This window comes from Prionailurus bengalensis, chromosome C1 (genome assembly GCF_016509475.1).
Source record: "Prionailurus bengalensis isolate Pbe53 chromosome C1, Fcat_Pben_1.1_paternal_pri, whole genome shotgun sequence".
In the NCBI taxonomy this organism is placed as follows: domain Eukaryota; kingdom Metazoa; phylum Chordata; class Mammalia; order Carnivora; family Felidae; genus Prionailurus; species Prionailurus bengalensis.
This window is the reverse complement of record NC_057345.1, coordinates 66,882,858-66,954,946: the sequence shown is the minus strand read 5'-3', so window position 1 is coordinate 66,954,946 and position 72,089 is coordinate 66,882,858.

Below are 72,089 nucleotides of genomic sequence, written 5' to 3'. Positions count from 1 at the left end.
TGTGAAGGTTTGGGAGAAGCACACACATAAAGCACACAGAGAGCGAGAGTTTCGAGCACAGCGGCAGGGTGCTTGCACACCCCTCACTACTGAAACCACGGACAGGGAAGGAAACGCAGTAGAAACATTCTGTGGGATACATGGAAAGAGTGATTCTCGCATTTAAAGAAAAGAAAGTCTGCTGGAAAATTGGCTAAGAATAGTTCTCCTGAATTGACTTTTAAGGTGGTGTTAAGAGTCCCTCTTCTATCCTCTGCAGCTCCAATTGAAAATTAGTTTCCCTATCCATTTAACCATGCATTAGAAAAGACCCAAATATGGATTTATGGATACACAGCAAGCCCTGAGCTTGGTGATTCTGAGAGTGAGCTTTGAGGTCAGTAAAAGTTTTAGCTACAATGAAGAGTGATGTGTGAACATTCATGTCCAACTTTGTATTGTACAGCAACAATACAGTATATGAAAACTTGGGAAATTCTTTTGATAATTTCTGCATATCTGCAAAATAGCTACCATAATAATATGTACTTCCTAGGATTGCTTTGAATATTAAATGAGATAGTGGATACATAATACATAATACATAATACAGCATCATACCTAGCATAATTTTATCTTTACAGTAAAATAACATCTTTCACTGTAACTGTTATTCGTGGCAAAAAACAAAAAACAAAACAAAACAAAACAAAAAACAAAAACAAAAACAGTACTCATCACAGAGTTTTCAGATTTTAAAGGTAAAACAAAGAATCAAATACAGGTGTTTTGCACACTGAAGAGTAGGAAAAAACCACTAACTTTTCTCTCCCATCTTGCAGGAGTTTGTAAAATCTGTAAGATCATTATGTAACCACATAAAAAGAAAATGTCTGTCATACTACAATACTTTTGAAAAGTTCAAAAGAAAAAGGTCAAAGAGTGTGCCCGACGCAAATGAAATGTTTTCATTTCTAGTTCATTAGTTATACACTAAACTGTTGTACCCTTCAAAAGCCTTCAAATGCAAAAGGCAAGACTGCACGCTTCCAAAGATTCAGAAAATGGATGATTGGCTTCCTTTAACCAGATTTAAATTGTACCTAGCTTCTGCAAGTCAGGCACATGTGTTGACTGAATAATTAAATGCCATATTCTCATTCCCTGTTCTACCCATGCGTTTGTCCTCGGGCAGTGAATATGAATGTTGAAGAATTTGGGAGTCTAGACTTCAGTGGGTAGTCAAAGTTGGTAAAAGAAATGTACTGTATGGCATGCCAAAACAAATTTAAAAGCATTTGCACTTCTTGTAATCGAAAATTTAGCAAGACATGCAATCCTCACTGGAGTCCTTAAATGTCACAGAGGTTTCTAAAGGACAAAGGTATGTTTTCTTGTTTTCTCCCATTGTCTTAGCAGTTGTTGAGAGCTTTCTTATAGTGTAATAACGTTTCAAAACTTGATACTTAGCTCTTATGTTCCCACTCTCTCATTTTAAAGATGAGGAAGTTAAAAGGGAGGGTTTAAAGAAATCACTTGCATTACACATACATTTGATTCAAAGACTGCCTTTTAGAAATAAAGAAAACATGGTGTTAGTAGAAGATGAAAATCCATTCAATATATCGACACATCCCTTTCTACACATAACACACGTACTCTTGAATGTTAATTTGATTAAAATTGTAAATATACATATGTATTTTTGAATCCCAAAGGAATATATATAATATATAATATTATGTTATATGTTGTACATTATACATTATGTATTTGTGCAATATATGTATTCTTCCTATATATATAGGCATATGTGGCTAAAACCTATTCTGACTCAAATCTTTTTAGTAATGATAATGTATAATGTAGCCAATTTTCCCAAAATATTTTCAGAACTTCATAATTGTATAACATTCTATGAGTATTACTGAATTTATACCTGAAAAAGAAACAAATATAATTGAATCTACACTTAAAAAAACAAACAACACTAACAACAAAGACACCTCCTTCCATTATCTATCCAATATAACTCAAACTGAGGTAAAGAGGCCAGATAAAGAATAAACATCATGACAGTCTCCCCTTCACCTTCATTTCTATCATTCATCCTTATGCCCCCCCCCTTCCCCAACAGCTAACAATCCTAACATTACCCAGTTACGGCCACGTATCACAGGTGAAAATACATATGTAGGGGAAGAAAGTGTCTGCTAACAGTGTTTGTGCCTCAGCAAACTGGTCAAAATGACCCACTACATGAATAAATAAAATGCATAAAATACCTATACACATACATCGTAACCACAAATACATGGTATGAGTTATATTCGGGTACCTACCTCAGAAGAATGATTTAAGTTACTGTGACATCCTTACCTTTCCCAAAATATTGCCATTGCAATGAAGTCACTGAGCACAGTTCGGATGAATCGGAAGCCAAATTTGTTTTGATGAAGGAGCAAGCACAGCCAGAGAACAAAATGCTGGGTAATTGCCAGTACAGCCAAAAAGGAAAAAGTAATCTTGAACAGGGGTGGCAACCCATTTTAAAGGGAATGGGTCTGGATATAGGATCAGAAGGCCAGGGTTCAAATCCCAGCTTAGAAACTTATGCATGCAACTTCAGAGGAACCATTCGATGTTTAGCCATGGAGCGTGCAAAGCTGACTATAACGTGCCTTTCAAATAGGTTAGAGACAATTGTGAATGAATCATGGTACTGCTGTGAATAAAATGCTTCCAGGGAGAAAGTAATAGTAATGTAAGAATATGGAAAAGAACACCACAAACTCTCTTTGGGATTCAGATAAGACTTCACTAAGTGGACAACTGAAAGGGTAAATGTTGGTTTACCAGATGGGAGACAGAAAGGGCATTCGGGACTAATAGACCTATATGTAAAAGCATGTAGCAGTGAATGAGTGATAAGAAATGGAGTGTAAGAAGGTCAGTGGGTGTGCAGGCTACTAGTTATGGGGAAGTGAAGGATATAGAGTCAGAGACCTTGGAAAAGCTGGATTTTAGAGGGTTTTGCTAGATATGCATTAGCCTTTTGATTCTATCTTTTGGGCGTACCAAGTCAGTGATAGGTCTTTAGTAGAGAGATTACCTGGTTCAAATGTGTTAAGTTTAGGAAGATAACCTTAGCCATAGTGTAGAAAGATACTTGTGTGAAATTACGTGGGAGGCCATTTGCAACAGTGTAGGTAAAACATTGAAGGCAGGTGAAAGATTTGCCTAAGGCAGGTACTGTGTAATTGGACGGTAGGAGACAAATTCCAGAAATATTTGTGGACTAGAATCAACAAGCTCTGATAACCGTTTAGAAGTTTGAAATGAGAGTTGAGGGGAACAGAAGTCTAGGCTTAAATGTTTTTTGTTGGTTTTGGTTGGTCAGTTGGTTGGATTTTTGCTGTTGTTTTTTTTTTTTTTTTTTTTTGTCTGTTGTTTTTTGTTTCTTCTTAGCTTGGAATACTGTGTGAATGGTGATAGCTTTTAAGAAAAATGTCATAAACTGCAAAAGTTATTAAATTTGTGTTCAATTTATTGATTTATGTTTTGATATATTGAATCTAGTCACCAGAGAGAGAGGTCTCACATAGATAGCTGCAAGTATAATTTTTGAATTTCCAAGAATGGCCAGGGTTAGGCTATAAAGTTTTAGGGGTTCCCTGGATGACTCAGTCGGTTAAGCGTCTGACTCTTGGTTTCAGCTCAGGTCATGATCTCGCAGTTTGTGAGTTCGAGCCCCACATCGGGCTCTGCACTGACAGCACAACTGTTTAACCAACAATTAAAGGATAGTTAGAGGAAGAGGATAATCAGTCAGGATTAATTAATAGGAATAATCAGAGAGGTATTAGATTTCAGGAGCTTGTTGTAGGCAAAAGGCCAAAAAGGAGAGATACTTCCGGTCATGTTTCCAGTAGTATAGGGCTGTCAGCAGAGCAAGTACAGCAGAGATTAAGTCAGTTGAAAATTCTGATTTAGAGATCAAGTCATTTGAAAGCTCCAAAGAAATCGTGTGGGAGAAAAATACCCAGAAAACAATGCTGGAGCCAGGCAAGAAGTGCATTATACTGGAAATGTGTGATTTTATCTGAATAAATAATTATATCTTCTACGTATGTTTTGCAAATCACATTAAACATACTCTCAGTAATGACAGAAGTGTTTGAGGGCTAAAATACTAAGCACTGTGTCAGTGTTTTACTACTATCCTTGGTGCCTTCTTTTGCGGCAGAATTTTCATGTTCATGAGACAATAAGATTTTATTTTTTTAAAGTAATCTCTACTCCCAATATGGGCTCGAACCCACAACTCCAAGATCAAGATCAAAAGTTGATCCTCTACTGACTGAGCCAGACAGGAACTCTGTTATTTTCAATATTAGTATTAGAATATTAAGCTGTCTTCCAATGTCCATGAAGGACTCAAACATTAGCATTTTGATTTTTCCCTGCAACAGTGTTTTCCATTGTGGAAGAGGTGAAATTTAAAAATTAAAAAAATAATAATAAAATAACTAACCCCCCAAAAAGTATCTCCATAAAATAAATTAGAAATGTGCTCATGCATGAGAAAAGGAAGTCAGATTATAAATTCCACGGTGTAAGAACAACTCTGCATTTCTGTGCATTTAGTGTTAAATGGTTGAACATATGATCTCTCTATCCATATGTATATTCACTGCTACACATTTAGCGGAAGCATATTCAAACTAATTCTTTTCATCTGAAGTCTAAAATCCAGTTTGCTTAGATTTTATCACACGTGGAAGTTATTCTATTGTACGTACAGATTGAGTCAGCTATAGAAAATACACCTATCTATAGTAAATGCTGAAGCTACCCATGGCTTTGTTTCCCTCTTATTTTGGAAAACAATGTAACAATTCAGGATAGTGGGTTTTTTCTTCTTTTTTCTCTAATGAATATCTACGTAATACCCCCAACTTACTGTGTTGCCTCTGGAAATACACCACCAGGGTGCATTGGAAACCTACCTCTGCCAGTTTGTCTGTGGTTTTCTGGGAAGCTTTGAGGTTTTAACTTTGATCTCTCCCCTCAACACTGAGGTTTTCTCCTGACTCCACTAGCCCAGACAGAATCTCTACCCTTGATCTCTAGGGTAATCTTAAACATACTCTTGACACCAGCATCACTCAGTGGTAAAAGTTTCCCTCTTCACTGTGCTATGTTTACTCTTCAGTTTCTGTGTTGTCCTTTGCTCGTCCAGACTCACAAGCAGCTTCTTTAAACTCTCCCATCCTGGAAGAGTTTCCTAGCCATTTAGTTCGCTTGTTTCCTGCCTTGACTAAAGTATTTCGAGGTTCCATTTTTGTTTCCTCAACTCTTTAAACTCCTCTAAACTGAGGAAACTAGACTTTCTCTTTGATCTGTCAAAGAGTTTTTAACAATGTTTGACCACGGGGTGAACTCTGCTTAAAGTGTCTTCATATTTTCCCGAGCTTTCATTCACCGTCTTTTCATACTGCTTCTCTTCCAACCCACCCTACACCTCAGATATTGAAGTTTTGTTTTGTTTCGCTTTTTAACCCATTCCTGTCAAACTGATCTCAGAAATTCACCTGCCGTCTGTCACTGCATTCATGTAATGTGTTACCTCAGCTTAGGATATTTGCCATTGAGCTCTCTGTTTCACAAGTAGATAAAAAGGAGGGGTCTGTTTGACATAAAACACAACAAATAACAAGTAAGTATTGGCATTCTGGGCAGAAAATGTTTCTCTAAATCCTGTCAGCCTATAAAATCATTTTCATTTTGTCATCTAATAAAAAGAAGCAGGTCATGTACAAGGGAAGGAGATATTCATTAATCTACTTTGGTGTCAGTCTCTCATGATAAATATGTGGAACACATAACGAATACTTTCATGTACTTTAGCTACTACAAAGGACTTTCCTAGATATTATCTATTAGTTCCTCACATCAAAAAAGTATGACTTAGCTGTTATCATTTTTTCCTAATTTAATAAATGAACTCAAATTCAGAAAAGTTAAAGTTTCCAAAGGCCCCCAATTAGAGGCAGTTGGATCTGGAACTCTATCCCAGGTCTGTCTTCTCACGTCTTGTTTACTTTCCCCAACATCACAGCTGCCACAGTTATGATTTCATCATTTCTCAAAACCTACCATTTTCCCAGTTACTTCTTAACCGATGCTTTGCTTTCACCATATGGATATCTCAGACAGCATTAAATGTGTTTAATACCAATTGCAGATGGAATTCAGACTTAAATATTTTAAATGACTCTCTAAACTAAGTTGAACTACTTTAGTTGATATTTATCCCAACCAAGATACAGGTCTGGGCCTGGGAAGTAGGCCATAACCACACAAATGCCAACATTAATGTCCTTAACTTATTCCCCAAGCACTGCTATGTGACTGTTAATACTAGCTGTCTTGCCACATTTGCCTGCCTTCTGTAGCTCATTTTTTAAGCCATCCCTTTCATTAGCTACAGGATTTTCACTTAGATCATCTGAATATTCCTAGAGTTGATGGGGTTCCTCTGGCACCAACATCCATTTATAGAATCTCTCATTACTATAGCTTCAAACAGGAAGGTACAGATTTCTGAACTGAATTAAATTCATTTTCAAAAACCTGTAAAAGTTATCATGACCTCCAAGGGATTAAATACAGAACTTCTACTGCTAATTTGTAAGCTAGTTACATTCAATCATCCATGCATTCTGAAAACATTCGTTGTATTAAGTTCTTCCAGTTTTCAAAGTCACCCTTGGAAAATACATTCTTGGATGTTTCGTTTGTTTCTCTTAAGGATCCATTACAAAAACAAACAAGAAATATTACCGTGTGAAACTTTAAGCAATGCTTGCTTTTAGAGGGATAAAGAGGAACAAATATGAAGGTATGATCCCCCTGGTGAAATTACACTCCTGAGATTGGTTTAATTTTGCACATTATTCACTTAGTCTTTATATTTCACTTTGTCTGAAGTTACCATGGACAGGATAAAAGATGCTGAGTTAAATCCAGTGCTGGAGTCCGAATATACTCCTTGCTCTAAAGACTCACCAGGAGGTCTCCAACTTTCTCTGTTGCCCTGAGTGCTGAGCCGAGGCCCAGTTTTCACTGACAAAGAATAAATTTTAACAGATGAGTAGCAATTTATTTTTGGTTCTTTCTGGCAATCTGCCTGATATATATATTATTGCCTGGACCAAGGGAATCTTGAGGGTCCACTGTCATTCTCTCACATCCAATCTACTCCCCCCAGCCCACCCTCACACTCTTAACTAGTCCTTCAGTATTGCCTGTGTACACACCGGCCACTCTACACAGCCAAACTGATGCTGTCAGCTGTATTTAATGGTTGTATATACTCTGAGGTTCAGCATCAAGTCCGCCCCTCTTTTTGCCCCTTAGGTAGAGGCATCTATTTATGAGTACCTATATATCCTCACATAAAAGCAAAATTCTTACTATATTGTGCATTTTAACAGAAGAGGACTTAATGAGGACTTAATTTACTGTTTCATCCCTATTTAGATATTTTAAAAAATCAGCCTCAAATAATACTGTAGGGGTTAAAAAAAAAACCCATAGCTCTTGCATTTAAGAAGCATACATATAGAGAAGGAGGCAGTCATAGAATGAGGAAATGTTACATGATCACAATTGCCAGTTAATTATACAGACCATTTTGTTTCAGAGTGTGGAAATGGCACAAGGTTTAGTAGAAAAGGGTTTATAGAGGAGATGGAATTTAAGGTGGCTTGAAGGCAACTGTGAAATAAAAGTTAAAAATCTGAACTTAGGTTTTAAATCTAGTCTTCTGTCATTTCATGGCCCTGTGCCTTCGGAAATAAATTTAATATGCTCAATCTTTAGTTCTCTTACTCTTTAAAATAAACCATTGTTTCAGAGATTCATTTGGCGAATCCACGTAAAATCACCAACCATAGTGCCTTATAGGTATTTGACTCCCAATAATGCTACATGAGGATGGGTGGAGCTTACCTTCATAAAAGAGAAAGGAAAGTACAAGCAAGGGAAGTAAAATAAGCAAATTAACAGAGGGAAAAGATGACAAAATAAATTCAGTCTATTAAGTATGCCACTTTTATTGATGTTGGGTGGGGGGGTCAATACAAAGGAGAAGTAAGGGGCCCAATTGTGACACCTTCCCCAGAAGAAGTCTGGATTTGACTTTTGAGAAATGGTGAGTGACAAAAGGTATTTAAACATGAATATACATTCCTAAAATTCCTAAAACAGCGTTTTGAAAGCTCATTCAGCAGAAGCAAACAATGTTTTCTAAACAATTATACATTTATAGCCCAAAATATTTTATGACATCTTTATCTAAGCACAGTCTCCAATTATACTTCTCACAGCGATTTAATGATGCAATGTACAGAATTATTTAAATTAATATCAAATTATGGTTTAGCTAAGAGAATTAAGAACCCTAGGGTGAAACTTTATCTGAGTATTTAAGAAATTTATTTGGTTAAAATTTATACTCTGATGACAACATTATCACAATAGTCGATCCTCCCCCAAAACGTTTGAAAATCAAGCAAGACACTGTTTTCAAAAGCATCAGAAAGTTCCTGTCCAGACTGTGTGTTTTACTTGCCCAAGATGTCTAGGAGGAAAGTCAGGTAACTTTGCAATTTCACTCAGAAGGGTGGTGCTTCCAAGTGTCCAAGAAGAAGTTTGAAAGCAACTATCACAAAGACTATCTTTGGACATTAATCAACAACATACATCTCCTGTAACAAGTGTGTATTCTTAACAGCGACTGATGCTTTGATGAAGGAACGTGTTTGTGGGGGTTGTGGGTGTGTCTGTGTGTGTGCAACAGTGCAGGAGGTCTGGGGTGGAGGAGTTGCTAAAAGTCTGGAGAGCGCGATGCTAGCGCCATTGCTGGTATTTCTGAAATGAAGCATCGGATATTATAATATCAGCTATGACTGCTGAGCCCGTCCTGCCCCTTGCAAGAGTCCAAGTCAAGTCTTTGGTGCAGTCACATTCTTAGTTACTTTGCAAAAACTCTGATGAAGAAAGTGAGAAAGATGTGTTAATGTTTAATAAGCCTACTGATCGATTGCTGTGCCTCCTAAAATGTTCATCTCTTTGACTGGTGGGAAATGAACTTCATTAGGATATCTCTGCTACCTTATAGCTCCTTGTTAACATTTCCCCTTTGGGGACCTGAGAAAAAATGGATAGCTTCTTTCCATGAATCTCTGCCAACCACACTCTCCTGTACTATTTTCCATATCCATTTGCTCAGAAAAGTGGATGTAAATCTCATTTTGCAAGGAAAATATTATCAGTTCTTTGTGATCTAAAGTAAAATTCGTGAAATGGTATTTTTATGATTCATAGAAGTAACTAGTAGATTGATTTAATATATGGAAGCTAGTACTATATTTAGTTTCAAGCTATGAATATTAAAAATATTAAGCACACTTTTTCATACTTTAGCTTCATTTTTATTTGAAAAAGAAAAAGAAAAATGTAGAACTTTAAAAAAGAGAAACTACCAGGAAAAGATTTGTCTATATAAAATAATTATTATGAAATGTCATTTATTTAAAACACTTCAGATAGGAAAGAAAAAGGAAATAGAGTACAACATATATAAAGCTAGCTATAAATCAGAAATTAAAACGTTCATTAGTAAAATAATTATTGGTGTGACACTTCATACAGAAAATATTCACATTGAGGCTGGACTTAATGGTGGGACAAAAATTGTTAAATGTATTGATAACTAAATATGTGACAAAAACTTGTGAAATGTCGGCATGCATTATCTCATCAAATCCTCAAACCCAAGAAGTGTGATCTATACTACAGCCTCCTATTGTCCTTATTTCATTAATAAGAAAGCTCAGGAAGAGATTACAAAAAAAAACTTCCCCAAGGCCTCACTGTTTAAAATAATATTTCCAGGGGCACCTGGGTCACTGAGTCAGTTGAGCTTCTGACTTCGGCTCAGCTCACGTCATGCATGTTATGGCTCATGACTTCCAGCCCCACGTCAGGCTCTGTGCTGACAGCTCAGAGCCCAGAGCCTGCTTTGGATTCTGTGTCTCCCTCTCCATCTACCCCTCCTCCAGTCATGCTCTGTCTCTCTTTCTTTTTCTCTCTCTCTCTCTCAAAAATAAGTAAACATTAAAAAAAATTTAAATATATTTCCAAAGGAGATTTAAACCAAAGTATTCTGTTTTTGGAGCCCACGCTCCTAAAGAGTATACATTCATAGTGTCAAGGCTGAAAAGGATCAGGTGCCCCTCTTCTGAAAATTCACTTATTTTTTTAAGTTTATTTATAGATTTTTGAAAGAGAGAGCGAGCAGGGAAGAGGCATAGAGAGAGGGAAAGAGAGAGAATCCCAAGCAGGCACTGCACCCTTAGTGTGGAGCAGGATACTGGGCTCACACAAACTCTGAGATCATGATGTGAGCCAAAGTCAGATACTTAGCTGATTGAACCACCCAGGCACTCCTGAAAATGCACTGATTTTCAGAGAAAGTAGAAGAAAGCACTAAGGAGAAAAGCTGACCAGCAAGAGAAAGGTCATTTTAAAATCCACTAAAATGAAAAACCAGACTTCATTTTGATTATTTTAATAGCAATGAGAATGTAATTCGGGAAACAAGAGACAGAGCATGGGCAGGACTCCTTCTTTTGTCTTTATTCCCTTTCTGAAACAGTATCATTAGTATTCACTTATTAAAGCCACCATTTCTACTTTTGTCCTTTAGTGGTGGTAGAATCATCTTGGTTTCTAAGCATTTAAGAACCCAAGCTGATGCAAATGAGTTTCCATCACAACCCACAGCCAGCTGGCTACAGAATTTGCTGGGCCCGGTACAAAATAAAAATGCAAGCTTACTTGTTCATAAATTATTAAGAATTTCAAAATGTTTACAGGAGAGCATTAAACTCAGAGCCATGTGGCTGCGTAGCCAGTATACCTATGAAGTCTCTTCTCCACCTATAGCCAATACTGAGGGCTTATTCTGTGAACTTCTGCAAGAGAGAAGATTTTTGACCATTTATATTATCTGCCTTTGGCTAAAAATTGTAGATGTTGGGAATATACAAACTTAGTTCTCTTCCCTCATTTGAGACATAGTTAATTTTAACATTGAGTTATAACTTTCTTACTCCTTTCAGGACACTGAAGGAAAATTACTTAGTCTTTTCTGAGAGAAAAACAAACAAACAAACAAACAAACAAACAAAACTGTGATGTCTGGATGACCTTCAAGAGAGAAGCTTTGAATAAGAAAACATGTTGATGTAGTATTTTATCCATTTTAAATGTAATCTATCCCTGGGAAAATAATATACATATCTTTACGTATCTACCTAAGAGCAAATAAAAAATAATCACGGGTTGTCATTTTTTAATAAAAAGAACAAAACTATTACATGGTTATTTCAGAAGGTATCGCACATCTGGAATATATTTCCTATATTGAGGGGGGATGGTAGTGGAAGAACCAAGATGAAAGGAAATAACAGAAAATCTTTTTTTCCTATACCTCACTCACAGTATTCCCTGCCTCCAATTTTGCCATCTCACCATTTTCCAAGTAGAATTGGCAGGATTGAAACGAGGTAATCCTGAGGGGTAAACTATCGAATGTGAGAGAATGCAAGAGTTATTTGCTGACCATGTTAGCACCTAGAAGACCTCTCACCTAGAAGCTGGTCAAGAAATATGCATGGAGGTCATGAGTTTCTTAACAATGTGAAACTGATTCAACATGAAGTGAAAGGAAGATGTTATTTTAAGTTACAAGCTAGAGGAGGAATTCAAGAGAGGAAAAACTGGATTCCTCTCAAACAGTCACACTCATTAAATCAGGCTTTTTCTAGCAACAGTTAGGAACCAAGCAGTCATCTACTGCAGTCATCAGAGCTGCCCCATGGGACTGTGAACACTCTGAAGGCATGCCTCGGAGGAACACCGCTGTAAGGCCTTCGGATGAACCTGGCTCCACCTAGAGTCATGCTCCCAGCAATGCCTTGTAAACTATCAGCGACACAATACTGTTGAATATTGAATAACACTTCATTAGCATAAAAAAACTACAGGAAGTTGTGAAGACATGCTAAGAGGAACGGGTGAAAGAGAGAATGTTGGGTGAAAGGGGTGACTAATTTACAAAGAAGTACCAAAAAACATTAGGGCAATAAAACGGTACCTTTCATTTTGGCCATTATTTGGAAATGAGATGTTGAGTGAAACACTGAAAGCATGTTTAAATTATGATATGCACTTAATGCAATATACATGGACACAGGTACCCAATTGTTCCAATCCCTTCTTGAATTGTGTTCCTGAGTTTAATTTGTAAGATTTACGCATTTCTCCTTTCCTAACCTTCCCATTCTTCATGAATAATTTTTTGGTAGAATCCCATGTTTTCTGATTATATAGAGACTTAACTTAGTCTTGTCTTTTGTTGAATGTTGAATATTTAAATACAGCTTTCATTTCAACTGCAAACTTTTTCTTGTAGGTAGAGTTTTTTATTCTGAGGAGAATAAATCTCTTCCCAAATGGCTTATATTTATATTTAAAAGCAATTTATAAGGCAAATAAATCTGACTTAATAAGGTCACCCAATATAATGCTAAAGCATTCTAATATCTGATAGTCTGTGAAATAAGAAACAATGCTGATTTTGCTCTTAAGATTCATCATGTCATATAATGGTTTTACATAAAGATGTTAACTTCAGTATTAGCAAATCCACACATCTTAGGGAAAGAATAACCTGGCCTGAGGTAGATTGAGCATACACATTGTTTCACAATATGTTTTTAACATTGTTTTCTCTGAACTTTAGTAATTTTCCTACTGATTAAACATGTCTACTTGATTTAAGCACATCTGATGTTGTGGCAACTATCTTAGAAGACTCTTTGGGGGCTCTAAGGTGTAACTGGGGCTTAGGATTTCATTATCAGGCTTATTTCTTTCTAAAATAATAAAATTCAGCAAATGACAGGACTGACGTGAGATTGAAAAAATCAAACATCCAGTTATTTCTGAGGAATCAGTTAATTACATGCTAATGCTGACTGAGCTTATATTTGTGTATGTGTTTAATTTTTTTTCAAGGGATTTATGCATTACACATAGTTGTTGCATATGTTCTTAAAAATACTTCAGTATGAAAAATAACAGCAACATTTTTTTCTACCACAATTTCCTTTATCTTCTGCAAGAATTGTTCAGTGCTACAAATACATTATATCCATTAAGTGAATTTGGTCAATTATTGTGGTAATAGTTCTGTGGCAATTAGTGTTTTCTTGCTGTAACATTAAGATTATCTAAATCATTTACAAATTTTATGTCATAAGTGGCTATTTGAAATACACATCATTTTACTATTAACTTTTTTATAAACTGAAAAGGAAGTTTTCATTACCTAAGGCAAAAATTATAAGCAATTTCAAGAGTCTTTTAAATTAAAGGATAATGGGAATCCTTTGAGATACTTCTGACAAGGAGCATGTTCTTCCAGTGAGGGTCAGAGTTCAATTCCTAAAGTCATCCATCACGTTCCGACTGGCAAGGGCTGAAGAGCTGCAAAAAAGAACAGGAGACAGGGCGCCCTTGCTGACCTCCTAAATCACTTTCACGCACACAGTTCAGTAAATACACGTCCCATTCACAAACACCATACACAAATAGCTACACATTTTTAAAAGGGCCTTTGTGACTATAAAAAGCAAGTTTTAATGCAACTGGAGCATCAAAGGATTTTATATATTTGAGATTTTATATATATACATACACATGTGTATGTATATATATTTGAGATTTTCTTTCAAATGCTTATTTTAACTATGACACAAAAATCACATTCCATACTATTATTTCACATACAAATAATTAGTTGAAAATATTTATTGATGCCTTTTTACATGCCAACAGTTTTGAGAGTCGTGAGCAGTGCCAAAAATGTTTAGGTAAAGGCCCTTATCTTTAGTTGGTCTGTCAAAACATATCTATTTAGCACTAAGAGTTCCTGAGGAACAAATAACCTAGTGGTACTTCTGAAATAAGTCAGGAATTTGGTGCTAACTTCAAGTGGTTCTGCCTTAACTACATTTTTTAAATCTCTTTTTTCTTGTGGTATGGCCTTCATGTTAGTAATGGGTTAGGTAATTCTCCTTTGAAGTACCTTAACACTATCTACTTAGACTACAGTTTTACTTACTAAAATACATCGCAAAGTTTTTCTGTAATTCTTAATTTCCTCAACTAAAATGTGGGCTCTGTGATCATGGAGACCAGCCTATCTCCATAGCTGATACCCAGTGACAGGCATAATTTGTCACTATTTGCTAAATTAATTAATTAATTAGCTACACTCCTTCCCCCCCACCCCCACCAAATCCTGGGCCTGAAGGAAGCCTTCTCATAACTGAAAACAATTGATTAGGTACAAAACAACATTCCTCTCAGAAGTACTAAATATACTTTTCAAACAAGAGTCAATCCACATCTTTCTGATATATGAAATAGGTGTAGGATATTTAACTGATTTATAAAGCAAGTAAAGTAACTAAAAAGATGTTTTTCTCTAGGCTTATGAAATTAAGCCTATTTTTGGTTCCCATTCCATCTTCAGTAGAAGGAAAGATTAGAGTCAGCACCCTATGGTTAAGAACTGACTCTCGCTCACTCCATATTCATATATCCATCAGGTCTGTCACAGTGCTGGGCATTGTAGTTTAACATGTTTTTGTAAAATTAAATCAAACAATTTCAAAAATCCTTTATTCTTCACCAATTTTTTGAGCCAGGATATTGTCTTTAAAAGTTAGTGAATGAGGGGTGCATGGGTGGCTCAGTTGGTTAAGCATCCATCAGGTCATGATCTCACAACTCATGGGTTAGAGCCCCGGATGGGGCTCTGTGCAGGCCGCTCGGAGCCTGGAGCCTGCTCTGGATTCTATGTCCTTCTCTCGCTCTACCCCTCCCCTGCTCATGCTCTGTCTCTGTCTCTGTCTCTCTCTCTCAAGAATAAACATTTAAAAAAATTTTAATTAAAGAATGAGGAAGATTCAAACAAGTGGATGATTGCATTTCTTAAAATTCCCTTAAAAATAACCTAACAAGAAATTTCAAATATACCCAAAAAAGAAAGCTTCATGACCCGAGTTTCTCAATGAGCTTTAAATCTAAACCTTATGTCATATATATGAAGAGATTTTGCTATATAGACTTGTATTGAACATCTTTTTTTTTTAGTTATAAGACTAAAGAGAGTGCCATTTAAGTAAGTATTGTAATCAAAATATCAAAATATCTATACTGATAGCAATACTTCTGGAGAGGTAAAAACAAAAATGGTGATTTGGTATTAGTTACAGTGTTTTCTAACTTAACAACACCTCGATCTTTATGAAAAATAGTTTAATTTCCCAGCATGTGAGAAAATTAGAAAGTTAAAAAATGGAATTGGCTTCTGCCGTCTTTAAAATGCAACATTCTTAGGTTGACTTCACAAAATTATCTTAAATAATCATAGTAAAAACACTCATATCAGAAAATTTTTAATTGACATACTTACTTGTCCAGAATTTTAATAATTCTTTAGAACTCACTGTTTTGAAATTGATTTAAAAACTATAAAGATTAATTGAAGATAACCTCAATAGTTTTCCTAAGATGTGAAATTCACAAATTGTAAAATTTAGAATGATTTGAAGCATCAACATATTACATGTAAAAATTAAGAATTGCAGGTATTCTTACTAAAATTTCTTCTTGGGGGAACCTTACGAAACTGGACAGAAAACTATACATGCACACCTTTTCTCTCTCCTGACAAGAGGCTGATAAAACATCTTTTCAATTCTGGTAGCCAGATTTTATTCAGCTGTAAGGTTATGGCACCCCCTAGCCCAGCCTAGCAGAATAGCAGTCAATTCTGGCACAAATCGAAGTTTAAAGGGAGCTTTAAAGAATGTATGCAAAACCTGGGAGCTTTTTAAAAAATATTCTCAATTCAAGGAGGTATTTTATTTTCTTTGGTAGTAACTATTTTATTTATTATTGTTTAGAATTTCTGGTATATAATCTGTTCTGACTCAATATGGCACCAATTGCTGGTGAAGTACAAGAAGCTGATTTATTCTAAAGATAACATGGAACATAAACATATCAAGCTGATTTTCACTGGTTCTCTAAATTGTCCCCCCCCCCCCCCCGCGAAACCCTGAATAATCAAAGAGCCAGACACCTGGAGTGCAAGCATGAAATGCAGGACATGGCTATGATAGTTATTGACAGATCTTTGGTACTAGGGCAACAGCTCCCTGGAGAGAAAAAAAAAATGTATATATACATATACATTATTGAAAAATATATCTGAATATGACACATGTGGCCACCACTCAGAAAAGGTCTTTGCCATTATTATTTTATTTGTATACTGTACATTACAGAAAGAGTTGAGAAACGAAGAATTCTGACGCTCTTGTAATAAATTTAAACTGTTTTGGCTTGTCCTATCTTTGAATCTTCATTACTTATTAAGCTACAAGGACTATTTCCAGCATATCTTAATAGTGTTGCTTGCATAGCACCTGTCAGTAAGAATTCAGCAATATAAACCTTAAAGGCTTTTATGGGCATTTCAATGGAATACCAATTTGCCAATGCAGCACTCAAGCCTGTATCATCCATGGAGTTCACAGGATTCCAATCAGTCTGACATTTTTTGCAGACCTCAGGAAAAGAACTATTGTAAAAGTTGGAAGCAAACAAAAGGCGAGTTTTCTCACCTTACTTAGCCCATTTTGGATCTATTTTCTCCAGGAATACTTGAAAGGCATCTTTCTTTATTCCGAGATACTGTAAATCTAGATACTGTAAATCACTTGGTCAACGTACATTAAATTTAATTTAGTCTGACCACCACTACTATTCAAAGACCAGCAAATTGATTGTGTTACTAAAAGGTGATCGCATTGATACTGCCATTTAATGAACTCCATGCTTGTACATTGCTCCTAATGCACACTATTTTAGATCACTTAGTCAACTGCACTCTAATTGAATTTATCATTTGAAACCTTGACTTGATGCTAATGGCCCAAAATAGCTGAGTCTTTTCAGAGTAGTCCTGTCTATGAAATGCCATATATTGATGTTTTCCTGCAACAAACACTTGTCTTTCTTGTCTTTTTGGCAGGGCCAGTTGTCAGTTATTGAGGTGCAATTATAAGAAAACTTGCATTTAGAAAGAGATATTATTGACCTCTGCAAATTGACTGGCAACATCAAAATTTGAAAGTGGAGCTCAGGCAGACTTAATGGGATATATGCAAATTCTCCAAACACAAGCCTGAAACTGTCATATGGCTGTTGTTATTTTAAGATACGCATGATCTCCTTTTTCTGTTCTACCCCTTTTATTTTCAGTAAATGGAGGCAGCATCTTTGCAAGACTAGTCTGGATTAAAAGAAATGGCAATAGCATTTGCTGGGTTCCACTGTGAAGGATCCTCACTGGTGCCAGTTGGTTTTATAAGCCAGAGCTGGGGGAAAAAGTGAAACTGATGTAAGGTGACATTAAAACAGGAAAAGGGAGTATAAAAAAGACATGATTTCTGTAGGTTTACAAAATCAAGGCAGCATTGTAGAAATTAGAAACAAGCAGAGAATAGTAACTGATTATGCTTTAATTTTTTTTTACGAAAGAACTTAATTTAGTGTTGCATTGTAGTTCAAAAATAGCTCTGCATAGTTCATAAGGTACTGTACTTGAGGAACACTGAGCTTCCTCATCATGATAATGCTTTCTGATAACTTTTATTGAATGTAAGCATTCCCATGATTAAATCTCTTAATAGGCATCTCTCTTCAGTACTGGTTTGCCATAATTTCAAAGCTGTGCTATCCACATTTCTGTACCAAAACAAGATATCTGACATGGCTAGCCAAAAACCTAGTGGGAGAATGAATATATGGGGAAAAAAATCTAATTTACAATAAGATTTCCAATGAAAAATTGCCATCTATACAAAGTTTCAAGCAAAGAAATAAGGATTATTCATCATGGGTTATACTCATATAACCCCAAGTGAAATAAAAATTTAAGCATATTTTTGAAACTACCCAAATTTTCCAATTCCCCTTCCTTTTACATAGATGTGCCCTGTTAAGTTCAACCTCATAGGATAAATTAACTAATTACACCTATCCCCACGCCACCTCCCTCCTCATTTGTTATATGGGGTTTGGTAGAATCCTAATGGCCAGGTAATTAAAAGTTATCCATGACCAGGAATGGTCTTTTCAATTACCTCGTTGCTCAAATTGTACAAGAGGACAATAAGTGGCCCAGCTGGATGCATTGCATGCAGTAGATTTGCCTCATAGCTGAGGGACCCTGAACTAAGGAACCCCCAACCTTCTGTAATAATATAAGCAAATCTGCCTAATTTAACCCAAAGGGGAACATAGCTATCATAGTGGGAAGCATACTAACCTGTTCTTTGCTCTGAGGGACACACTATTTCTGCTTTCTCGGCTGCTTGGTATACAAACATCCTTAAAATGATTATCCGGAATGAAAGAATCAGTGTCTCTGCTTGTACAGATATACAACAGATTCACAGAGAATCATCTCTTCAAACTCTCCCCCTGAACTCACATAGAATGCATTTTCTGTTCTCATATGCTATCTTATCTGTATTTATGCTTTCATCTGCACATCTGGCATCCCCAAGTCAACTGGAAGCTTGCAGAGAACAAAACTAGTTACCATACTAATATATATATATATATATATATATATCCATATATATACTTGATGCCTAATACAGTGTCATAACCTGATTGTTGGTGCTCAGTGAGTATTTCGGTAAGATTATTGATGATGATGACTGATTAATTGATTGGTGGTGGAAATGATGCTAAAACTGAAAGTTGCAGTCCATTTTCTAGAGGTTTTGCCCTCATGATGCCAACCAACCAGAGTTTTACAAATCCAAAAGTTTTTGGTGTAGAACGCAGAACTATACCAACCACGGAGTCCCACTCTTTAATTCATTCCTGTTGTTATGATGTGGAAATGGTCTTTGTCTAAGAACCTGAGATTGTGAAACATACGCACGTTTAGTTAGAAGAATTTGTGCAGAAAATGCCCTTAAGACAAGAAGAAACAGAAATTTAGAATGAAGGGGGAGACAGAATTAAAATGAAATCTAAGCCAAATTCATGTTCACTTTTTGACAGCTAATACCTAGACAGTTTGATTTGCACTGTGGAAATAGGGCTCTGATGCTCAAAGTACTTCACTGGTAGATCTACTTAGAGTACACTTTTCTGGTACACATATGCAGCTTGAAAGTTTCATTGCCTTTAAAATACTTCTACTAGAGACTCCTATAATATAAAATAAAAAGCTCTTTACAATCAAAAAAATTTTTTGAAGCATGAGGGATAAACAAAACAACTGGATAGAGGAAAAAAAGCTTCTTCTTCAGAAATAATAAATTGCTTGTATCAATTAAATATATTATGTATCAAGTGGAACATAAGAGGGAATACCTTTTTGTGGACAGCTTTAAATGTATCTTCATATTTAAGGTAAATATGAAAAGAATATCAACACACATTTCAAATATAATGGATCTTTTCTTGTATAATAAAATAAATGAAAGGTCTGTCAAAGTCTGAACCAAGAGAAGGTCAGTTCTTTTAGAGAGAAAAAAAGAATAATTTGAGATGTAAATATCTGACAAATAACACACAGCAGCAAAGGGAATTTAAAAGGGTTTTCGAAAGAAATGAACAGTTTCTAGTTGTTAAGGTAATTAACCTTTTTTCAAGATCATTAAAAAATGTTTTTCCTGCACACTACTAATTTTCTTTCAGGTTATAGGGGTCATTGTTCAGCAGAACAGAAGGGAAAAAAATTGAGAGCCGGTACTCATCTACCTAGTGCAAAGGGGACACAAACAACTTTAACAGTCAGTGTTAAGTTCTTTCTTTCCGGCCTGTGTCTTCCTACCCTGGAATCCTACTGCACGGCAGTGAGATACAACTGTAAAAATAGCAACTATTCATGTATTAATTACCAGTGAAAATTATCAACCTAAAATAGTTCCTTCAGTATTTTGAATACGTCCCACTATCTCCACACTACTTCATATAAGGAGTGATGTGCTTTTTAGCATCCAATTTCGCATGAAACAATTTGATTGCACTGCAGAGAAATTTCTTTTTGATTCCATGCCCTGTGGAGCTGATTTATAAGGGATAGGTACGTTAAGGACAAAAACGCTGTTCTTGAAGTACTCTCACAAAATAGAAGTGCTAAAAGTCTAAGCTGAGGGAATAAATAGCTATAATGCCAGTTCTAGCTGAGCACATGGTCATGCCGACCTCCTTAATTTCATAATTGCTTTAGCTTTTCATGTGTAGAAGTTTTATTTTCATGGGTACTGGGCAACTTGAAATACTTCGGACTTCTGTGAGGACGCTTTGATAGAAGTTGAGCTCAAGAACACGACTTCGTATGTATATAAAAAGTATAAATAAATCTAACTGACCATGTGAGTTTCTGGGAGGCTAATCTAATTTACCTAGTTACCATATTGTTCAAACAGTTTCTTTAGTCGGTATAAAGACAAAGCAGACAGGCTCTTTGCGATGTGATTGTCAATAGTTTATCCTAAAAATCAAACCAACAAATAATAAAGTTGATGACATTAAATAGAACCACGGATATCATCTATAGATAGGAGAAAACATAGAAGTTGTGAAGTAAGATAAGCCTTGGTTTCAATTATTCCACACTAAAACTTATTCAATTGCCCTATTGTATAGACGTTTTATTTATTTATTTATGCACCTGTACTCGTGGAGATTTGAACAACCCCTCTTTGGTCTCAAGAACTGACACACAGCTGAGCTCTGAGATGAGAACCTCAGAGTAGACCCAGGGCCTGAGGCCTGAATGTGAGTGCTCTGTTTATAAAGAAGATTTATTTAAAATAAATAAATACAAAATAAGACTTATTTGCATTTAGCTTATCTGTTTTTGTTTTTGTTTTTTTTTTTTGGATCTCTTGAAATATCTGCCTACTGGTAAATGACAAACTCACTTATATTTCTATTTTGAATTCTTGAGAGAGAAAATGAACATTCCCAGTTATCTTTTCCTACACGGTATACCATTGCTGGCATGCCATGCCTGGTATGCCATTGCTCTCAAAGAAGAAAGCACCTATTTAAGGGCCCAATGGAGTGTGTCCTGCAATGGAGGGAGCCCTCTGGTGGTAGCAAATGTGACAATACGAACCTGCTACCTAAGAACTGACAGGCAAATATAATGATTAACATCATGATTTGAAATTCTACCTTTGGAAGTGTGGTGAGGACTGGCATAACTTGACTGAATCAGCGTAGTGCTCGGCAATTGGTAGCTATGTTACAAACTCATGCTGAAAGAAGCAATCATGAATGGGTGGGTGTGGTTTAAGACGTTCCCCCAAATATTTATTTCCCCAACTTAACATACCATCTTTTAGAAGGGGCCTCTGGAACAGGGGGTCATTTTACCATGAAGTTAGTTGCTGATTCTATTTCCTACTCTATGCACATGTTGATATATTTAAGGACAGACACAAGCATTCTCTAGTATAAAACCCTTCACTGGCTCCCTATATCCCTCCAGATAAAATTCCAACTTTTTAGAATGTACGTTCTTGTTAGTTCCAGTTTGATTTCACGTTTGGCTTCCACCTTACCTTTGATATTCCCTTTCCTTATCAACTTCAAACCATATGCTTCAATTATACAGTTTTTCCCTTGCTAGATGCTGTAATTACTGAGGTCCAAACACCATACTAAAAAAGAGTATTTGATGACTAAAATTCAGTGAAACTCTTTCTGGCAGAGATTGTACCTGATTTTTATATTGTGTCTATAATTATTACAATTCAACTATCTGTGAAATGTAACATATACCTCTTCTAATGTAACTTTTACAATATCCTCATGAAGGACATATTCTACTAATTTTGCAGCTAAGGACAGAAGTTCTACTAGGTTAATAAGCTTGCCCAATGGTTAGTCAAAAACCGACTCAGGCTGAAGTCAATCCTTGGTCCATTTGACTTTAATTATTTTTTATTTTATTTTATTTTCTTGTTTGTTTATTTATTTATTTATTTATTTATTTCTATTTGAGACAGAGAGAGAGCACAAGTGGGGGAGAGGGACAGAGGGTGAGAGAAAAAGAATCCCAAGCAGGGGTCCCTAGGATCATGACTTAAGCCGAAATCAAGAGTCAGATATTCAGCCAAGTGAGCCACTCAGTCACCCCAGGTCCAATCGACTTTAAAATTCATTTACTGTCCCATTGTAAATGTCGGTAAGAATAGAGAATCTAAGGGCCACCCATAGTATAAAAAATAGATTATTATAATCTTTGCTAAATAGCAAAGAAACATCAAATCTGGGACTAGATCGGATTAGACAATTTGCTCCTACCTCCCACTAAATCTTAATTCTCAAGGATGGGATGTGGATACAAGCTTCTACTGCTTATTATCTCTATTGAACTCACTCTTCCTGTAGTAGTTTAGTGTCCATTTTTTAAAAGGGGGCAAAACACTTGCTTGCCTCCAGCTGTGACCATGATGTGAAGAGAATCTGACAATGGGGTAAGAGAGTCAGGATAAGGTGTAAAACCGGGTAAGATAATGGTTTGTGATTACATCCTATAGAGGAAAGAATGAGATCCTCTTTTATATTATTTTATTGTATTGTATTGTATTGTATTGTATTTTACTTTTTATTTTATTTTGTTTTATTTTTGCACAAATATGTCAAAATTCTAAGATATCCTTAATCCTTAATTTTGTTGTATCAGTATTGCTGCTTTTGAAAACAAATTAGTGAACACTTTTTTGTTGTTGTTTGGCTTTATTATGAACTGGTTATTTAAGATAAAAACATAAGCATATTTTATAAAATGTAATTTCTTATCTCATACAGATTTAGCAGTTTAAAATTTTCAAGTATTCCTCACAATAAAGAGGTTCAGAACAAATTCAACACAATGACATGTTCCCAAATTTCTTCATTATTAACTTTCCAAGAAGATATAGTGCCAGCTTATAAAAAGATGAATTTATCTCTCATATAGAAATACAACATGATACATGTTTTTAATATAGATTACAATAACACATTATGAACTAATATTAAAATATAGTATTCAGGCATTTTATATGCTTGAGAAGCCAAAAATTCCGGTTTACCCCTAACAGCTACTTGCTAATTGCGCTGTCCTTAAACCTTTGTAGAACACTCGTCACATTGTTTCACAAATACTTGCTAACTTACTTTTTCCTCTTCAAACCTCGGAGCTCTTTTTTTAAATTTTTTTTTTTTTTTATTTTTTTCAACGTTTATTTATTTTTGGGACAGAGAGAGACAGAGCATGAATGGGGGAGGGGCAGAGAGAGAGGGAGACACAGAATCGGAAACAGGCTGCAGGCTCTGAGCCATCAGCCCAGAGCCTGACGCGGGGCTCAAACTCCCGGACCGCGAGATCGTGACCTGGCTGAAGTCGGATGCTTAACCGACTGCGCCACCCAGGCGCCCCTCGGAGCTCTTATTAGTGACAGATACTTTCTTCTTGGCCAAATTCTAGCCAGGCTTTTCTGCATGTTTCATGTAGGCCCTGACTTTTGGGTATCCATGTTCATTTCTGTATCCAATGTTAGCAAAAATCCTGCTAAGTCAGTTAGGCATCTTCAACTTATATAACTTCTGATTAGTTATAGTATCTGACTATCAGGTTCCTCATTCTCCACCATCCCCTAGGTGCTATCTAGTCACTCTGGCCTGCCTTCAGCAAGAATCCTGTTAGGTCAGTAGAGTTAGAATCACACCTTATCCCTGATGTTTCTTTTTAGCAATTTTCCATTCACTCACCCCTGCTCTGTTCCTTGGTTATAAATTCCCACTTTTCCATGGTGTGTTTGGGGTTGAGCCCAATCTCTCTTCCCACTGCAAAACACCATCACAAGGGTCCCTACATGTATTGTGATGGTCCTGGATGGTCTGCCTTACTGTTCTGTAACAAGTGTCACTGAATATATTTTCTTTAACATCAGTATACAAGGACTCAACAAGGAAGTCTTTCATCCTGTAGAGTTGTTTTGAGTATTCAGTGAGTTAGCAAAAATGGCAATACTGAGCTTAATGCCAGACACCTAAAACACTGTCAGTATTTACCTTCTGTGAAAGTATAATTTTCAAGATGATGATGAAATCGTGGCTCTCATCGAACATAAAATGAACACTTATCAAAGATTTTATTTAGTTCATTAATTAGTGAGGAAACAAAAAAATGTCAAAATTCACTCAAATGAAAATGTCTTAAAAGTATTTTTATTCTCTGATGATCAATATCCATTCGTGTTTCTATGCACAAGTAACATTTACATTGTTATTAGTTTCCTAAAACATAACTTCCATCCTTAAAAATTTGTAAAAATAACCTAGTCAATATGAAAGACAATCAAAGGTGCTCAGCCCTATAGAATTAGGTAATCCACAGAAGGTCCTGTAAACAACCTTCAATACTCCACTGAAAGAATACCCACAGGAATCTCATATGCCATTTCCAAGTCAATTTCTTTTTGATAATTGCCAATTTCCAAGGCCATTTTTTTGACACTTACTTTTCTATACAATTTATTTTTTTAAGACTAAGACTTTATTAATCTTTATATCTCCAGTACTTGATATATGCTTCATAGTCTAAAAATGATTTAATTAATTTGTTAATAGCCACTCCCACTTATGTAGCACTTTCTTATATGCAAAAGAGCTTTCTTGTGCTTCGTATCATCCATTCAATTATCTCACACAGAGCCCTGAAAAAAAAAAAAACAATGACAGTTACCTAATTTCAAATTCAATTTAATAAATATTTAATGAGCATCTACCATATAATCCCTAAAAAGAGGGGAAAAAGCTAACAAAACAAGCTTGATTTATATCTCTTCACTTTTCCTCCTTGAAGGTACACTGGGCTCTTCTCTCCTATCCTCTCTTTAACATTATTACCATGGAAACACTTCTGGAGTTATAATTCTGCTTTTTATAGGGTGTTTCTAGTCTGAGAGCCAAAAAAACAATATAAAAATCATAACTACCTCCACTGGTTTATGCCACCATCCTCCCAATAGCCCTTTCAACAAGCTTATGGGATGTTGTAGACTGCTCCAAGAAGTGGTACAAAGCAATGACAGGGACAGTCTTGAAATTACACACATTTTAGAGGCCGCCTTCCACTGTTTGCTGCTTAGTCTCAGAGACACTTTTCAAGCCCATGCTCTTTATCAGCTGACTTTCCCTCCTAATGAGCCAACACATTTTCTATCCCTTGAAAATTTCACCCTTAAACCTGGCTTCAAAGAAAAGGGAAACTCTGTCTAACTCACCTCTCCTTTGCTTGTCCCAGTGACTGGCTTTTTAGAGAGAAAAGGAAACTAATACTGCTTGATGCCCAGGACAGATTCAGGTGCTTTGAGTAAATGAGGCCTCAAACAGGGCACATTACATGAAAGAAAATATAGCTCAGAGAGGGTAAATACTTTATTCATCATTACCAAACTAAAGAGTGCCAGAGGTGGGATCCAAGCTCAGGATTCCAGGTTTGTACAGACAGAGGCATGATGCTAACAACTTAGACTTCGGAGCGAAAAAAAAGACCTCTCCTTGCGATGTCAACTACACTCTGTAACTTTCAGCAAATTACTTACCCACATGGGATTCTTCTAGAAATAGTAATAGTATATATCTAATAATGTGGTTGTTAGGATTAGCAATGTGGATTAATAATGTGGTTGTTAGATTTGCCTGAAGGGCAAGTATTCAGTAATATTTTAACTTTCAAATATTATTATCTCTAGTTAATGTTGTCTGCCAAAATTTTTAGTGCTAATCAATACCAAGAACCAAACAGATAATAACAAAAATAATAAACATGAAGATGTTACAAAGGTTGGCATTTTATAAAGTCCTTAAAGTCTATACAGTTGTAACTAGAAACGTATATGAGTGTCTGCTTTCAACTTAGTTTTAAACAGGAAATGGGATTTGCTGACCATTTCCATTACAGCTCTCCACCCTAATTCTCTCCTAATTCCCTAATATCCATCCTTCCATTAAGTCACACTTAATTCCATATTTTCAGAAATCCCCCATCCTAGCCCTGAATGATTCATATGATCATGTGACTTATCAGTGTAATTTTAATTTTTAAAGAAGTAATCTCCATCACAGAGGTCCATAGCTCAAAGGAAAGAAGACAAGGGAGGAAGGAAGGAAGGAAGGAAATATTTCTTCATGCACACATCTCACTTTAGAGTTAAAAAAATTAATGCATATTTTTAACATTTCTTCTTTGTATGCACTCATGAAGTCCTATATTTAGTACAAGTCCTTAACTATGTTAAAACAAGAATAGTGCATCTGTGTCTAAATGGGCTCAATCCTTACAGTGCCCCTCATCAGAGTTGGATTTCTATAGCATTCTCTGTCAGTTTTCAGCATCTTATTCCATAGAGCTCAGTCATGCCAGAACTTTTAGATTGATTTTATCAGTAAACTACTGAACCCATTCATTTGTTTTAGTTTATCAAGGATTCCAATTATGGCAGATATTCCTTTTCCACTGCTGATATATATATATTTTTAATCTCAGTAGTAATTTTTGACTGCAATTTATTGACCCTCTTCTCTTCCCTTACAATAGGCAATTAGTAATCCCTTATTCAGACCTTCTATTCTACTTGTCACAAAATTACATAAAAGAGAAAAATTGATCCAAATTTGAACTAGGAAATAAACTTTGTTCACATTGTAGTTTACAAATCCTTTTTGGGAAAAAAAAATCATCCCTGATAAAAGGCTTAATTAATTTTTGGTTCTGAGGACATAGATCACGCCCAGAAAGTCATTAGGTTGAATGTTGTCAGTTTACTTCTTTAGTTTTAATGTGGTGAAATATTTACAACTTAAACTGACCCTTTCTGTGTATACAATTCAGTGGTATTAAGTACATTCACAATGTTGTCCAACCATCACTACCACCCATTTCCAGAACTTGCTCACCATCCCAAATGGAAACTCTGTATAATAACTTCCCATTCCCTGTTCCCCACGGCCCCAATAACCTGTATTCTACTTTCCATCTTAATGAATTTGCCTATTCTAGTTGCTTCATATGAATTAAACCATACACTATTTATTCCTGTGTCTAGCCTATTACATTTATCATGTTTTCAAGGTTCATCCATGTTGTAGCATGTATCAGAATTTCCTTCCTTTATTAAGACGATATTCCATTGCATATATAGACCAATTAATTGCCTATTCATCTAAATTGTCTAGGCAAAATTTTACCATGTTATGTTTTTAATTACTTAGTTTTGTATTGATCTCCTCTCCCACCTGACAAGCATCTGTTGATGACAGAGGATATATATATATATATATATATATATATATATATATATACATACCCACATACCCACACACACACACACACATATATATAATATCTATCTATATCTATATCATCTATATCTATATCTATATCTGTATCTATATCTATATCTATCTATATCTATCATTTTCCTTGTGTCCAGCACAATACCTAACACATAGTAAGCTGGCTAAGCGAAGATCAAAAAAAAGAGAGAGAAACAGAGAGGTAGGGCATAAAGAAATATTAAGGAGACTGAGGAAGGAAATGAAGTTGGTACTCCAACCTGTCTGAGTATCTGGAATGCTGTTCCAGTACAACAGAATAAGAGGGTAATGGAATATTAAGGAGCAAGTCATTAAGCTCTGAAGTACATGCCCAAGAAGAAATATAGAAAACATTTTGTTGGATTACAGACTTGAGAACACATGGAGGATGGCTAATAAACCATTTAGTTGCATTACAAACTTAGAAGCCCATTAAGGATGACTAATAAAACAGTGAAAATAACAAAAACAATGCTCATGGTTTAGATAAGAATAAGGAGACAATAATATCCTCCCCACCCCAATTTCTCTGACGTACAGAAGGTAACCTACTATTCAGGTTTACCATAGAAGCAGCACACTGTAGGCCAAAATGTGTTTGGAAAATCTGACGTATACAGGATGTGAATATGACAATAACCTGAAAATTTGATTTTAATGTAATTTTAACCACTATTGTCATCCTGACAACTAGATACTTCGAGCCATCAGATATATACAGGTATCTAAAGTCAGACTAGTGGCAGAAATTGAAATGTGTGTCGCAAGACTTCATTAGGCTGGAAATGTATACGAAATATGATAACAGGATGCCCAAGACCTGTTTGATGGTCAGCGGGGTAGCCATAGGTGGAGGAAGGGGTAAGATAAATATTGTAAGGTACCACTGGGATATGTTCTTATGTAATCTGTCCTTTTCAAGGCAAATGGCATGTGGCAGCAACAGACATTAGTCAGAGTAGCAATCGGAAGAAATGGTTAATTTTTTCTTTAAATAAACTTCACTCCAAGAGGATATAATTAACTATAGGTAATTTAGATAAAAGCCAGAGGACTCAGACAATGTTCAAATTTTATTTATGCTCAGTTTGGAAGAGCAAAAGTGTATGTGCTTTTTTTTTTTTTTTTTTTTTTTTTTTTGCACCATAGTAGAGAACAAAAAACAAGAACAACAGCAAAAACAAACAAGTCACTTGATTATGTAGATCTCTTTATCAGGTTCATCCACCTGACCTTTAGCCCATAAAGCCTCACACTAGTTTTTTGTTGTTGTCGTTGTTCTATTGCATAATATTCTTTCTAATGAATTTGACACCCACAGAAGATGGAGTCCTTCTCCAAACTTGCATTTGCTTGCATAAACATCTTTTGCATTAGCTAATCATTCCAAATGATTTTCTGAGTTTAGGGCAACCTGAGACAGTATTCGCTGTTCATGTTTATTAAGTTGCTATTTGTCAACAAGTTAAAATATTTATAACCAAGAAACATAAGTGTGGTCTCTGGTGGGCTCCACTATTCCTAGTGGGCTTTTTCTCTCATTTATGTTCAACCACTTACACAAGTGGAACCAAATGCCCTCTCGCTCAACCTTTATAAGCGTGCATTCGCGGAGCTTCTCTCAAACTTTATTTAATCTCATTTTATGTAAAATTGGTTCATATGACTGAAACACATATTGTGCTGACCTTAAATATGTTGCAGCATATTAAAAATTAATTTTTTAAGTTAAAAAAAGAAACCTAGAGCTACAGCAAAACTAAGATTTGTTTTTCCCAGGACAGAGACTAATTCAGCTGCAGCAAGATTGGGTGAATGTTTTCTAAAAGCATGAACTTCCACAAGGTACAAAAAAGCTTCTGTGAGCCTGGGTGAACTCTATTTGTTGACTAAAAAAAAAAAAATCCTTCGCATTTCAAGGAGCATTGAGCTACAATCCTGAATCATGAATACAGAAATTTCCCAAGTTGCCTGCGATAAGCTCATTTCTGGCATCATACACACTATTTGATACCAAATAAAACTTCTCTTTCATATCAGAGCTAAACTGTAGTTGATTTCTTGCTTGGTCTTCCGCATAACAGGCTCGGAAGTCCAGTGGAGTCAATGAGATATCTTATAACACCTGGGTTCGGCTATGGCCACAACCTACTATGCTCTAGTGGTTCGTGCTGTCAGCACAAAACAAAACAAAGCAAATCAAAACAAACAAAAAAGAAACAAACAAAACAGAAAAACAACTTCATTTGAATTACATTACTGGATTCGATATGGGGACTATATTTTGCGCAGAAACTGACACCTGTTGAAAGGGCACGATTTACATACATAGAACTAGCAAACTATACATTTTTTCTATGGCTGTCAGTGTAAGTCTGAATACTGAAAGTAATGTCTATACAAGACAATAGATCAAAATATGTAAAGTTTCAAGCAGTGATCTGTATTTCCAGAAGCGTTGACTGCTAAACTGATTTGTTAACTCTTTACTCTCTTGCTTTAAGAATTTCCCATATTAGGCATGCCTGGGTAGCTCAGTCAGTTAAGCAATGGACTCTGGATTTTGACTCAGGTCATGATCTCATGGTTCAGGTTATGATCTCACAGTTCGTGAGTTCGAGCCCCGCAGTGGGATCGGGCACTGATGGTGCACAGCCTGTTTGAGTTTCCTTCCTTCCTTCCTTCCTTCCTTCCTTCCTTCCTTCCTTCCTTTCTTTTCTTTCTTTCTTTCTTTCTTTCTTTCTTTCTTTCTTTCTTTCTTTCTTTCTCTTCCTTCCTTCCTTCCTTCCTTCCTTTCTTTTCTTTTTCTTTCTTTCTTTCTTTCTTTCTTTCTTTCTTTCTTTATCTTTCTTTCTTCCTTTCTTCTCTCTTACTCTCTCACTCAAAATAAATAAATAAACTTTAAAAAATATTATAAAAAGTATTTTCCATATTAAACATTAAAATTTTTTTCAACCTATAGTTTCTGGTATACATACTAAGGAGAAGATACATGAAATGCATATTTCTTGTCATTTCTTATTTCTTACTCCTCATACAGTATTCAATGTCTGATAATTCTAATTTCCAGAAAATACTGCTGGATATTGCTGGAACCTATGCATGTATAATATAATAAGCAAACAATTAGTAGCATTGTCCGTTAGGGGCCTTGGATTTTGAAATGAGAAAATTTAATTCTGGTTCCACCATTTATGAGCTAATGGATCTTGGAAGAATCAGGTTGTCACAGTCTAAGTTTCCTGAACGGTCGTATAGAGCAAATGAAACACTATTGAGGAAGGTATTTGAGAAATTATACTATGATACAAGAGTTTGTAATTGTTGTTATCACTATATCACATGGGCAAATACTTAGAAAACTTGATTTCTAATTCTTCTTCGGATCTGTAAGAAAAAAAAGAAGGATTTGTCCATCTGGCTTTCATATCTTGAGTGTTTTTCTGTCAAATTAAGCACTCTCATTATGTATGTTTTTCAAGACATTTAAATGATAACATAAGAGCAAATGTGTGAAACCCTGAAGATTTTGCTATTCAAAGTGTCAGCCAGTTCATAGGCACAATAACAGCCCAATCACAGGGCCAAGGAAGTGTTTTATTCTTCATTTAAATATTTGACTTCATTCCAATCTGACCCAATTCACTTGACACTATCTGAACTGCAGGTGGCTAGTTAGTTGTGTAATTACAGTTCCACAGTTTCAGTTTAATACTTTGGACTCAATTTAGTTGTACAAAGAGAATGCAAGATCACCACAGAGATTAGTTCTTTAAAGACTTTTGCTCCTTTTGTATTTTAATAAAATTTCCAAATGCCATTATTGCTTCTCTTAAAGACTTGATTCCTGAAAGCATTTTCTCTTTACAAGCTTAATATCTGCTGAAGAAAGCTGCAGAAAAGTGTTCACTAATGGAAATTCTAAGCCTTCATTCTCATAATCAACATGAGCTTTGAATCTTTATCAAACCTTTATCAACTGTTCATTACATTCTATCCTTTAAGCTCATGCTGACTTCACTATTGAACTCTTCATTGTAAAGTTTCTATTTCCTTGTTTCTCTTTGGCAAACAGTTTTTAGGTGTGTTTTGACTTTTGGAAAGACTACTATTTTGTACTTTTATATTTTATATGGATTTTTTCAGTGTATGATATTAACAATAGTTTTCTACTCAGCAGCATCCACATCTAACTAGGAAAGTTTATCACATAGGATGAAGCTCACAATTCATAGTCCAGTTAAGTGCCAATTTGCCTGTAGTTAAATTTACCTCAAAAAGAATTTAGTAGGAGTCGTTTCACAGATGACTTTTAAGCATTTATCCTTAATAATCTCCACCTTCATGTACATAAACGAACATCATCATCTTGTGACTTATTATTTTTTATACTTCAAAGGTTAAGTTACTGGTAGCAAAAATGGTAAAGTTCTTTAACTCAAATGCCTTTGTATTTACATATTTATTCATCTCCTTAATTGTTCAACAATGATTAATTTGGGGTTTATTCTGCACTAGAAACAATTGTGTACAGCGCACAAGAAGAATAGAACTAAGGGGCGCCTGGGTGGCTCAGTCAGTTAAGCATCCGACTTCAACTCAGGTCGTGATCTCCTAGTTCATGAGTTTGAGCCCTGCCTCGGGCTCTGTATTGACAGTGCAGAGCCTGGAGCCTGCTTTGGATTCTCCCTCTCTCTCTGTCCCTCCCCTGCTCACACTCTGTCTCTCTCTCTTTCTCTGAAAAATAAATATTAAAAAATGTTTAAAAAAGAAGAAGAAAACTAAGGTATACCTCCTGCCTTTAGAAGACTCATGGTCTTGTGAGTAATATACCAAGATTAGTGCTTTAAGGAATATGATGTAAGAAGTGACCAGTATATGACCTTCTCTGCCTTAGAGATTAGAGAGAGATTTCATAAGAGTGATATTTCAGCTGAATTATGAAGACTACACAAGACGAAGATGAAAAATGTTTAAAAATGTAAATAATAAAATAAATAATAGGTGGAGAGGTTATTACAAGAAGGAATATGTTGTTGTCCTTTGAATATTACTGGCCCTGGTCTTTCTCTAGTACAAATGAGTTAGAGCTTTTCTCCCTGTTTTGCTGTGTAACTCGTTGGAAAGCACATTTGTAGATCTGGTGTCTCACAGGAGATTGTGCCCAGGGCAAAATCCAGTCCTGGCTTATATTCAGAGTGTTCCAGATTCAGAGATGCATAGCTTGAAAGATTATTTAAGCTGCTTAAGGTAGTTGAGAAATTCAGAAGAATAAGAATGATCATTGATATTTTTAAAATGTAAAGTGTATTTACTGTTTATAGTGTTTTGTTATAGATTCACCCTGTATACCTTTCCAGTTAATTTGCTTTTTTATTTTGTTGTGCCATAGAATTTTAAAGAGCAGTGTTATATACTATTCTTTTTTGTGTGTTTGTGGGGAAGCAAAATTCAATTTAGTGAATTGAACTAAATGATGAACTGCTATTTCCTAATATTTAATATGTGTAGGAAATACGGAGTGATATGGACCGGATGTTTGCAGCCACCCAAATTCATATGTTGAAGTCTTAACCCTCAATATGATGACGTTAGGAGGTAGGCCCTTTGGTAAGTAATGAGATTTAGATGAGGTCACGAGGGTGGGGTTCTCATTAGTTGGCATTAGTGCCCTTATAAGAGGAAACCAGAGAGATTTTTCTCTTTCCATCATGTGAGGATACAGCAAGAAGGCAGCTGTTTGCAGGACAAGAAGAGAGTTCTCACCAGGATCCAAATCAACAGACACCATGATCTTGGACTTCTCAGCCTCCGGAATTGTGAGAAGTAAGTGTCTGTTGTTTAAGCCACCTGGTTCATGGTAGTTTCTTACAGTAACCTGAGACTGAGACACCAAGTTTTAATGTTAAATTTCCAAATATGCAAAACCTACTTTTAGGCAAGCTTGTAAGTATTCAAATATTAAGTGTCTACTTTGAACTTAGAAAAAATTGCCACAGGTTTTCTACTAGTCACTGCTCTAGGTCTCGAACTCTAACTTCAGGGCTTTTTACCTAGAGCTTCTAACAATTTGAGCTTCACTTCCAGTTTTTCAAAAGTGTCAGGAAATCTCGTCTGGGTAAATAAAATAAAATTTGAATGATATTGGTAAACCAATATTAGCATATTGGTTGTAAGTTGTTTCTTAGTTTTTCCATGCCTGTGCCACCTTTGAACTCTGCCCTTGTGTGGCTCAGTATGACCACTAGTGATACCTGTCAGGGTTGTATATTAGTGATACTCTGGCTGCTAACCTGAGCACACACCCTGTCAGGATGTGCAAGGTCCCAAGGACACATGCCTTAAACACTTGTGATAGACGCACGTGGTGCTTGTTTGCAGATTCTGTCACTAGTTTGTGATGAAACCATTTCTCTCTCCAACTTCTCTATCTTTTTATGTATTCTTTTGAAGGATAAGCCTGAAAATAGACCTATTAATGATGAAGCCGTTTATATATAAAAATGCACAAGATTGTTTTCCGGCAGCAGATTGTTCTGCCTCCTTTTAACAAAATCAGCACCTGAACAAAAGTTGAACTCAGAGCCCTTTATCTTCCCCTCTCAAAAAAAAAAAAGTCCAACTAGTGATTTTTAGATATTCTGTATAAAAGGGAATTTCTGTAATTTGAAATTACAGCTTCTTTTGGAATACATCCTAATATGCAACAGCCCATACTTGGAGACTCTTTAGAAAATGACAAGAGGAACAAGATGCTGACCTCCTCTCTTTTTCTTGACCTTCTGTTTCCCACTATGGGATTTTCTAAAATAAACACTATTCAGTGTGACCACAGAGCTACAACATTAATACGCAAGTTATATCTTAAGAAGACAACTCTCATTTATGTTTCCCTCTTCTGGGGTAGACACTTTTATGGCATTATTCTAATACCAGAACCCTATAAATAAGTCTTCCTGCCCCTTCCATATTTGTGGAAGAATCAGTGCTAAGTCAGGTTCAGCTACTTGCCCATGGTCTTACTGTGGCAGAACAAGGATCCCCACAGTATGTGCTGTCTCCCCAAATCACAACTTTCTCAACCGGGAAGTCAGGTAACTAAACTATTATAATGACAGACTACAAAAGGATTTTATGTTAAAAATCAATGAGGACACTGTATAGTGAAGAACCTTAGACCAAAAACACCAAATAAATAAAAAAAGACTAGAGGAAGAGAAATTTCAATAAAACTTATGATTCAAGGCTATTTTTCCACCGAATTATATTTTTCTGACGTCAGAATTCTTAGAAGAGCAGAACATTTGTTTCAATATAACCAAAACTTAATGAGTACTGATGATGTGTCTCTAACATTGTGATAGATAAGTCCCACTGAATGGAAAGTGAAACATGTAGGTCATGGAGCACTTTTCTCAAGACCCAAGGTCCTGCGAAGAGGAAAATAGCACCTCAGGTATGTGAAGCTGAAAAACAGTCACAGGCACCCTTGAATTCTGTTAATATGGTCCAAGATGCTGTTATTTTCCTGGAGTTTTTCTTTAAAATATCCACAGACACAAGCCTTGTATCCATAAGTATAACAAGGGCTATTCAAATATGATTCTCCTCCTCATCAAAACTTCGTAACCTTTAGTGCTATTTGCTGAAGAGATAAATGCACAGGATCACACAATTTTAGTAATAAATTAGCATTGTCAGTAATTCTCCTAAATCTTCCTTCTTGACAAACGATATAAGTTGTTTGATGTGACTGCCCCTTCCAACTTATGCAGTCTGTATGCCGTATTTTTGAAACCATTATCTTTGCCGCCCAGATGAGTGTATGTTTTCACTCATTTATTCCACAACATATTGAGGGCTGAACAAGTGAATTTTATGCCTTGAAATCATCTTTGACTCCTTTGCTTGACACTTGACATCCACATGATCAGAAGTTATTTTGATACTACTTTCAAAATCTACATAGAAACTAATCAGTATCCCCCTAACCCACTCTGGTGTAAGTCATCATGGTGTCTTTGCTGAGAAGTTTCCAGTAACTTTCTAATCAACTTCCTTCATCTTCTGTACAGTCTCTTCTCAACAAAATTGATTGCCAGCAATCCTCAGACTGCTTCTGATTTACTTTCCTTGATTTCTTGTTTCACCTAGAGTCAAATCCAAATTCTTTTCTATGGCCTACAAGCTGTAGATTATTCTGATATTTTATCCTGCTATCTTTGCTGACGGCATGGCATCTACCATCACTCTTTCCTTTCTGACTTTCTTCCAGCCACTGTAACCTCTTTACCGTTTCTCTAGAGCAAGTAACATCTCCCCACCTCAAAAGCTGTACACTTGTCCTTTCCTCTACTAGAAGACTCTGCTCCCAAGTATTCAGATGGCTCATTACAGCAATTTATTTACATGTGTTCACATGCGAATCACCTTATCTGAGAGCCCTCCCTGACTGTCCTATATAAAATGTTCCCTCTTATCCTCCCTTTAATTCCCTCACGCCACTTTATTTTTTTCTTCATAATGCTTAACCCTACCTGGAATATTACATAATTATCATTTATTTATTGTCTATCTTCTCCCATTATAAGAGAAGCTTATTTAGGATAGATATATCTATTTTGTTTACTGCTTTTTGTAAAGCACTAATAGGCCCTAGAATAGTGCATGGTATATATTAATGGTATATTTAGCGCTAAATGAAGGTCAGAAGAGGCACTGTATCGTTTTTCCAAATAAAGATTTTTTTCTTTAAATGAGAGTTTTTATCTAAAAGTGCTACAGCTTTCCTTACAAAGCACTGTTTCTGAATGGAAGTCCAAAGTTGGATGCATAAAAAACCTTTAAAGTTAAAAAGTTCTCTGAAATGCGTTCATAAGAGGTTTCTCTGAAATACGTTCTTGACCACCCCACAACACAACTGCGCTTTGCTTCTCAACCTCAAGGACAAATCCAAAGTATGTTGGGAAATGCTGTTTGTTCGCTGAAAAGTATTAGGTATTACAGGTGTGATCGATCCAAATCATAATCGTTTATTTAAAATAATTACCCAAATGAATTTTCTTCATAAACTATCTGTCTAGCAACTTTTAAAAGAGAACATCGTGTACATGTTTTCTGGGTAGCTCCTGTAGAGTCATTTTTATAGATGTTTACTTGACCATCTCACATGGATAAATATTAACATATAAATTAAAAGGAACTCAACCCATGAGTTGGTATGTCCAGGTTATTATTCTCCTAATTTAGTACTGACAGAATCTAAATTTGAGTCAATTTTTTTAGAAACTCTCTAGAAGCTTAGAAATAAGTAGAGTGTAACCTTCTCTCATTTCCCAAATATTAATGAAAACATTCTGTTGCCCATAAAGCTAGAGGTGTATTTCCAACTGATTTTATATCAATCTTTTATTTTGAATGCTCATAGCTTTGACTTTGGCACAGGCTACGAGAAATACACTTTATAAGTCTCTTGCTCCCAAGCCTCTAAATTGCACATTCTGAAAAACTGGCTATTTCTGCGCACAACATAGAGATTGAATGCAAGGCTATAATTCACTTTCAGGTTTTCTGCTGATGACATAAACCACCAGAGCTTGTTGGTTTATGAACAGCAACAGGACCCAAAGATTGAATTATGGCACGTGTCAGTGATGAGAGATAAAGAATTGGTGCCCACAACCCAAAGATAATAGTTTCATTCCATTTAAATTTGAGACTTGGAAAAATATTTTTAAACATTTAAGAACAGGTTCATCTCTATAGAAGCTTATATTTATAAAAGATAAGTACCAAGTGCAATTTAAGAAAATATCAAATCTATGCTCAATAGAACATAAAATACAGAGATGATGTAAGAACATCTCTAGGCTGCTCTGGCATTTTATATAACTGAGATGTTTCTAAATTTGCCGGGAAAATTACTGTTTCTCCCTTCTGGAAGTAGCATCTTACAAAGCTTTATATTAGCTTATTCATGGCCTTAGCTTGTGAAAGTGCTATACTTATTAACAGTGTGGAAAGAGATTTCCTTTTCATTTCTTGATATCTTTTGAGAGGAAGAGGAGAAGAGAAGTACAGGCAGAATAAGAAAAAAGCCACAATATAGTATTTTATAAGGGAAGCCATTAAAGTGCATTCTGGCAGCATCCTTTATTCTTCAGGTTCCCACAGAGGGTCAGGTTCCATGTTTAAAACAGTCAGCTGAGGTATTAATCTATGCAGAAGCAGTCAAAAATAAAGAGAATGTCTTCGTTTGGCTCTCCTAGAGTCAATGCCTAAGGTAAGGTTCTAGAACAAGTATTTTATTTGGGAGGGACTGGGGGCATGAATAGAGAAACAGTTACCGGAAAACAAAAAGCAGCTACTAAGGGGTGCAAAACCAACTATCTCAGTGGGTACTGGATCATTTTACCAAAGGGAAACCCTGGGCAAGGTATAGAATCATGCCTTCGCATTATCCTGTGGGAGGCGTGATGGACATGGGTTGGTTACACTCTACAGTCATTGGTTCAATGACCAGGGTGGAGGAAGCCTATGTTAATTCACAGAACGCCCACAGTCCTAGTAGAAAACATATTGGCAGAAGTCAAGGTCAGAAGATTGCTGATCAGACACTACCACGGTCTGCTATAAAGGGAATGCTTGGGAACACTGCCACCAAGACAGGTCCAGGGTGGCTTGATTTTTATGCTCAGCTCCTTCACTCATCATAAATGCAATTGTGAACAAGTCCCAATTTCCTTGAAAAAAATCAAAAATGGTTAAAGCATATAATTTCTAAGGACTCACCCTTTCCAATATTTTAAAAACTAGGAATTTTGCATAGTATTAGGTTATTACATTTTTTAGGACCAAGATTGTTTCTTGAAGCTTCAAGGTCTGGCTTAACATCTACTACCTGATACTCTCCCCACACTCCACATGCCGTCCTCACATCTGCTGCTTCCTACGGACAAGTGGCATCAATATTCACCCACCTCTTAAGTTTCTGATTTCTTCTCAGCTCCATGTTAAAAGTCACCCTAATTCCACTACCGAAAATACATGTCAAATCGGACCTTCTGAACATCTTCACTGTCACCAAGTAAACCCAAGCCACCATGCCCCTTGCCTGGCCTGAAGAAGAAACTTCCATTGTTTGCCCTGATGATCCTTTCTTCACAAAGCAGCCAGTGTGCCATTTTCAAACATAAATCCTCTTTGATGCTTTGGGCGATTTGTGTTGAAATGAGTTTAAAATCCCTAATCTTTCCCATGATCTAGAAAGCAGACCTTCCATGATCTTTCTCCTTTGCTTAATTCATCAGTATTGTTTCTCACTACTCTTCCTTTTATTCCTTCCACTTCAGGTATTCCAGCCATCTTGCTGCCTCCATTACTAAACTCTGTATCCCTCTTACTGCCCCTCTTGGCTGAATGCTTTTCTTCTATCTTGGCAAGTTACATCCCTTCAAGTTTCACCTTAAATTCTCTCTCTTCAGGGAGTGTGCTGAGATTTCCAGCTATCGCTGTTTAGCCCATTACTTTATTTTCTTCAGAACATTTACTACTATCAGGCATTATCTCTTTTACTATTTCTCTATCTATTCATTTTCTGTGTTCTTTAAATGGAATTTAAGTTCTGTAAAAGCAGAAGTTTATGTTGATGTATTAATTTCTATTTCTGCAACATCTAAAACAATGCAGGAAACTTGATCATGAATAGACAGTCAATAAAAATTTGCCTCATGGATGAATCATTGCTCTTCAGTAAATGATGGCTGATTTGAAATAAACATAACTCTTCATTTTCAGATGCATTCATTGATAACTTGGGCTATAAGGAAATGACATACAGTATAATTGGGGCAAATTCACTATGTGGAAGATAGTAAGGGGACACTCTATAAAATTAACTTCAGTGGGTGCTGTGGTAAGTAGAATAATGCCCCACAAAATGTCCATACCCTAATCCTGTGAATACATTAGATTATGTGGCAAGGAGGAATTTGGATGCAAATGGATTTACGGTTGCAAATCAAGTAACCTTAAATCGAGAAAGTATCCTGAATAATCTGGGTTGGCCAAATGTAATCACAAGTGTCCTCAACTGTGGAAAAAATGGAGAGAAGAGAGTCAGAAGAAGACGTGACTATGGAAGAAATGTCAAAATATACAATGTTGCTGGCTTTGAAGATTTAAAGCTGGTTTTAAAGCCCAAGGAATAGGTTGGTCTTGAAATATTAGAAAAGACCCCCGCCTGCTCCCTCCCCCCAAAAAAGAAAAAAACACAAAAACTTAGTTTTAGCACAGTGAGATGAATTTTGGACTTCTGGATTCCAGAACCATACAGTAAGAAATTTGTGTTGTTTAAGCTGCTAAATTTGTGATATTTGTTATAGTAGCTCTAGTAATCTGATACAAGTAAGTAGGACATTGACATAACATCTGAGACTGGAGAGTGCAAAGAGAAAAGAACCCAAAGAGATAAGGAATATTATTTCAGTCTCAAATATAAATATTTGCTTTAAGTAGTTCTAATCTGTGGTAGTTCTGTATAATTATTTTATATCTAAATCTATTCTTTCCTATGAATAGATCATCATAATAGCCCAATGAATTTTCAATATATCCATTTTACAGATGGAGGAGCTAAGGTAGTAAGAAGTCTAAGTGCTTTGTCAGAAACTGCACAACAAATAAGCAGGAGATTCAACACAGGAAACCCTGGGTGGTATATAGGAATGACAATGTTGGCAAGGATGCAGAGAAAGAGGAATGTTTTTTCACTGTTGGGGGAAATGCAAACTGGTGCAGCCATTCTGGAAAACAGTATGGAGGTTCCTCAAAAATTAAAAATAGAACTACCCAATGACACAGCAATTGCACTCCTAGGAATTTATCCAAAGGGCACAAAAACACTGTTTTGAAAGGGCACATGTACAATGGAATACTACTAAATGATGAAAAAATGAAATCTTGCCATTTGCACAACGTGGATGGAACTAGACTATATTATGCTAAGTGCAATAAGTCAGTCAGAGAAAGACAGATAACATGATCTCACTCTTATGTGGAATCTAAGAAACTTAACAGATGAACGTAGGGGAAAGGAAGTAAAAATAAGATAAAAATAAAGAGGCAAACCATAAGAGACTCTTAAATACAAAGAGCAAACTGAGGGTTGTTGGAGGGCAGGTGGGTGGGGTTATGGGTTAAATGGGTGATGGACATTAAGGAGGGCACTTTTCAGGATGAGTGCTGAGTGTCATATGTAAAAGATGAATCACTAGGTTCTACTTCTGAAGCCAAGACTGCACTATACGTTAACTAATTTGAATTTAAATAAATAAATTTTAATAAAGATTCTAGAAATCATAAAACAGAATCATCATGAAACTGATAGTCAATAAATCAATGAAACTACATGGAAAGTCAACTTAGAAAGAATGGCTTCCCGTCTTACCCATTTATAGGTATAATCAATAGATCCAGAGGTGATTTAATGTGTTTATGCCTTTAAAGAAATGTTTAGCTTTTACCCAAAGAGATTTTGGCAAGCCAAGAAGCACAGAAAAGAGGAGTTAAAAGAAAGCAAACACTGGCAAGCCTTCTTCAAGTATCCAATATGTAAGAAGGAACTGTAACTCAGAAACAAGAATGCTCTGTATATCAAGCTAATATGATCTTTTATTTGGAATACGATTACCACTTTTAGCAAAATGAGATTATCCAATTCTTGGCACTAAGATTCTATGTTCACCAAACTTCTAAATTTCTTCTAAATTATAGTTATTGTTCAACGAATGTTAATATATAATCCTCGTAGCTATGCCATCAGGCTGGTACTTATTACACCCATTTTGCAGATTAGAAACAGATGCTCAAAAGCGGCATTTTTTTCACTTCATCACATCCCTTTAATCCATATGCATTTTACTAGAGAAAATGGGTCTCCTGGTGAGATTGGAGAGCCAGGCACTTCTTAATAAAAATTAATAAATGTTCATTTTATTTTTAGAACTTAGTTTTTTTGTGTGTTTTTGTTTGTTTGTTTGTTTGTTTGTTTGTTTTGGCATTTTGTTGAACGGTTGTCCAGACACTTAGAGTCAAGACCTGGGCTTGTGCAAATTGGGGAGTAAGACCTAGAATGCCACAATGACATCAGTTACAGTCAGCAACAGCTCATCACTAAATGACATCCCCTCCAACGTACACATCTGTTCCAACTGTGACAGAACCAGGCCTTCCAATGGCAGGTTTTCCCAGAATGGAAGTAATGTAGCCCTGGAAAAAAGAAGGTGAAGTTGAGATCATACAAGGCATGAGGGTTAAAGTAACTTCCATGGGAAAGGGAATCTCTGGCTTATGTGTTAAACAGCAAAGCACAGAGGCAAAAAAAAAAAAAAAAAAAAAAAACTGGAATAAGACCGTTGCCAGACAAAATACAGGACATTCAGTTAAATTTTAGTATCAGATAAACAATGAATACTTTTTAGTATAGATGTGTCCCAAATATCACATGGTAACCATCCTGTGAATGTCCGTATTATCATTTTGTAAGGGCCATACTTAACATTTAAAAAGTATTCATTGTTTATTTGCAACTTAAGTTTACTGTGCATCCTGCCTTTTGTTTGTTAAACCTGGAGTGGATAATAGGCCAAAAGTACATTTGTATGGAAATGTGTAGGTAAACAGTTCAGTTGATGGATGTGAATCTGGGATTCTGGTGGAAATCCAAGAGTCACTATAATTTGAATTTGTAAGGCTGCATAAAGGTGACACTATATAGTGTAGTATTTCTGAACATCTTTGGGCCTTGGTGTCAGACAGACCTAGATTTGAGTCCTAGCTCCTCCAGCTCACATCTTACTTGTGTGATCTTGGGCAAAATTACTTCTCTGAGCTGCAATCTCTTCCTATCTAAAAGTGGAGATGGAAATAATAATCTCTTGGTGTCCTTACCAGGCTTCAATGAAATAACACACACAAAACAAAGTTTAAAATACCACCAGGTAAAACATCTATAGGAATCCCCTAACACTGTTACTCAAAGGCTCCCCCCCCCTTTTTTTTGAAGCACATTTGAGAATAAATATCAATAAAACACATGCCAGTAAAGCACGTTGTTGAAACTGCAGGTAGCACCCCGGGTTGAACTCGGGCTCCATGCTGACGAAAAGGGGCCTGCTTGGGATTTTCTCTTTCCCTCTCTCTCTCTCTACTCCTTCCCCATTTGTGCACACACACACCCTCTCAAAAGTAAATAAACTAGAAAGAAGAAAGAAAGAAAGAAAGAAAGAAAGAAAGAAAGAAAGAAAGAAAATTGCAGGTAGGATACACCCTCAACCTCAAACACTTGATATAGTTAATACAAAAACTGCCTAAAAGACTGAGGGTTGAGAGATGGTGACTTTTATATGTCATTTTATACCTTAATACAGTGGTACAGTGGGAAAAATTTTTGTTTCATTTTTCTCTTTTACTCTGCTATGGATTGCTTATTGAAAATGCCGAACAAGAAAACATCTAGTGGTCTCTGTTGAACTTCAACACCAGGCTTCTTTATAATCAGTACTGAAATTAGCTTTATTTTAGAGACTTCTGAGGGGCAGAACAGAGCATGGGAGAGCTTCAGGAGGAAGCCCAGGTTGCAACTTCTCAGACACTTCAGTGCCTGAAATAGAAACAGGGAAGCTGGAAGAGCTATAAGTTGAGCTGTCTGTCCCATTACTATATTTGCCACAAGGGAGTTGGTAAAATTTTGGTAACTCCTTCCTAAGGGTACTGCTCCCTCCTCAGTGACATATCAGTGCCCCAGAGTTTTATTAGCAGTAAAATATCCAGAGTTTATCATATAAATTTCTGCCGGGAGCCGATCCATCCAGCCTTCCTGATGGCACAGCCCGGATGGTTGGCAGAAGGGCAACGCACTGCGACCCTCCGAATGGGAAGCTACTGGTATCCCTCCTGTTACTCATCATGGCCATCCCCATGGTCCACCTGGCATTGATGATTCAAAATAAACCCATGGGGGAAAACTTGGGGATATTTTCTGGGGATGACCCCCAGGACAAAAAAGAAACCTTATATCCAGCCGGTGCCACCCTTGCCTGCCCATCCTCTACCTAAAGGAAGGATAGCCCCATATATTTCCCAGCCAGGGAGGGGGGCAAATGGTTCAAAATCCCCACTCCAGCAACAAAAGAATGTATCCATGGATACAAGTTACTCCAACCCCTAGGCCCACTTGGCCCCCAGGAGGCATTCCAGAGCATAACTGGACCTCGTGGGTTAAGGCACAGAATGGTTCATTAGTTCCTAGGTATACATTGTCTCTGGGAACGCATAAGGCGCGGGTTCCCAGGGCCCTCTTGCCTCCCTGCTGGCACCCCAGACCCCGAATACTTTTGTTCCTTATACCGCAAATGGTTCAAAGAAACAATTAAGAAGTTATATCCCTGTAAACGTTCCACTTGAGGTGTTGAGAGCTAGATGACCTTTCATGAAAATAACAAAGCAAACGCTTTAGAAACTATAAATAAACGTAGATACATAATGAAAGTAGTATGAAGAAATTAATCAATAAGTAAAAAGGCAGGAGGGAACATTATGAAGAAATAACCATGATATTCCTTAATGGGTGATTACACAAAGGAATATTTTTAGAATTAGGTAATGCTAAGAAACACAGATGACGCACACTACAAGGAAATTGTTAACAAATATAATGACACGTTTGCCACAATAAAGCGGCCAGTCTAACACACTGCTGTTTGTGTCCATTTGCTCTCTCGCCGACGCCGTTCATCCTTCGGGAACCCCTGGACCTGCTGGGGTTGGACCTCGGCAAATTTCATTCCCAAAGAAGAATCATTCAATGTTATTGACAGCATCAGCAGGTTAATTAAGAATTCTGAACATGGTGATGTTAAGAAAACTAACATATTTTTAACATCAACTGTCACTACTGAAGCCAAAAGCATAACAGATGTTTATTCAATGATACTAGATATGTTGTGGATTGATGCAGCACAATTAATATCTACTATAAACATAAAATCTAGTCGTGGAAAAATATGCTTTCTAGACCATTGTGATTGTTCTTAGACACAATTGTCAGGTGAAAAAAAATTGTAAGCTATTTACAAATGGATGTTGCATTGAATCATGCAGAACAACGCTTACATTTGATTGTAGTTGAAAAATGAGAAATATAAAATGCAGTCTGTGGGGTACCTGAGTGGCTCGGTTAGTTCAGCATCCGACCCTTGATTTCGGCTCAGGTCATGATCTCACTGTTGGTGAGATGGAGCCCTGCGTAGGGCTCTGGCTAGCAGCATGGAACATGCTTGGGTTCTTTCTCTCCCCCTCTCTCTGCCCCTCCCTTGCTCATGCTCTCTCGCTCAAAATAAATAAATAGATAAACATTAAAAAAAATAAAATGCAATCTGTACCCTGCAGTGGAATGCACTTAATATTGAAATGTTGGAGACTCAGCTTCAAGTCCATATTCTCCCACTGATAATGTTATGACATTAATATATCTGAACTTTTGTTTAAGGGGTAACTAAGAAATCTGGATAAGGTTTTCAGTGTTTTGGGCTAGTGAATACATTTTGAAGGTAGATAGAAAGTATCCCAATTCTTGACTATGGTAACTACCTGCTGTGTGTCACATAGCCACTTGAAGTCTTATTTACTTTGCTCTGTTGGGAAGTGAGGATCATAAGAGCACCTACTTGAGTGAGTTTTTCTGAGAACTGCAGGAGAAAGCATTGATCATGGTGGGTAGCACAGAGTAAGAGCTTGAGAAAAAAGGTTCTAATTCTTCTCTACCTTCTTATTATTCCTTTTTCCCACTGCTTCTTTGACCAGAATTTGTGATTTTTCATTCTCATACAGGGTTATTACTTTGTTTAGATTTAATAATATAAGGGCATTCATATACTCTCATATCCCTCTACAATTTATTCTGTATAATGAAATACCAACTGAATACTTATAAGGAAAATAAGAAGTTTATTATAAGAAAGTAGAAGTTACATTCAATACAATAATGAACCCAGATAAAATAGAAAACTTAAGAATGGTTCCCCGAAATTACAGTATGAGTTAGAAACAATCACTTGCCCATTTAGTAGAGTTAAGTGAAAAGAGAGCTATTTCTGTCTGGGTAGTTCAGAACTAACATTTTGATGTTGGCATGTGAAACTTGGAAGTTGTGTAGATTTCAGATATGGTAGAAAGAGCATTGTACACAGGAAAAAAAAGCATAGCAGACACTAAGTTTGAAAGAAGCTAGGAATGCACAGGGATATGCAAATACTCAGTTTTGGCTGTAGCATACAGTACAAGAAAAGGAAGAGTGGGAGGTAAGCCTGGGAAAACAGCTTGGCAAGAGCTTCTGGAGAGCCTTCAATGGATTAAGGAGTTGGAAATGTTTTCAGTTAGTGCTGGGGAATCATCGAAGGTTTTTCAGCTGAGGGAGGGAAAGTACATGATCAGAATTTCACTGTAGGATTGTTAGTCTTGTGGTATCAAGTTATATAGATTAAAACAGGAAGATACTAGAGGCCAGGAAAGATTTTAAAGGGGAATTTTGGAGTTAGGGTACACAATAATGATTTCATATACTTGACCCATGAAACTAACAAAGAGGTGGGTAAAAGAACTATCAGGTATTTGCTACAATTCTCAGATGCTTTAATTATCCCCAAAAGTTTTATTCTTCAGGGTTTGTTTGTTTGTTTTTTTCTATTTCCTCTTCCTGGAATGTCTTTTTTTTCAATGTCTTTTTTTTCATTTCCTCTTCTGATGAAATCCTACACCCTCTTAGAAACAGCTAGCATGTTTCTCTTTTGGAAGCCTTCTTTGACTCTATAGAGTCAAAGAAATGAAGAACTAAATAACAAAATGGAACAAGCCATAACTAGAGACAATGGAAAAGGTGTACAGGAGAATACCATATTCTGAGCAAAGGCCTGGAGGGGGACTATGCTGGGTGTGTTTGAAGGAAAAGGATCTCATTATTTTAGTGAGTGAAGGTTAGTGAGATCAGAGAAATGGGCTGGCTCTTGTAAGACCTCATAGGCTTTAGCAGAAAGTTTGGATTGTTTTCTAAGTGTAAATGAAAATCATTGGGAAGCGTAAGTAACCAAGTGATATGATTATGTTCTTAAATGATTGCTCTGGATGCTGTATGGAGGGCCAACTTTTGAGGGAAAGAGTAAAAACATGGAGATTATTTAGAAAGCAATTGCAGTAGTCCAAGCAAGACATGATAATGTGACTTGGGCGTAAGCAATGGGGATAGAGAGAAGAGGAAAATTTGGAGGAACATTTCTGAGGTTGAATTTGAGGAATATGGAGAGGGGAGAATCAAAGATTTTGCTTAAACAAACTGGGTGGAAAATGGTTAACAAGAAGAGACAGATTGGTGATGGGACACACTTGAGGAATCCTTGGGAATTATTCTGGGGCTTGCATAATTTTGAGACTTATCTCAGAAATGTAAAAGGTGATATCAAGTTAGTAGTGAGAGATATGACTGGGGTTCCAGGGAGCAATGGGAACTAGAGAGATGTAAGTTTGATAGATATCAGTTTATTTTTATTTTTTTAATTTATTTGTTTATTTTGAGAGAGACAGAGAGAGTATGAGCCAGGGAGAGTGGCAGAGAGAGGGAGAGGAAGAATCCCAAAAGGGCTCCACACTGTCAATGCAAGGTCAGACACTGACCTTGATCTCATGAACCGTGAGATCATGACCTGAGCTAAAATCAAGAGTTGGACACTTAACCAATTGAGCCACCCAGGTGCTGCCCCCCCCATTTTTGTAAGTTTTTATGTTTTTATTTGATAGATATTTGTAAATGCATTCATAGCCAGGGGACTAGTTAAGACTGGCAATGTCAATGTCTCGTCTAGAGAAGAGAAGGCAGTCCATGACCAAAACCTTGCAAAAAACCAAATATTTAAAAGTATTATCAAGGAGGAGAATAAGATAGTCATAGGGAGATGAAGAGAAAACCCAGTAAGTTTGGCCACATGGAAGTTATTGGTTGACCTTGACAACACTTGCTTCAGTGGAGTTGCGGGGGGGGGGGGGGTTAGGAAAGACTATTTAGGTTGAATTGAATATTTGAATTTGAGATAAGAGAACGTATGATAAAGGAGCAAAAAACATTATGCACTGTGACAAGGAACACACACATGCCTTCTTGAGGAACCTATACTTACTCCTCCTAGTGGCACTTGACTATGTTATAACAACGTTATTTTTGGTAAACACACACACACACACACACACAAACACACAAACACACAAAACCAAGGCTACAGAATCTTACTAAAAAGTGAGTAATATGGAACAGGAGGTAGAAAATGAATATAAAGTATTTTTTAAAAGAGATTTGATGACAAAAGGGAACTGGCTATTCTAGTTTGAGAGATAAAGAATAAAGGAAAGATACTAATAAGATTGTGAAAAATTCAGCACACTGGTGTGTAAAGTGACAGACTGACAGCCCCCATTGTCAGACACCATCATTTCTTGCCTAATCAGTGATAAAACCTTCTTGACTAGTCACTCTGAATCCATTCCTTCTACTTCCCAAAAAATTGTCTAAAGTGTAGCTATAATTATCTTTGAAGTGTTCAAATTTGATAAGGCCATTCATCTGATCAATCTTATATAACAGTTAAGTCCACAGACATTAACATGGCTGATGGGACCTTGCTAATCTGTTATATTCTTTTTTTGTTGTTCTAATTTTATTTTATTTATTTATTTTTTAAACATGAACTTTATTGTCAAATTGGTTTCCATACAACACCCAGTGCTCATCTCAACAGGTGCCCTCCTCAATACCCATCACCCATCCTCCCCTCCCTCTCACCCCCCATCAACCCTCAGTTTGTTCTCAGTTTTTAACAGTCTCTTATGTTTTGGCTTCCTCCCTCTCTAACCTCTTTTTTTTTTTCCTTTCCCTCTTCCATGCCCATGGTCTTCTGTTAAGTTTCTCAGGATCCACATAACAGTGAAAACATATGGTATCTGTCTTTCTCTGTATGACTTATTTCACTTAGCATAACACTCTCAAGTTCCATCCACATTGGATGGCCAGATTCTATTCTTTCTCACTGCCAAGTAGTATTCCATTGTGTATATAAACCACATCTTCTTTATCCATTCGTCAGTTGACAGACATTTAGGCTCTTTCCATAATTTGGCTATTGTTGAAAGTGCTGCTATAAACATTGGGGTACAAGTGCCCCTATGCATCAGCACTCCTGTATCCCTTGGGTAAATTCCTAGCAGTGCTATTGCTGGGTCATAGGATAGATCTATTTTTAATTTTTTTCAACGTTTATTTATTTTTGGGACAGAGAAAGACAGAGCATGAATGGGGGAGGGGCAGAGAGAGAGGGAGACACAGAATCGGAAACAGGCTCCAGGCTCTGAGCTATCAGCCCAGAGCCTGACGCGGGGCTCGAACTCACGGACCGCGAGATCGTGACCTGGCTGAAGTCGGACGCTTAACTGACTGCACCACCCAGGCGCCCCTATTTTTAATTTTTTTGATGAACCTCTACATTGTTTTCCAGAGTGGCTGCACCAGTTTGCATTCCCACCAACAGTGCAAGAGGGTTCCCGTTTCTCCACATCCTCTCCAGCATCTAGAGTCTCCTGATTTGTTCATTTTTGCCACTCTGAATGGCGTGAGGTGGTATCTGAGTGTGGTTTTGATTTGTATTTCCCTGATGACGAGCGATGTTGAGCATCTTTTCATGTGCCTGTTGGCCATCTGGATGTCTTCTTTAGAGAAGTGTCTGTGCACGTTTTCTGCCCATTTCTTCACTGGATTATTTGTTTTTCAGGTGTGGAGTTTGGTGAGCTCTTTATAGATTTTGGACCAGACTTTTGAACTGGTATGTCATTTGCAATTATCTTTTCCCATTCCATTGGTTTCCTTTTAGTTTTGTTGATTGTTTCCTTTGCAGTTTTTACCTTCATGAGGTCCCAATAGTTCATTTTTGCTTTTAATTCCCTTGCCTTTGGGGATGTGTCAAGAAATTGCTGTGGCTGAGGTCAGAGAGGATTTTTCCTGCTTTCTCCTCTAGGGTTTTGATGGTTTCCTGTCTCACATTCAGGTACTTTATTCATTTTTAGTTTATTTTTGTGAATGGTGTAAGAAAGTGGTCTAGTTTCATTCTTCTGCATGTTGCTGTCCAGTTATCCCAGCACCATTTTTTAAAGAGACTGTCTTTTTTCCATTGGATATTCGTTCCTGCTTTGTCAAAGATTAATTAGCCATACTTTTGTAGGTTCAATTCTGGAGTCTCTATTCTATTCAATTGGTCTATGTGTCTGTTTTTGTGCCAATACCATGCTGTCTTGATGATTACAGCTTTGTAGTAGAGGCTAATGTCTGGGATTGTGATGCCTCCCACTTTGGTCTTCTTCAAAATTACTTTGGCTATTCGGTACCTTTTGTGGTTCCATACAAATTTTAGGATTGCTTGTGCAATTTTGATTGGGATTGCATTGAATGTGTAGATAGCTTTGGGTAGTATTGACATTTTAACAAAATTTATTCTTCCAATTCATGAGCATGGAATGTTTTTCCATTTCTTTATACCTTCTTCAATTTCCCTCATAAATTTCTATAGTTTTTAGCATACAGATCTTTTACCTCTTTGGTTAGGTTTATCTCTAGGTATTTTATGCTTCTTGGTGCAATTGTGAATGGTATCAGTTTCTTTATTTGTCTTTCGGTTGCTTAATTATTAGTGTATAAGAATGCAACTGATTTCTGTACATTGATTTTGTATCCTGCAACTTTGCTGAATTCCTGTATCAGTTCTAGCAGACTTTTGGTGGAGTCTATCGGATTTTCCATGTATAATATCATGTAATCTGCAAAAAGTGAAAGCTTGACTTCATCTTTGCCAATTTTGATGCCTTTGATTTCCTTTTGTTGTCTGATTGCTGATGCTAGCACTTCCAACACTATGTTAAGCAACAGCGGTGAGAGTGGACAACCCTGTCGTGTTCCCGATCTCAGGGAAAAAGCTTTCAGTTTTTCCCCGTTGAGGATGATGTTAGCTGTGGGCTTTTCATAAATGACTTTTATAATGTTTATGTATGTTCCTTCTATCCTGACTTTCTCGAGGGTTTTGATTAAGAAAGGATGCTGAATTCTCTCAAATGCTTTTTCTGCATCAATTGACAGGATCATATGGTTCTTATCTTTTCTTTTATTACTGTGATGTATCACATTGATTGATTTGTGAATGTTGAACCAGCCCTGCAGCTCAAGAATGAATCCCACTTGATCATGGTGAATAATTCTTTTTATATGCTGTTGAATTCGATTTGCTAGTATCTTATTGAGAATTTTTGCATCCATATTCATCAGGAATATTGGCCTAGAGTTCTCTTTTTTTGCTGGGTCTCTGTCTGGTTTAGGAATCAAAGTAATGCTGGCTTCACAGAATGAGTCTGGAAGTTTTCCTTCCCTTTCTATTTCTTGGAACAGCTTGAGAAGGATAGGTATTATCTCTGCTTTAAACGTCTGGTAGAACTCCCCTGGGAAGCCATCTGGTCCTGGACTCTTATTTGTTGGGAGATTTTTGATGACTGATTCAATTTCTTTGCTGGTTATGGGTCTGTTCAAGTTTTCTATTTCTTCCTGTTTGAGTTTTGGAAGTGTGTGGGTGCTTAGGAATTTGTCCATTTCTTCCAGGTTGTCCAGTTTGTTGGCACATAATTTTTCATAGTATTCTCTGATAATTTCTTGTATTTCTGAGGGATTGATTGTAATAATTCCATTTTCATTCATGATTTTATCTATTTGGGTCATCTCCCTTTTCTTTTTGAGAAGCCTGGCTAGAGGTTTATCAATTTTGTTTATTTTTTCAAAAAACCAACTCTTGGTTTTGTTGATCTGCTCTACAGTTTTTTTAGATTCTATATTGTTTATTTTTGCTCTGATCTTTATTATTTCTCTTCTTCTGTGTTTGGGATGTCTTTGCTGTTCTGCTTCTATTTCCTTTAGATGTGCTGTTAGATTTTGTATTTGGGATTTTTCTTGTTTCTTGAGATAGGCCTGGATTGCAATGTATTTTCCTCTCAGGACTGCCTTCACTGCATCCCAAAGCGTTTGGATTGTTGTATTTTCATTTCCATATATTTTTTAATTTCTTCTCTAATTGCCTGGTTGACCCATTCATTCTTTAGTAGGGTGTTCTTTAACCTCCATGCTTTTGGAGGTTTTCCAGACTTTTTCCTGTGGTTGATTTCAAGCTTCATAGCATTATGGTCTGAAAGTATGCATGGTATGATTTCAATTCTTGTCTACTTATGAAGGGCTGTTTTGTGACCCCGTATGTGATCTATCTTGGAGAATGTTCCAAATGCACTCAAGAAGAAAGTTTATTCTGTTGCTTTGGAGTGTAGAGTTCTAAATATATCTGTCAAGTCCATCTGATCCAATGTATCATTCAGGGCCTTTGTTTCTTTATTGATCTTGTGTCTAGATGATCTATCCATTGTTGTAAGTGGAGTATTAAAGTCCCCTGAAATTAAATTCTTATCAATAAGGTTGCTTATGTTTGTGAGTAATTGTTTTATATATTTGGCGACTCCTGTATTCAGTGCATAGACATTTATAATTGTGAGCTCTTCCTGATGGATAGACCCTGTAATTATTATATAATGTCCTTCTTCATCTCTTGTTACAGCCTTTAATTTAAAGTCTAGTTTGTCTGATATAAGTATGGATACTCCAGCTTTCTTTTGACTTCCAGTAGCATGATAGATAGTTCTCCATCCCCTCACTTTCAATCTGAAGGTGTCCTCAGGTCTAAAATGAGTCTCTTGTAGACAGCAAATAAGTGGGTCTTGTTTTTTTATCCATTCTGATTCCCTATGTCTTTTGGTTGGAGCATTTAGTCCATTTACATTCAGTGTTATTATAGAAAGATATGGGTTTAGAGTCATTGTGATGTCTATAGGTTTAATGCTTGTAGTGATGTCTCTGGTACTTTGTCTCACAGGATCCCCCTTAGGATCTCTTATAGGGCTGGTTTAGTGGTGATGAATTCCTTCAGTTTTTTTTTTTTGTTTGGGAAGACCTTTATCTCTCCTTCTATTCTAAATGACAGACTTGCTGGGTAAAGGATTCTCAGCTGCATATTTTTTTCTGTTCATCACATCAAAGATTTCCTGCCATTTCTTTCTGGCTTGCCAAATTTCAGTAGGTAGATCCGTCACTAGTCTTATTGGTCTCCCTTTATATGTTAGAGCATGTTTATTGCTAGCTGCTTTCAGAATTTTCTCTTTATCCTTGTATTTTTCCAGTTTCACTATGATATGTCGTGCACAAGATCGATTCAAGTTACATCTGAAGGGAGTTCTTTGTGCCTCTTGGATTACAATACCTTTTTCCTTCCCCAGATCAGGGAAGTTCTCAGCTATGATTTCTTCAAGTATACCTTCATCACCTTTCCCTCTGTCTTCCTCCTCTGGAATCCCAATTATGCATATGTTATTGTGTTTTATCGCATCACTTAGTTCTCTAATTCTCCCCTCATAGTCTTGGATTTTTTTATCTCTCTTTTTCTCAGCTTCCTCTTTTTCCATAATTTTGTCTTCTAATTCACCTATTCTCTCCTCTGCCTCTTCAATCTGAGCTGTGGTCGCCTCCATTTTATTTTGCACCTCATTTATAGCATTTTTTAGCTCCTCATGACTATTTCTTAGTCCCTTAATATCTGTAGCCATAGATTCTCTGCTGTCCTCTACTTTTTTTAAGCCCAGGGATTAATTTTATGACTATTAATTTAAATTAACTTTCTGTTATATTGTTTAAATCATTTTTGATCAGTTTATTAGTTGTCACTACTTCCTGGAGTTTGTTTTGAGGAGAATTCTCCCATTTTGTCATCTTGGATAATCCCTGGAGTAGTGCAACTGCAGGGCTCTTCCTCTGTGCTGTCTGGAACAACTTGTGTTGGTGGGCAGGGCCACAGTCAGACCTGATGTCTGTCCCCAGCCCACCACTGGGGCCACAGTCAGACTGGTGTGTACCTTCTCTTCCCCTCTCCCAGAGGCAGGACCCACTGTGGAGTGATGTCACCCCTGTCTGGGCTACTTGAACACTGCCAGGCTTGTGGTGCTGCTTCAATGGGATCTGGCGTATTAGCCGGGTTGGATCTGCATAGTTCACGGGGGTGGGAGGGGCAGGCTCAGCTCGTTTTGCCTTGGTGGTCCGCTGTGGGAGCGGCCCTGTGGCACCAGGAGGGAGGCAGACCCATCTGTGGGATGGATTCACAGAAGCACAGCGCTGGGTGTTTGCATGGTGCAAGAAAGTTCCGTGCCGGGAACTCATTCCTTTTGGGATTTTGGCTGGAGGATGGGTGAGGGAGATGGCACTTCCCAGAGCCTTTGTTCCCCACCGAGCTGAGCTCTGTCCTCTGAGGCTCAACAACTCTCCCTCCCGTTGTCCTCTTGCCTTCCTGCTCTCTGAGCAGAGCTGTTGACTTACAATGTTCCAGATGTTAAGTTCCGCTGGCTGTCAGAACTTACGCAGTCCGGCCCCTCTGCTTTCGCAAGCCAGATTTGGGGGCTCTGCCTTGCCGGGTAGGCTGGCTGCCCTTCCACTGCCCTGGCTCCCTCCCGCCAGTCCGTGTAGCGTGCACCGCCTCTCCTCCCTTCCTACCCTCTTCCGTGGGCCTCTCGTCTATGCTTGGCTCTGGAGAGTCCGTTCTGCTAGTCTTCTGGCAGTTTTCTGGGTTATTTAGGCAGATGTGGGTGGAATCTAAGTGGTCAGCAGGACGTGGTGACCCCAGCGTCCTCCTATGCTGCCATCTTCTGCCTCTCTCTCTCTCTTTTATATCCTTTAGATCTTAGTATCTCCATCTTCTCCTTGATAGAAATAATTTTTCTGACTCATGAACTAAGTTATGACTTTCACCTTTATGTGCCTCAAAATGCTGTGTATTTCTCTTAAAATGGTCTCTACATTTTCCCCCTCTTAATTGCTCATTCTCACTACCAGGTGGAAAGTTCTATCAGGGCAGGGACCATGCCTGCCTTATACAGGAAGCTAGCATAGAACCAGGTACCTAGGTACCTCACTAAATATTTGTTGAATGAATGAATGAATAAATGAATGAACTAGATCCCATGTACAATGATGGTTTTATGATACAAGGAGGGGTATAAAAGTCCAGGCAGAGTTGAGATGCTGTAAGATCCCAATCAAAAGGCAATAAAGTAGGCAAAGATGAGTAAATATGAGGTTCAGAGTGCAGAAATACAATTATTTTATCTACAGGTTAATTCTCCCCCATTCCAACCATATGGAGAACTCCTATTTATCTTTTAAAACCCAAGCTGAGAGGCTTTTCACAACCACTCACTTCTTATCCCCACCCAGATATAAGTAATCACCGTGCCTCTTATCTTTATATAGTTTAAGAATGCATTGATGAACTCACTGAATTATATTATACTTTATCCATAAATTACTTATGAATGCACATGGTAAAAACCATAACTTATTCATTTCTGTAGCTCCATATCTCACACAGACCTCTCCCATAGTAAAAATTCAATTACATGCGAATTGAACAGTCTGTTGAGTATTATTATTAAGAAGAAAAAAATCAAAATGTGATTATATGTCAGCAATGGAAGGGCAGGGCAAAGGTGGAGTACTTGAAGAGAACAGAAGCAGTTTATAACCATTGTGCTTTGGAGTATGCTAAGTATTCAACTAGAGATTAATAAGAGATTTGATGAACAATATCAAATGAAGTTGGGGTTCATGTAACTGTGCAGGAGAATAAATTGGTCTGGTTTTATTCACTAATATTTTGTTGAATGCATACAATTCGTGACATCATTTGAGGTACCAAAGATGAAAAGATGAATAATACAGTCTCCGATGTTCAGAGATTCAGTTTCATGATGTCCACAAGCAGAGCAGACAAAAGAAAAACAGTAGTTAGTAGGGCTTTACAAATATATATCATATGAAGGTTAAGAAGAATTGCTTAGGATGGGCAAGTCTTTGAAGCTAAAGAAACATGTTTGGGGGCGCCTGGGTGGCTCAGTCTGTTAAGCGTCCAACTTCAGCTCAGGTCACGATCTCGCGGTCCGTGAGTTCAAGCCCCGCGTTGGGCTCTGGGCTGATGGCTCAGAGCCTGGAGCCTGCTTCTGATTCTGTGTCTCCCTGTCTCTCTGCCCCTCCCCCATTCGTGTTCTGTCTCTCTCTGTCTCAAAGATAAATAAAAAAACGTTAAAAAAAAATTTAAAGAAACATTATTGCCCATGGATTTGGGGCTTGAAAAGAAGGCACAGGTGGTGAGACAGAAAGTGATAGACCAGATGAGAAGAGACAGACAGAGGGCATATTGAGCAGGATCAATAGAAGTAAGATAGTGACACAGGAGATTATGTATGGCTCAAGAGGAAATTTTGTAAATTTTTAATGTTTATTTATCTTGGAGAGAGAGAGGGAGAGAGCGAGCATGAGCAGAGGAGGGACAGAAAGAGAGGGAGACACAGAATCCGAAACAGGCTCCAGGCTCTGAGCTGTCAGAACAGAGCCCGACGCGGGGCTCGAACTCATGAACCAGGAGATCATGATCTGAGCTGAAGTCAGATGCTCAACGAACTGAGCCACCCAGGCACCTGTCAAGATGAAATTTTTAATCAGACTTTTAAACTCTTAGGCTTCATGTTTAAAGCTAGTTAAAGAAAATCGTCATTAAACACTTCAGGATCTCCAATATGTTATCTTATTAAGTAAAACCAGGGATAGTCGAAAATAATGGCTTTGAGGAAAGCTTTTGGGCAATCATTATGTGTGACAATAATGGAAGCAAAACAGAATATATTCACAGATTTCTGCTTTGATGTGAAATGACAAGCGCATATGGACACAAAAATAGTTGCTCTGCAGCTTTGAATCTAAACTTACTGTTCGCTTGTTTTGAAAGTGTTCTGATCAAGTATACCATTTTAAAAAATCTACAGAGCAGTGGCAGGGATGTATTATAGAGCCAGAAAATGGTTTCAGAAACAATCAAGATATTATTACTAGAGTCAAAGATTTTTGGAGATGTTTGGGGAAAAGTGCAAGCTTTTATTATGTTTCCTATCTAAAGTATATATACCATTTTTGTTAAATGGGTGAAGGGAATACGTGAGCAATTCGTGCTACAAACTTTCACTGAAAGTAAGTTAAAGAGAGGCAAATAAGTGAGTACAATTTAGCTTGGGGACATGTGGAGTGTTTGCCACTAACGTATCTAATTTTAGGGTAATGATACAAAAATTCATGTACCAGAAGGGCAGACTGTGGTCTCACTTCTTCTGTGCTTTGCTTTTCTTTGTAACTTTCAGGAGTCTGCATGATGGAATTGAAAACATTTGAACATGAATGCAATGTTGTAAACAGTGATTTAGTGGTCGCTTGGAGTTCTAAAAATGTTACTATTGGGAAAAAAAATGAAGAAGAAAGGAAGGATTCAACCACGTTTGTCAGACATGGGATAACACCACACTTAAGTCATGCTGAGTGTTCTGAACAAGGAGGCAAGAAGACGGGGTATGATTTTAGCCCAGGAGCTCAAATCTCTAATTTCAATAAGGTTTGGAAAAATTGATTTCAACATTGATACTCAAGAAGTGCCATTTTAGGGGGCTGGAATGTCAGGCTGGGAATGATAGTAAATCTACCGACTTTAGCTCAGACAGTTCCATAGATCCGGACCTCAGATGAATTTGGTGTCATGGGATTTAGGTGTAAGATCTGGCCTCCAGTGACAGGATGGGCAGGAAGGAGGCAGCAATATAAGGATCAACTTCTAAAAGAACAGAAGGAGGAATGAGGGAAAACAGTCATTTAATCTACCTAAATACCCAGAGTGGACACTAGATAGAAAGTTTACAGGGTGATGTTTATGTAGATATTCCATGAGTTATACCCATGAAAGGTACACAAAGCATTGATGGTAAAAGAAACATATGGTTTTATATTCTAAATAGTTTTAGAGGGAAGATAGGTAAGAATTGGATTTGCATGTAGTAGAGATCGGGATTCGACCAGGTGACAATCATTGTGGTAGGATCCCACTTCATATTATTTTTTGTAATACCCATTAACACTGGAAGAAAGAAAAGTATAATTCTCATTTATCAAAGGAGACCTGTGAGATGCAGAGAAGTTATTTTGGCAGAAGTCATAGATGACTGATGTAAAGAGAACTCTAGTTTGAATCTACATCTATTGACTCTAGATCCACTGATGTTCCACACTAGGGAAGTTTTCTGCCATGCTGGTCCACCATGCCCAGCTTTTCTCCACTTCAATAATTAGTAGAATTGAGCCTAAAAACTGCAAGTCCTAATTGCCAATGTTCATGCAGGGCCAAATATGTCAGTTTTAACAGAAGGAAAGTTCAATACAATAAGAATTCAAGCCACCATTTTACTATTTCCCCTGAATCTCTGTGAAATAGGGTAATATGTGAGCTATTTCACTGACTATTGTCTTAAAATGATTACATTATAGAAGATATTGGCAGTTACTCAATGACTTCAGTTAATAAAAACTTGAGCATTTCAAGATGTGACTTCCCATAAGATCTCAACATATACTAATATTTTAAAATACAGGTAGATTAATTTTTTTAAGCTCAGGGCATAAACAAACAGCTAGTCATGAATTCAAAATGAAGAACCAAATGTTAGAGAAAGGACAAAAGTCTGAAAAGGGAAAATGGAGCATAACATAGATTTGAACTGTGAGGGCCTACTTACAGCGGGATTTTTTTATAGTACAGTACTGTAAATATATTTTCTCTTCCTTATGATTTTCTGAATAACATTTTCTTTTCTCTAGCTTACTTTATTGTAAGAATATGGTATATAATCCATATAACATACAGAGTATGCATTAATCGACTATTTATGTTATCAGTAAGGGCTCCACTCAAGAGTAAGTTATTAGCAGTTATGTTTTTGAGGAGCTAAAAGGTATATGCAGATTTTTGACTCTGTGAAGGTGTTGTTCAAGGGTCAACTATATTACAAGAGTTATCAACAGAGGTGACTTTGTACCCCGGGAAATACTTGGTTATATCTAGAGACAGATTTGGTTGTCACACTTGGGGTATAATACTGTAATCTAGTAGGCAGAAGCCAGGGATGTTATCACACATGCACAGTATGTGCCTTTCCACAACGAAGAGTTATCTGGTTCAAAATGGCAATAGTGCTGAGATTTAAAAGCCTTGGCTTATTACATTACTCTAAAAGTATGAAACGACTTTGTGATTCTTCTGTGAAAATAACAGTAAAAGTGCCTAACATCACTCTCACATGGATTTAGAATTTCTTAGGAGGAAAACAAGGCAGCATACCCAGCAAAGAAAAACTCTAAAAATATTTTATCTATTTCTCCCTACATACACACCACATTTATCAGCATAATTTGTAAGAGGAACATATTTCATTGCAAAATGTGTACCTTTTGTTAAAATGATTACCCAGTAATTATGTTCAATTAAGACATTCCAAGGCAGGGTTAAGACTTCTGAGATGTCAATGGAAAGTTAGAGCTTTGCAAATTTTGTAGACTTGGCCTGAGTGAACTGCTGTAAGATATTCTGTTAAGATACAGTTGTCTTTTAAATTGCTAAAAATCGTTGAAGAGATAACTACAAATCTGCTCTTGCATCAAGTGCCAGTTGCAGAACCTTTTTTAGACATAAACACGGATAACATAAAGAATAATAATATATCTCAAGGGATATTATAAGTCTATAATTCCTTCGAGGGTGCATGTAATGTCATAAATTGTGGAGCAAACTCAAGCAGTTTAGTCATAGTAAGCTTGAGATGAAATTACAGCTTTTATAATCCCCTGAGAGGATATTCTTTTGGTATAATGGAAATTGTAGTCGTTTAGAAATACTCTGCACCCTTGGCCCCAAAAAGTACAATGGTCATTCAAAGATTGGAAAACACTAAGCAGGTGCCTGAAAAGTGAGTTGAACTCATCATAAGAATAATGGAAAAATTATATTGAAGCCATTATGGTATCTACTAAGTACAGTATGGTACGCTTTCTAAAATAAGAGTTGCAAGACACACGTCCATAATTACAGCTATAAGAAGAGATTTTCCAGGTGTAACATAAAGATACTAAAACACAGATTGCTAAAGCTTAGCCAGCTTTGCATTAAATATATAAAAAGACCTTTATAGCCACATGAGAAGGCATATTCTTTATATTAAATGTCAGTAGCTAAATAAGCAAATGTACCAGATTAAAAAGAATAAAATTAAATATCATGGAGTGTTGAAACAGCATAAAGTTCACAACATATCATAATTGTAGATATACTTACGTTTTGAGTTACAAGAACCCCAAGGCATATTGTTCAATTTCAAAACATGAATTGCATAATGCACCTATTAACAGAACCAAGTTTCCCTTCAATGAGACTAATCCAACAGCAAGTTAAGTTTGGTAAACATTTCAAGTATATAATGAATGAATATAAGAAGATAAATGAATTATTTTAAGCAGATAAGTATTACCTGTTATATGTAATATTGTCATAATTGTTATCACAAATCCTGAGGATTAAAAAAAAAGTTGTATCATATATTTACAGAACTTATGCCCAACATTTATGGAACACTTTTATGGTTCTCATACTAAAATCAAAGGAAAAATAAGATGCCGTTAGAAGATTCTGTCTAAAAGGGGTCAGAATCTCAGGATTCTGAATTTATTTTACTCAGTTTCCTCATTTTTCTTCAGATGGAATCTAAACACAAATTCCATTAAAAGATACATTGTCCAAGTAGATCGGTGCACAGACGTGTTTAACATCATGTTCCTTTAAATTTGCAACTATGACTGTTTTTCCAGCCAAAATTGTATAATAAATGAAGATAAAGCAATTTGACCATGGAAATTAATTTTTTAACTTGCATTTTTATAATACATACTTGCTTCCTTTAGCAAATAATATAAATATATAGGATATGCTTAATGGCCAGTGAAGAATAAAGAAAAGAGGTTCCAGAATGTTATGTTCATCAATGGGGAATAAAACTCTATTTGGTTCAAATCTTCTCAGAGCTTACAATTTTACATTGGCAGGTAAATTGGCTCCAAATGCAAATTAAAGGCTTTTTTTTTTTAGCTCACTGTCACTTGATTTATTTATGATTACATTAGAAATTGCCACTACTTAATAAGCCTTTGACCTGTAATTCACGACGTGACTTTTAAACATAACCAATATCATCAAAATCAATAATAATAAGAGGTCAGACAATTAGGTCTTGCATAAAATAAAATAATTTTTTCTGCATTATTGGAGAGATCATGTTAATAGCAAAGATATGCAAAAATGCATAAACATAAAACCATTGTGTCAAATGATTGAGTTTTCTTTTTAGAATTTCAATGAATTCAATTGTGTATTCCAGATTTCTCTTTGCTCTTACAAAGTTGACAAATGAAGAGTAACCTAAATAAGTTGTCTCTGGACGTTTTCATTTTACAAAATGTAAAAATACAAATTTTCAGAATTTCATTTGTTTGACAACTTTATATTTTTCAAAAAAAAAAAGAAAAATCCAATACCTATTATCTAAAATTATTTTATAAAATTGGGGCACCTGGGTGGCTCAGTTGATTAAGCTACAGACTCTTGATTTCGGCTGAGTTCATGATCTAGTGATTTGCGAGTTTAAGCCCCACGTTGGACTCTGCTGACAGCGCAGAACCTGCTCAGGATTCTGTCTTCTTTCTCTGCTCCTCACCCTCTTGCTCTCTATCTCTTTCAAAAATAAATAAATAAACGTTTAAAAAACTATTTTATAAAGTAAAAGAGATATTTTAACGTCTAACATGTAAAAAGAATAAAGATTATATAATCCCATAGTAGATACTGAGCCTTTGAATTGAATACATAGAGTTTTAAGAGAAAAACATTGCTGAATGAGTGAATATTAGATGTGGCTACATATAAAAGACGCCATTCACTCTGACACACACCCGCACACAGTCCTGGTTTAACCTGATGGGAATACATTTTGGGGGGGGCGGGATGTCTGGAGATAGGTAGCCCAGGTTTGGTGTAGAGAACCTATAGTCAGTGCTTACTCAGATTTCTCTTACATTACTGTTCTCTCATTAGAGCATCTTGTGACCACTATTTGAACGTCAGACATCACATTTGTATTTAACACTATAGAAAGATTAAGAAAAGAGTGTAGCCTCTCTCACCAAAGGAAACTTTTTGGATATCTCAAGTAATATTTTCATTATCCCATCATTACCTAGAATTTAGTCAAATGGTAACATCCAGCTGCAGGGAAGATTAAGAAATGTAAACTTCTTGGGGCACCTGGGTAGCTCAGTTGGTTAAGCACCTGACTCTTGATTTCGGCTCAGGTCATGATCTCACGGTTCACGAAGTTGAGCCCTGCATGGGGCTCTGTGCTGACAGTGCACAGTCTGCTTGGGATTCTCTCTCAATCTCTTTCAAATAAATAAATACAGATTTTTAAAAAATGTAATCTTCTTGATGGAAATAATACACACAAGTAAAATCTGGGATTCTGTTACTAAGGAATATTGATATTAGGAGTTGTTGTTGTTTTTTTTTTACCCCCATCTTGGTACTGGGCAAACTTATCATTCCACAAATACTGGACCAATGGGCTTTGGAAACTCTGACCTAAAGACTGTCCATTGAGTCTAATCTATTCCCAAGAAATAATGTATAGTGGGAGGAAAGCTGGGGTAGAAGTAAGGAGATCCAAGGGACTTTGAACATTTTACATAAAATTTTCTAGATCTCAGATTCCTTACCTCTGACATGAGATCAATATTCCATTCAACAGGCACCTGGGTGGCTCAGTGAGTTAAGTGTCCAACTTTGGTTCACGTCATGATCTTGCAGTCCATGTATTTGAGTTCCACATTGGGCTCTGTGCTGACAGCTCAGAGTCTGGATCCTGCTAAGGATTCTGTCTCCCTCTCTCTCTCTGCCCCTCCCGCACTTGCACACTGTCTCTGTCTCAAAAATACATACTAAAAAAAATTTAAAATATATTCCATTCAACAAGTTGTGCATGCAATAAATACCTATTGAATGTTTAACATATGCTATCTGCCTCCTAATAATTCTATACTGCAGGAATTTCTGTTTGTGTCCCCAAAGCAGAGATTACATATTGTAGAAGAGAGAAAGGACTTGTAGGTCAATAATTGTTTTGTCATTGGTCAGAAATTAAACAAAACATTCAGTTTAATGCAGCTTCAGAAGAGTGATAGAAATCATCATGAGCTGTTACGGTGTTATAATGGAGAACATGGGCCATGTCTTAAAAAGGCCCAATCCCTCCCATTTATCTATTAAGTATACGAGTAGCTCACAGTTGCTTGGCTGACTTCAAACCTGAGTTGGGCTCATTTTGAGAAGGACTCAGGTTCACTTTATTTTAATTCAATTGTTTGTGCTTCTCACTGAAAGTGCTGTTACCTCTGTAGTTTTTCTGTGTTGGATTGCCAGCACAAGCTGTATAAATTTCCCCCAACGGGTATCACTTTTAAAAAGGAACCTTGGAAGCCTTTCGGTTTAAGAATAAAAACTGAAGAAGGAAATGCGAGGCTCAGTATTAACATAAACCCTTTGATCATAGGAAACATTGGTCATTTAAAACAAAATTAATAGAGCATAACATTTCTCAGCGTTGTTTTCCCTTGACTATAATTATACTCTTTTAAATAATGTCATTTTGTAAAATAACACTGTGGTACTTGCAGATTTTAATTTCATGTATGTACTTAACAGTCATCTAGCTTAATGCACTGGATTACTATTAATTCTCTGATTATTAATATCATCTTAAGTTTTTCCATATTTAGGGAAGCAATAAAATAATTGTTCTTGTTCTGTGCTAGATGTTATTTTAACTCTTAAAATAATGCATAACATTATGGGTTTTTTTTTCATAATTATTTTATATTTATTTATCCAGATTCTTCAAACATGAAAAATGATTCAAAGCATTAAGTGTTGGAAACACTATATAGTGGTATTGAATAAATGACTACTTTATAATATTTAAGTAATTCCACAGTTGCATATTTTGTTCACAGAATACCTGGGATTCATTCCATATATTCCTTTTTATTGTATATTATATTGTTTAAGTATTCTATGGTTGTTTGAAACAAGAATGAAGACTTTAATCTGTAGATGTGTAGTTAAGTTTTTTATCCCAAACATATGTGAGATATAGTTTTATAAAGGATATAGTACAACTTAAATAATTCATTCTAAAGTAAATGAGGTTTTGTTACTGTTGTTGTTTGTTTATTCTTCTCTAAGTCCTTGAAATTGCAATGCTGCAGGAAAAACCATAGTATCCAATCCTAGGTATGGTTCTAACTATGAGAAGTTGGACCACCTATATCCCTGTTGTACCCCTAAATTGTTCATTTACAAGGGAATGAGGAATTTCTGGGGTCAGGGTATAATCACATACAGGATTCTCCACACATACCATGTTATGGCCTTAGGGCTGCTGTTACAAATTACCACACGCTGGGTGCTGAAAACAACAAAAATGTATTCCCTCGCAGCCCTGGAGATTCAGAGTCTGAAATCAAGGTGTTTGGGCCATGCTGCCTCCAAAGTCTCTAGGAGAGGATCCTCTGACTCTTCTAGCTTCTGGTAGCCGCAGGCATTTTGTGGCTGTAGCCACAGAACTCCAATCTCTCCTTCCGTTCTTATGTAGCCATCTTCCCCCTGTGTCTTGTCATTCTCCTCTCTGTGTCTGAATGTATCCCTCTTACAAGGACACTAGTCATATTGGAGTAACAGCTTACTCTAATGACCTCATTTTAACTTGATTTTGTCTTCAAACACCTTATTTTCAAATGAAGTCACATTTACAGGTGCTGGGATTAGAACTCCAATATACATTTGTGGGGGAGGGGGCACAATTCAACCCATTATACATTTTAAACCATAAAGCACTGTTTATTTCCAAAGACAATACTGATACTATATTCCATGAATTGCACTTTCAAAAGTGCAGGACTAGTTAGATCACTGCTTCTCAAAATGTGGTCCACAGACAGGTGCCTGTATTGGAAGTGTCTTAGCGATCCACATTGAGATAAATTCAGAAGTCGAGAGTATGTATTTGCAAACTTTTATAAAAATATTAAAGTAAGTTAATTTAACACTCCCAATTAGTACATAGCTTTCCAAGACAGTCTTATCATGTTAGGTTAAAAAAAGATAATATTCCTTTAGTTAAGTATCAGCCAGCCAGCAGCTTACAACAGAAAGCACTGAACAAATTTAAACACGTGTGCAAACATTCTGTACACAAAAGGGTTTTGACTGGGAACTTTGCATATAAAGACTGCTTTGCAGGATTCATTTTCAGGTTCCCTCCCCTGCTAGAGAGAGAAAATATGAACTCTCAACTCCTGTTTGCATAATAAGAAAAAAGGCCTGTGGAGTTGCTTGTGGTAGTCTAGATTCACATAAGGCATTGAAAATCTTGATGCTTAGTAACACTAAAGTCAGAGGACAATAGCAACAGCAGCATGTGAGGCACTTCTATTCTAACATCTGCAATGGAGAGGCTTTCATAAAAGACAGTCTGTAAAGAGTGACAGAAAGTGAAGACTGCTTGACACAGAGAAAAATAGAAAAAACTTCTCTGTTAGCTTTCTATTTTTGTGGTTTCAGATTCTTCTCAAGGCTTGTCCAAATTCCTGCTCTTGAGGTCCACGAGACATTCCTCTGTAATGAAACTTTTTTGCTCAAGGTGGTTTTCTTATGGGCAATCAAGGAACCTTAACTAAAATAATACTTTCCATATGTCAGCTCATTCTTCAAACCTCCAATAAGCGACCATTGCTTACAGCAGGGTTTCTCAACCTCAGCACTATTGACACTTTGGACTGGATGATTGGTGTGGGAGCTGCTCAGTGTATTGCGGGTTGCTTAGAGGTCTTTACCTTCCAGGTGCTTGAAGTGTCCTGAGTTCTGACAATGAAAAGTCTCCAGAAATTGTCAGCCTCCCTATACCCGTAGTGGGAAGGGGTATGGGGCAGGGGGAAGGGTGCGGCAAAATTGTCCCTGGTTGAGAACCACTGGCCTACAGTAAAAGCCTAGCGCCAACTAATGATAACTATAGAAGATTCCACCTGGATCTCCTCCTGGCATTTTTGCCACAGAGTTGAAAAATGTTCATTCCAAATCTTGGAAGTCAGGAATACTGCCAGTCGCAAGCCATGTATCCATCTGGTTGTGCTAGTGGCCTTCTCTCTAGACAGGTTGGTAGGCCCTTCAAAACAATGAGTCCCCAGATGCTTCTTTGAGGCTTCTTATACATGGATTCCCTACCTTTTTCCTCAGCTTTATATGTTTCTCTGCTTTTGATTTTCCATCTTGTTCAAAAGGAGGCTGGGAGAACTTCCATTTAATCATCAGTTCCATGGAGATCCACAGGCCCATGGGCAAATAGTTGAAATAGTCTATATTGAATCTGCAGTTCAAATCCCCCAAGTCTATTGCTAAAGTCTCTAGGTCTCTGACAGGTACAGTTGTATAATTTTGTGAAAGGACATTTGCATATTGCCTGGCCTTTGGCTCTGTCAGGATGACTGCAAAGCTCTTAGATTAATCTCTTGGGGTAGAAGATTTCCTCAAATTCTCTGGCTTAGGTGATGGGATATATGCAAAAGGTAAGATCTCTGGTAACCATAGGTTGTGAGTAGAGCCATTTAGATGGCATAGTCATCCTTCCTGACCTCAATAGGCTTTATACTGAAAAGATGCCAAGACTACCGCAGATAGTGGCTTTGGGTCATCCACTACCTTTTATCCCACAAATATTTATTGGTCATCTGTTGTGCAATAGATAACATTCTAGGAATTGGGAATCCATAACTGAAAAAAAAAAGAAAAAGAAAGAAAAGAAAAAAAAAGTTTCTGAATGAACTTATTTTCTTTAATGGGAGACATACATAAAGCATACCAGCATACAAACAAGGTAAACCAGCCAAAACCCGCCAATGGAGCTCAGAGGGTAGAGTAGATATTTTGTATAGCATGACCTTACAGGGAGTTTTTGAAGAGGAGTCGAGGAATTGAAACTTGGTGCTGAGAGGGACACAGCCACATGAAGATCTGGAGAAAGAACATTCCAGGAAGACAAAACCACAAGGGCAAAGTCCCTGACTTGTCCTCAGTGTGGCTGGAGACTGGTAAACAAGGGACTGGATGATAGTAAGTGAGCCTGAAGTGACAAGAACAGTAGAGATCAGGGATTTACTATAATTTGGGAAATTCAGGATTTATTAGAATTCAAAGAGAAGACATTGGACAATTTACAATATATAATTAGTAGGGTTGGAATTTGAAAGAGTTAATTTTGTTTCCCAGAGGTAGAATCAGATAGAGCAAGACTGCATGTTTCATGCGCTTTCCTGGCACAATGATCCCCAATGAAATAGTTGAGCAGCTGGTATCCTCCAAAATCTACTAGGGGTAGATCTTTGATTCAGCATCAGGAGTTCATAGTTACTTTGACTTTTCTGGATAAAACACTAGTAGAGTTACATTTGGAATCTTGTATGTATCTGAATTTGTAGGAAAAATATGAGAAATTGGTTAGCTTTCCTACCACAAAATTTGAGGAGAAATAGATCAGAACGATAACTAGGACAACTGATCTTCAGCCGGTAAGATTTTACAGTCTACTGTTAGCAGTTTTGCACTTCTCTTCTGTCAATAAAATAATATTGACACTCTGTCAGTATAAATTAGACTTTCATTCCATAACCCTGTATTTTATAAGTAAGGGGAATGGGGCTAGCTACACACTCTTTATGTCTATTTTTGAAAATTTATAATTTATGGAAAGTACCCAACATTTCAATTCTGACAACTATTGTCAGACTCGATATCCTAAAAACCCTCCTGATGCAAAATACCTAGAAACACCAGATAGAATATGATATTCTTTTCAGTCTGCAGAGTTTCAAAACCAACCAATGCTTATCAGTAATGGTGCAAGTGGACTAATCTTAGCAATCAAGAAGCTAGGGCGCTATATTAGGTGTGAGGAAAAGAGACAAGTTTTGGCAACTTCAATTTGGTGAGTTGGAAAGACTCCAGCACAAATTTCAGGTACAACTCCACCATCAGTGTTCAGAAAAATTAAAACATCCCAGCAAAAGGAGAGAATGAAACTCATCTGTTGCAACATTTGCTCTGAGTAAGGAATAAAAGTTTCCTTTGCAAATCCATGATATCAAGCCTGACTTCCCATGGGTTTGAGATTCAAATTTTCCAGAAAACACACATACAAAGATATGAACATGAGTCCATGGTAAAGAATAACCACACAGTGGTCACTAGGTAGTTCTCAGGGTCTTTTGGTAGGACCAAAACCTATCTCTTTTCTGGACTCACTGGATGCCCACAGAGAAAGCCTGATGAACATGGATTTGCAATCCAAATCCATATCGAGTATATCTCATTGATTTTTCAGAAGAAAACAATACTTATAATGAAAAGGAGGGACTATTATGGGAAAGCAAGGATGGATAGATGTATGGAGGAATGGAAGGAGGGAAGGAAGGAAGGAAGGATGGAAGGAAGGAAGGAAGGAAGGAAGGAAGGAAGGAAGGAAGGGAGAAAGAAAGGAAGGAAGGAATTTACATTGAGACACCTCATAGTAATATTGACTAAAGATAATAAGGCATTCAAGTAGAGTCCTATTAAGAAAAAATTAATAGCATCTTTCAAAATTTAAATTGCATGTAGCCATAAATATGATCACATTATAAATAGCTCCCCCTTCAATTTTCCCTTTCCCTTCTTGCACTTTTTTCTTTATAGCACTTAATCACCACCAGGCATATAATTTAAACATGACTTTATTGATTGATTTTTGAAACCACTAAAAAGTCAACCACAAGGTGTCAGTTTATCAATTCACTCTTATTTCCAAAACACATAATATACTCTCGATAAATATCTATTGGAGATCTCGATAAAGATATATATATATATATATACACATATGTGCACACATATTTGCATCCATGTATATACAATGTATAATCATCTAATATATATTAACAAATACAGTTTATATAATTATATCTAGCATAATATCTATAATACATGTGTAGTGTATTTTGTATACCATAAGTAATATAAATATTTTAAATCTAGCATTTTATGCTACAGTAAAATTTAGAGATAATGTTACTGCCTGAAGATAGGAACTAAAGCACTGTGGCCATGCTACTCTACTGCATACCATGAATCCATATGTGTTGACGTGCAGAGACATAGAGGGCAGATTAAGTGAAAACCAGCCATAGAGAAACATAACTGTGGTAGGTGATGTCATTAATGTAAGATATTATCCCACTCAAATTTTTTTTTCCAGAAAAAAACTACAGGTTTGTAAACATAGAGGAAAAATTTTCAAAGGATTAAACCAAAATGCTAGCATAATAACTTCTGGGGAAGGTAGTAAAAAAGAGAAGGGGAAGCTGTGTGTGTGTGTGTGTGTGTGTGTGTGTGTGATGGTGGGTGAGGGAGGGTGGAGTCTCACTTATATTCTACATGCTTCTGAATTCTTTGACATTAAAATAAAGATACAGGGATTATAACTATAGAAAAGATTATTTCTAAAACTGTTTATAGAGTTTTTAAAAATAATTTTAATACCTCTGATATTTTAGCCTATATATAGTAAAACATTTTGGTTCATTTAACTCCAATCCAAGTTAACTGCCACCGAATTGCTTAGCTAAAAAACCAATTTTCCTCCTAAGCAAGTAGTTGCTATTCATTTCAATGATAGTTATGCCACATGTAATTTTGCTTCTTGTCAGAGCAAAATAGATTGTTAAAAACTCAATATTATCTATCTGTGTATCTAGGTGTCTGTGTGTCTATTTATTGACAAATTGATGAATCTATCATCTATCTATCAAAATATCTACCCAACAAACTCTATTTGTTTGCAGTACTTTTCAAATCATGGAACCACCTGCTTTCAATTCCCTTAGAGTTCTTTCAAACATTGATTGAGAGGCTATGACACCTACAGCACAAGCAACAAAACAAAAAATAAACAAGTGGGACTCCATCGAACTAAAAAGTGTCTGCACAGCAAAAGAAACCAACAAAATGAAAAGACAACCTATGGAGTGGGAAAAAAATATTAGCAGATCATATATCTATTAAGAAGTTAATACCCCAAATATATAGAAAATCTTGTACAATTCAATAGCAAAAAAAAATAAATAAGACAATTTAGAATTAGCAAAGGACCTGGAACATTTTTCCAAATAAGATGTAGTAATAGATAACAGGTACATGGAAGGGGCTCAGCATCAGCAATCAGGAGGAAAATGCAAATCAAAACCACAATGAGATATCACATAGTATCTGTTAGAATGGCCATTATTAGAAAGGCAAGAGATAACAAAAGCTGAGAAGAAAAGGGAAACTTTGTGGTGGGATTGTAAATTAGTGAGGCCACTATGGAAACAGCAAGGAGTTTCTTCCAAAACTTAAAAATAGAATTACCATATGAATCAGCAATCCCACTTTGGAGTATATCTGAGGGAAAACAAAATACTATGTCAAAGACATATTGGCACCCCCATGTTCCCTAGCAGTATTATTTACCATAGCCAAGAAACGGACACCATTTATTCCATATAGTCACTATCATTCAGCCATAAGAAGGAAATCCTACCATTTGTAACAACATGGAAGCAACTGGAGGACATTATACTAAGTGGAAATAAGTCAGACAAAGACAAATACTATATGATCTCATTCATACCCACACATAATCTTAAATACTAGGAAAAAATATCCTAAGAAAAAGAAACTCATGAAACAGAGATCAGATTTGTGGTTACCAGAAGTGAAGAATGGAGAGAGCGGGAAATGGAGGAAGGTGGCCAAATGGTACACACTTCCGGTTAGAAGGTAAGTACAAGAGATGTAATGTACAACATGATGACAATAGCTGACATGGCTGTATGGTATAGTTGAAAGTTGTTAAGAGAGTAAATCCTAAGAGTTCTCATTATAAGGAAAAATCTTTTATTTTTATTTTTGTGGTATAAGTGTAAAATGATGGATGTTAAATAAACTTATTGTGGCAACCATCTCATAATACATGTAAGGCAAACCCTTATGCTGTACACCTTAAACTTCTACAGTGTTGTGTGCCAACTATGTCACAATAAAACTGAAAAAAATAAAAATAAAAAATTAGACTCAAAAACAACAATAAAAAAGTAAGCCTAATGGACTACAAACAGAAGAAAAAAAAAAAAGATTCAGGTTAAGACTGTCTGAGGAAGGGACCTGAGATCTGAATTTTGTAGGTGTTCCCAAGATGTGTCTCTTCCCAAACTTTGAGAACCACTATTTTATTGATAAAATATAAAAACTTGAACTAAGATTAGAGAACTGTGAAATGCGTACACAAAATGGACCCTTTCTTCTTGTATATCAATGAATCAGATATCTATAACTAGATATGTGCTACTACCAGAATATTCCGATTTTCAAAAAGTTCTCGAGCTTAACACCCTGCCATTCTCCTACCCACCACCCTCTTCACATCGGTGCTGAGAGTCTAGAATTCCAACCCTAAAGCCCTTCCTACTAGCTCTGACCGTGGTCCATGGGCTCAACTCTGAGCTCTCAGGTAAGAAGTCCTCTTCAAGTCTGAATCCCAGCAGAAAAGTACCAAATTACTCTTCATTTCTTTCTCTAGACATCACCTTCACATATGTGATTAGCACTTTTGCTTGCTATTTTTTTGAAACACACTGACACTTTGATCTAACTTATAATATCTTCCATCTAAGCCTCAAAGAATCACTTCTCCTCCCTCCTTGTAGAAAGATAAGATTAAGAAATCAAAGAAAAAAGGAGTCTTCATCCCTTTGATCCGTGTGTGTTTTGTATATAACCCTGTGCTATATTGCTCATGATGGAAAGAAAATTAATGAGCGACTTACTATTTTAGCCTACCCTAATACTTCCTCTTCATTAACAGATTGATTAAATAAACAAATATGTATTGAAAGTCTATGATATGCCAGGCTCTGTGCTAGATGCTGGGGTTAAAACAGTGAATAAAATAGACCCAAGGCTCTGCTCTCCAGGGGCTGACATTCTTGGAAAAGAGAAATGACACATGGACTCTGAAGACAGTCTCTCTCTCCATCTCACCATGAGATAGTTTCTCAGGCATGTCTACCTTTCCATTGCTTGTGATGCCTGTGGTGGAGTCTGTCTCTGAATTAAAAACAGACAAAAACATTAAATATATGGTCCTCTATTAAAAATAGGTATTATTTTTTTCTCTTATACATC